The 71,560-nt window shown below is 48.8% G+C and overlaps 1 long non-coding RNA gene across 2 annotated transcripts; it reads left to right on the top strand.

The window, feature by feature from the left end:
* Nucleotides 1–23,829: 23,829 nt before the first annotated feature.
* Nucleotides 23,830–40,797, top strand: LOC125084789 (uncharacterized). 2 transcript variants are annotated; one of them, XR_007122702.1, is made up of 4 exons: nucleotides 23,830–23,884; nucleotides 31,370–31,621; nucleotides 39,851–39,960; nucleotides 40,691–40,797. It is a non-coding gene; the product is annotated as an uncharacterized LOC125084789 (long non-coding RNA). The 2 variants fall into 2 exon arrangements; XR_007122701.1 differs by lacking the exons at nucleotides 39,851–39,960; nucleotides 40,691–40,797 and adding an exon at nucleotides 36,931–38,600.
* The last annotated feature ends 30,763 nt before the right edge of the window (nucleotides 40,798–71,560 follow it).

Here is a 71,560-nt window from a genome sequence, read left to right as displayed (position 1 = left end):
GGCAGCCTGGCCGACCCTTCATGTGTTCACCACTGACCAGTCTCCGATCCGTCGGTCCTCACAGCTCCTAGCTTTGCGGAGGGGACCCCTGGGATTCCCTCCATGCATAGGCTTGTTTCTGAGGTTCCAAACCAGGGTCCTCCCCATTGGGTTTATTTGTACCCAGCCCAGGTGAGAAGAGGGAGCTTTGGACCCAGAGGCCCAGATCACCCCACACATCACCCAGGGGCGCTGGCTGGGTTCTTCTCCTTCTCGGGTTCCCACTTCCCTTGTGTGCTCCCTGCTGAGGCTGGGGCTACTTTGTAACAGCTGCTGGGCTTCCGGCGACCTCCCTCTCCTCCTGAGTGCCGGCTGTCGGTGGCTGCGGAGACGGACTTGCCCCCTGTGGACTTAGTAAACACTTCCTTGGAAACTGCAGTTCAGGCCTCCTCCTTCCCTGGTCATCATCACCTGATTGACAATCCAGGGAAACTATGTTTTGTTTGTGAATTAGGAGTGGGGTGGAGGATAATGGAGCAGGAACCCCTTTCCTTGGCTGTCCCAAGAGAAAACTGCCCGGCTGACTGGGCTCTGGTTTGACTCTTCGAAGGTGGCTTAAAGCCAAGAGGGGGGGTGCCTGGGTGGCTCAGTGGGTTAAAGCCTTTGTCTTCGGCTCAGGTCATGATCCCAGAGTCCTGGGATCGAGCCCCACATCGGGCTCTCTGCTCAGCGGGGAGCCTGCTTCCTCCTCTCTCTCTGCCTGCTTCTCTGGGATCTCTGCCTGTCAAATAAATAAATAAAATCTTTAAAAAAAAAAAAAAAAGCCAAGAGGGGACCTGTGGGCCTTTATTTCTCAAGGGGTGTCCCCTCTCCTTCCATGACTTACACATTTTTCATGGGCTCACATCTCTCCTTCCCCATGGACCACTCTCCTGGTCAGCTCTGAAGCCACCAGTTCTCCTCTGGATGGATGGCTCAGGCCTCCTTCCCTGTGCCTTCCGATCCTGCTGTCGGCATGTTCCTCGGGGACCCCCTCTGCACTGGATCCAGGGCCACGGTCCTTCTTTACTCATGTGCTCCCTTTTTCATCATTTATCGTCCCATTTTATAAGGGGAAAAATCTGAGGCTCCGTGGGGAGAAATGAGCAGTGCTGGGCTGAGAAGTGGCAAGAGACAGAGCCAAGGCTGGGACCAGGTCTGCCTCCTCTCCTTGTCATTCTTAGGACATCCTCATGACCCTGTGTTCAGTTTTCCCCTGCCGCAATGGGAGGGCCCCAGAATGGCTTCCACTGGCATCTGGTGGACTGTGCACTTCTTCTCAACCCTCATGTCCACAATATCTTTTCTTAGTTCTTACTACCTTGGACCGTGATGATCACCTGTGGGCCTGTGAAGAAAATGGTTCACAGCTCGGGCATCCGTGCAATTCTTTGCCAGAATCTGAGTGACCCAACATTGGGTGTGTCCTTTAATTTTGGCTATTGTGCTCACAGAATAATCCAGAAGCAGTAGAGTCTGAGTCTAGCCTGCCTGCCTGCCTGCCTGCATTGAAATCCTGGCCGTGGACGCATACAGTGATAGGACTCTAGATCGTTGAAAGGTTTAAATAAATTTCTATGTGTAACATGCATAAACTGTTTCTGGCACATTGTAGCCATTGATTCGTGGTGGTTGTAACAGTAATGGAGTGCTCTGGGTCTGAAAAGAGGACTGGGCGATTATTCTGGCTTTTCCCCCGCTTCTGCTGCAAGGCCCAGGACCTGGGGCCCAGATGGGGAGCTTGGCCTGCATGTCCGGCCTGTCCCATCCTTTCCATCTCTGGTGGGCACATGGAGAGCAAGAGGGACCATTTCTGGGTCTTTGGTTCTCAGGGACCAGCTGGGGAATACATGTGAGGCCCTGAAAATTCCAAGATAATGTTAGCCAGATCCAGCGCCCAATGCATCCCTGGCTGTGATGGGTTCCAAATGGCGTTCAGAGGCCAGTGCTCAGGAACAGCTGGGACATCCGTGACCCTACCTCGGGCCTGGGGACTGCTGCTTGAACCCAAGATCCCCAGGAAATGGGCTGAGGCCCAGAGTTCTCCTCACTCCTTCCAGCCCAGTCTCTGGCCGGTTGGTTCTCCGATGCTGCCTGGGCAGGGCAGAAATATATTTGGAGGACCTCTAAGCTGATCCTAGTAGCCCTCCCTCCTGGGTTCAGAACAACTCTAGAAAGGTTAGGCAGGACATCAAGGGCAGCCTCCAGCCCAGCTTACCTCATCCCCTCCATGGAGCCTGCCTCTTTCCCCTTCCTCCCTGCCTTGAACCAGCCATTCCTGAACCCATTCAGGGCTGCAGGCACAGGTGGAGCTGTTGTGGCAAAACCTGAACAACCCCTTGCCCTGCGGTTCTCCCTCCTGGGGAGGCACTAGCCAGCTCTGGTGCAGCTAATATGAGCTGTTTGCTGGGAAATGTACCCCTTCTCAGGAGCGTAGCCCAGGCAGGATGTGTATGGGGGGGGCCCTCCAGGACAGCTTTCTGGGGATAGGCGGAGGCTCAGACAGGATGAACAAATATTCTGTCTGTCTGGGTATCTTACATGAGGCATGGGTGGGAGGAGAGTGTACTGGGGCTTGGTCAGGACCAGGTCTGGAGGGCTTGGTAGCCACGCTATGGAGTTGAGACTCTACCCTGAGGGTAGTGGAGACCCGGGGGTGAGGGAGACTAGGGCCGCTGAGAGGGTGTGGTGGGTGAACAGAGTAAGCTTATTCATGCATGGGAAGATCACTGAGGCTTCTGAGTGGACAGTGATGAGGGTGCTGGGGAGAGTGAGAGCTGCTGTAGTCATCCAGGCAGGAGGAGAGGGGAGATGGGCCCAGGTGCCGGTTGGTGGCATGGAGGGGGTCGGACAGATTTAAGTGTCATTTAGTGCTTCATAGTAGCAATGGGAAGGAAGAAGGAAGGCTTAAGAATGACACCTCTCTGTAGCATGCCTGCCAAGGTTGACACATACTCTTGCATACCTTCAGCAACAGGCACCTCACTACCCGGTTGTTCAGTAAGGTAGCAGTTATTTACCTCAATTTAAACCGTATCCACATGAGTCCTAACGCTGCAGCTGCTGACATAAACCTTATTCTCTAATTGCCTCACAGGCATTTGAAGGCAGTGTGGTCCCAGACACTGTCCTTTTCTCTGTCTTTGTCATGTTTATGATTGTTGTTATGTGAACATCCTCAGATTTCTCCCTCCAATTTGGGCATTTTATTCTACATGATTCTATTTTATCTTTGGTAAACGAAAACACCAAATAATGGGTTTACATGGAGAGCTGGAATGGTCATGTTGCATAGAACAGCCTTGTCATCCTGCTCGGCTTGTTCTCTTCTGGTGGATGATTCTAGGGGGGACGTCAGATGGCAACCGGAAGGCTGCTTGGTAAGCAGGAAGACACAGACAAGACAGCTCGCTGGTGTTGCGATATTCAGAGAGTAAGCACTTAGCCTCAAGTTCCACACAAAGGGTAGTGCCCCAGGAGCTCGAGTCCAGTCTGTCTGTCTGCAGAACCTGGCCCGTGACCTTGCTTCCCTTCCGTTCTCGTGCAGCAGATGGACAGGACAGGAGTGTCAGGATGGGGGCAGGGGCCCAGGTTACAGGCAAGCACCGAACTCCAGAGAAGAGCCATGCGGCAGGAGTGGGGAGAAGCAAAGCCGAGTAGGAGGCCTATTTGGATTTTTCATGGGCTCGGCTTTGGGCAAAGGGTTTTGGGGAACCACTGATGATTCTGGATTGCTGGCTGGGGTACTGGTGGGCGGTAGTGTTCTTTTTCCCCCAAGGGGGCGTCCAAGAGGGAGCTGGGCCGCAGTGGTGGCAGGAGGGAACGTCAACTTGGATGTGATGTGGGTGTTGGAAGGGCCTATGGGACCCCCGAGGAGTGACCCAGTGGGCAGCGGTCCAGTGTTGGGAAGCATCTCTGTCCTTCCCGCCCTCCCGGTGACTCTGAGTGCAGATCTCTCCCGGGCTGCTCGGCAGCCGGCCAGGCTCCAGGCCTGGCACAAAGGATACCCAACCACTCTAGCACAGGGCGGGAGAGGGGGTGGGGAGCTGCTTTCCCCCTCCCAGACCGGCTGTCTGCGCCATGCTGCAGAGCCGGGACACCTTCCTGGAGACTCATGTCCAGGAACTACCACATGGCCGGTTACTGGCACATCTGGGGACCTCTGGGGATGGTGGAGCTGTCCCCTGGGAGTCAGGCTGGCTGATCTGGAGAACCTGGGTCAGAACAAGCACTGGAAAGTTCAGTGCTCAGCGCTCCGGCGGGTCATCGCAGCCCAGGGGCAGGGAGCAGCGTGGAGCGCCATGTGAGGCCAGAACACACCGCACACAGCCCTCTCATCAGTGCCGGTTGACGCTGCCGTGCGGAGGCGGCCCTGCCAGCTGTGTGACCTTGGACAGTCTCTCAGACTCTCTGAGCCGCTGCCTTCCCTGGCACACAGAGAGAAGCAGCCGCCCCTTCACAGAGTCCTTGTCGAGAGCAAATGAGGTTAAGAAAGGCGAGTGTGTCCTGCATCGCTGTGTGAGAGGTAAAGAGACCCAGCGGATGGGAACGAGAGAGAGAGAATGTGAGAGCGAGCTTGGGGCAATACACAGACACAGGGAGAGACTGTCGCACCCACTCACCCATTCAGACAGAGGGACAGAGAGACACACAGGGAGAAACAGAGGCACAGACAGAGATGGAAGCAGAGGGAGGTAGACACATGGGGACATGGAGAGGGTGAGAAACACTGAGGGGGAAGGTGAGGGTTGGCAAGGAGAGAGGCAGGCAGAATTGGGAAACCAGGAGGTGACGAGAAGGAGAGTAGAAGAGCGAGTGAGTGAGCAGAGGTAGCAGAGGGAGGTCAGGGCCTGAGGACAGAGGGACAGAGTAGGGACGCAGGGAGGGGGCAGAAGTAGGAAAGGGGGTCCAGACTGAGAGCCTGGCTGACCGCCCCAGCCTCTGGCCCTAGCCCCGCTCCTGGCTGGCCGTTCAGTACACGGACCAGGTGTCCTGAAGCTACCCAGGGTGAGGATATCTTGCCGTGCCCCTGAGCCCGCCATGGCCAGTGGACATCCCCAAATCCTGCGTGCAGAGATGCCCAAGGATGAGCACTGAACTCTGCAGTGAAGCAGCGGGCTACCCAGTGCTGAGAGGGCCTGTGGGGCCTGTGGCGGGGGTGTGGGGAGGGCTGGTGGCGCCTGCAGGGGGGGCCTGTAGGGGGTGCCTGGTGGGCCCTGTTGGTGGGGGGCCTTGTGGGGCCATGGGGGGGCCTGGTGGGGCCTGGTGGGGCCTGTCAGGGGGAGTGCCTGGTTGGGCCTGGTGGGGTCTGGTGGGCCTGCTCAGACGTGGGTCTGACAGTGGGAGTCTGGGTGCTTGCCTGGCCCCTCATCACATCTGCCGAGGGCCATAAGCCGAGTTCTACTTTTTCAGCTTCAGTTTCCCTTGGCAAAATGGGTGCTCTCTCAGGACTCTGACACTGAGTCCAGGGACCCAGGCAGCCTAGCCTGTCCCTTTGCACGAGGGCAGGCACAGCTTTTTTCCGTCTTGCGATTGTTACTTTAAAGTTGAGTTTACCCTGTCTTTCCCGTTCCTGTTTTCTGCGCCCATGGCCTTCATCCACCAGTCCCTCTGGCCCCTTGACTTGGCGTCTCCTTCCCGTATTTGTTCGGGGAAAGGCAGAGACCCTCGGTGACACATTGGAAAGAGCTGGACCAGACCCCAGACAGCTAAATGGCTGTTATCTGGGCCCTGAGGCTCCAGAGAGTGGGGTTTGGGGCACCAGGGGACCTACACAAAGATTTTACTATTTGGGAGAGGCCCCATTTGATGAAGAATCCAAACCAAAACTCCACAACGGGTTGACACTGTGCAAAGTCAAGGAAAGGGTGAGGTCACAGTGCCCGATCTTCCCTCCCTGCTGAGGGCAATGGTCAGAGTCCTGTGGGTAGGGCTGGAGATAGCTGCCACTCCTTCTCACCCAGCCCTGCCCAGACCCCAGGCGGCCCCTAGAGTCGCAGCCAGTAGCACCTCTGGCTAGAACGACTGGAGCCTCTTGGCGGTAGAAGCCAATTACCCTTCTGGCTTTGGAGGAAGAAGGACATACCAGCCCACACTTCTCCTACCCCGGGTCATACTGCTAGGTGGTCTTTTCTAGAACCAGGGCAAAATGCTGGTATTCTGACTTGTGAGATGCTGGGGACAGGAGCCTGCCTACTTCGAGGATCTGTTTAAACAAGAGGGAGCAGCGTCTCCGGAGGAGTGATACATGGAGGTACGGGGTACAGGAAGTGTCTGGAGCCGGGTTGAAGGGGGTGATGGCAGTGATGAATGATGGTGATGGTGGAAATGATGCCTGGTCTTCAACCCCAAATCCAACGCAAAAACAAATAAAGAAACAGGATGAGCCCGACTCAGCCCTGTTGAACTCCTCTTCCTAGTATGGAGCCCGGCACTTAGCAGGTGCACAGCAAGTACTTGTGAACGAGTGAATGAATTCACCTGTCATGCTGGCAGTCTGGACGTGGCACCAAACGTGGGAAACTCAGGGGTTTGGAGTCAGCCCTGGGACTTGGATTTCTGGGTGCCATGAGCCCTCTGCTGACTTGCAGCCCCCTCCCTAGGCATGGCTTCGGAGGGTCGTGAGCATGGCTGTGTTCATGGATGGACCAAGGGAGATAAGAGACTTTCTTTTCTCCGTGGAATGGCCTCCATGGCCAATCCCAGCCTCTCAAGTTCACTTTAGAGAAGTGACTGACTCAGATTTGGGCTGAGCTCTGGAGAAAGAATCCTGGGTCTGTTATTGACACAGTTGGGGAACAATTCCCCCCTTATTTCCCCTGCCTGCAATCCTGCCAACTTTCTTACCCATTCCCTATTTACCAGACTTTCTTCAGGCTCCTGCCCTGTGCCAGGCCAGTGCTGGGGTGGCCTGGCGGCAATAGCGAGGGAAGAAATGCAGGCTGTGGACCCGAGGGGCTCACCGTCTAGTGGGGGAGTAACCGGGCTGATAGGATTGTCAGGTGCTATCAACGTGAGTGTCTGCTTGGGTGGGAGTTCGGGCCAGGGCTTGGAACCTAGCTGGGGAAACTGATCCTGTCTTCCTAGAGGCCTCAAAGCGTGGGGCAACCCTCCCAACAGCCAACATTGCCTGAACCCGGGTGGCTGGTCCAGCCCAGATGTGGCACCCAGTCAGTGCGTGGCTGCCCCGCAGGGCCCCAGGCTTGGCCGGAAACGGCCGTTTGGCCTGTTCTGCCCTCTCCTGCTGCAGGCCCTTGCACGGGAGGCCGGAATGTCCTCAGGAAGGGGTTACCTCTCTCCAGGGGGTGCTTCTGGATTCCCGTTTGCAGCTCCAGCCAGGATGTTTTGCAATGAGCTTAGAGAAAGCATTCATTCCGGGAAGAATTGGGGGCGTGGAATGCTCCCTGCCAGCAGGGGTGTGGGTGAGAGGGCTGGGGGCTGCCTGCTGGCCTGGGTCAGGGTCGGGTGGGCAGGGGGCCTTGCTGGCTGCAGGCTGGCGGCTTCTCCGCCCGTGGGGACTCGAGCTGGGGGGGGGGCTGTTTATCTGTCTGTCTGCTTGTCCAGGCGGATTAGAGAAGCCGGCTGGCTCCTGCCCGTTTCCCAAGCTGTCCGCCTCCCACAAGGCAGCTTGAGCTTCTTTTTGTTTTTATTTTGGAATATTTTGGAATATGACTCAAAAGTGATTACTAAATGGAAAGGTACACTCACCTCCCGCCCTGCTGCTTCTCCCCGTGCGCCCGCGCCCCCATGAGTAAAGCTCCCCTCCTGCTTTTTTGTTTATTCATCCAGTGTTTCTATTTGTAAAAATAAACAGCTACATATTTGCGTTGGGGCCTCCCTCACACCCTAGCAGAAACACTCTGTATGCCCGGCTTTGCACCTTGGGGTTTTTTTGTGTGTTTGTTTTTTATCGGACAGTATTACCTGGAGATCATTTCACACTGGTAACACTGGGGTCCGCACAGGACTCTGTTGGGATGGGTCGTGCCATAGCGAAACCAGGCATTTGAAGGTTTGAACCCAGATCTCCACCCATATTGCGCAGATCCCCCAGCTGGGTTCTCTTTCTACTTGTTTCCTAAGAATCCAACCAAAGTCTTTCCTCCTTTTGTCTAGCCCTACTGATGTCCACTGTGCTCATTCCCTCCTTCCTGCGTGCAGGCAGCGCTACTATTCCTGTTCCAGGGCAGGAAATGGAGGAATGAAGAAAGCAAGAAGCATACCTGAGGACATCACAAGGAGGTGGTAAAGTCTGGGATTTGAACTCAGAGCAGTCTGGGTGCAGAATCCTTCTATTCATGGTGTTGCACTGCTGTAGAACTTAGAGCTACCCAGTGCTGCATCTTCAGGAGCCAGATGGAGCTCCTGAGCCCAGAGATGGGGAAGAGACTCCATCCAGGTCACACAGCTGCATCCCAGTGGCTCCCTGAGGGGAAGCACTACTGCCCCTGCCAATCAGGCCAAATACCTGAGGTCTCTCATATGTGAGTGGTGAGTTGTGAGAAGTACACCTCTGCTTCCCTGACCTCCTGGGCAGAGGGCTTCAAGCCCATGGTGGCTCTTCTGCCCATAAACCAGACTTAAAGTCAGACTCACAGAAGTAGTCCACTAAACCATGGATCAGATTTGTTGTACAGGTGGACACACTGAGAGGGGAGAGAAAAGGGGAAAGGTCACAGAGTGCAACTGTAGCAGGACTGGGGTGGATTCCAGGGTTCCTGACTGGTAGTCTGGACATTGGCCCTGGCCCTAGGTTGCCTACACCCAGCACCCTCCCCACCTGAGGGTCCTCACTTAGTGCCCCTCTCCTCCAAGCTTCTTCCTGTCTTCTGTCAAGATGACCACTTCTAGGTTCCTCTCAGCCCATGCCCAAGGGCCAGACCCCGTTTCTATGAGCATTCATTAGCTAAGGCTGGCCTCCGCCAGCAGGGGGGAGTGGGCCGGCTTGTGCAAGAAATTCTGGCAAAGTCAGCAGCTGAAAACCACCCTGGTCATCATGAAACGCAGGGCTGTGTGTGTGTGTGTTGTATATGTGTGTGCATGTTCTGTGCAAGTGTGTTGTATATCAGAGTGCATGTTGTATGTGTGCATGTGTGATGTGTGTACATAAGTATATGCACATGTGTGTTGCATGTGCGTGTCCACATGTGTGCACATGTATTGTATATTTCTGTGCACGTACATGTGTACTGTATATCATGGATGTGTATGGATGTATGAGTGTATGTGTGTATATCATGCATATGTATGGGTGGACATGAGCAGGTGTGGATGTGTTGTGTGTAGGTGTGTATATGTGTATATTGTGTATTTAGTGTGTGCATTGGTATTTGTATGTGTGTATGTATGTGCATGGGTGGGTGTGTAAGTCTTGTGTATGAGTGTATATATGTATATTGTGTGTGTATATGTGTGTAAGTGCGTGGGTGGGTGTTTATGTCTTGTGTATTAGTGTATGTGTGTATACTGTGTATGTGTATGCATGTATGTGCACATGGGTGGGTGTGCATGTCCTGTGTATGTGTGCATATTATGTATGTTTATGAGTGTGTGTGCACAAGGGTAGGTGGGTATGTATGTCTTGTGTATGTATGCATATTGTGTATGTGTATGCGTGTGTATGCGCATGGGTGGGTATGTATGTCTTGTATATGAGTGAATTGGTGTATACTGTGTATCTGTATACACAGTACAGGTGGGTGTGTATGTCTTATGTATGAGTGTATGTGTGTATATCATGCATGTGTATTGGTGTGCGCATGAGTGGGTGTGTATGAATGTGCATGTGTCTATATCATGTATGCATATGTGTGTGTACACATGGGTGGGTGTGTATGAGATGAATGTGTATGTGTGTGTATCATGTATATATGTGTGTGTAAGCGCATGGGCGGGTTGTGTATGTCTTGTGTATGTGTGTATACTGTGTATGTGTATGTATGTGTATGTGCATGGGTTGGTGTGTATGTCTTGTGTATGTGTGTATATTGTGTACGTGTATGCGTGTGTATGTGCACGAGTGGGTGTGTATGTCTTGTGTATGAGTGTATGTGTGTATATCATGCATGTGTATGGGTGTGCGGATGGGTGGGTGTGTATGAGTGTGTATGTGTTTATATCATGTATGCATATGTGTGTGTACCCATGGGTGGGTGTGTATGAGATGAATGTGTATGTGTGTATATCATGTATGTATGTGTGTATACGCGCATGAGTGGGTGTGTATGTCTTGTGTATGTGTGTATATCGTGTATGTGTATGCGTATGTATGCATATGGGTGGGTGTGTATGTCTTGTGTATGTGTGTATGTGGTAGTCGAGGCTCAGATGTATAGACCCACAGCCTTTGCTCCATAACCTCGGGGTGTCAAATCTTTGGTGCTACCCCAGACACACAGTTTTGAAGTTCCGTATATCCTGGGAGCCTTTAGATCCTTCAGAGTGTGATGGTAACAGGCTGAGGTGGGCAGCTGCCTGAGTGTGGTGGCCTGAGTGTGGCGTCGGGCCCCAGGGGACAATGAGATCCACCCTAAATGCTTGCTGGGCCATTTTTGGTGAGCTTCCTCTCTCTGGTCTCAGTCTTCCCTTCCATAAAGTGGGGGTAAGAACACCTGGTTTGTTTTACCCTTAGGGGCATTGCAAGGATGAGATGCGCTATTTGCCATTGAAAATTTTACCAAGCTTTTTCCAGTTCTGGGATTCCCACATTTTGCAGGGACAAGAAATCGCACTGCACGTTGTCCTGTATATACATGTGTATGCCCACATATATAAGCATGAGAGTGTTTAGGGACTAGAGTCGTATATTTAAGCATGAGGGTGCATGTATGTGTTCCCTAGGATTTAGTCACCACCAAGTGCCCGCTCACCTTGCACAGAGCAGAGCCTATTGGGTCTGCTTCTGGGAGAATCCCAGTGCCACTGCTTGGGTCGACTTGAACCTCAGTGGCCTCTGTTCTCTTCATCTGTGACACGGCCAGTGAGGCTGGCTACCTCCAGGCTCTCCTAGAGATGGGATGAAGTAGGTGCAGAAAGCTCTTGGCACAACACGAGCCTTGCTAACGCATGTGAACGGTTCTTGGTTCACCCGGAGCTGGAGGAGAAAGGCATAACCATCACCTCCACTGTGAGTTATGATGAAAAGGAGGTTGGTACCCTCCCCCTCCCACCCTCGATCCCTTTCTTTGACCAGATGCCTGGATTTGATGGTCTTAGTTAAGGACTTGATACCTGGGCTGGGTCCTTCTGCTTGCCCGGGAGACTGCCAGAGGAAGATGACTGGAGAGGAAAGTCTGGGACAGAGCCAGGGAGCTCCAAGCTTTCCTTTCCTGGATGAACCTTTGCTGCCGGGACACCTCGGCTGGGACGAGAGAACTCCATGTGTCTTGCAGAATCACCCACCATCCCTAGGAGCTCTCCCCTGCACGGGTGCTGCTGAGTCACTGGGAACCTTCTATGCTCCACGCTCACCAAGAGGGGTTCCCACTTCAAGTGAGTCTGGGAAACACCACAGACAGTATCTTTCCTCATGGACATTAAAATGCTGCTTGGTATTATAAAGATGTTGTAAAACCGGCATTCAACAAATAATTTTGATTTGAATTGACCTGGCATTTCCCAGATGTGCTCTTCTTTTGGAATAAGCCCCACTGCAAATCTCTGAAGAGGGTGTCCAGACAAGCACAGATCCACAGAATGCAAGTACGGATGGAAATCAACAAAACCACGTGTCTCAAGGTCATTCTCAAAGTCAGGCAAATGCTATGGCATAAAGCAGTGCTGACAAGCGGACGAGTCACCCAGGAGCTTGGAAAACGGCAGATTCTGAATGGGCAGGTCTCCATGGGGCCCTAGGTTCTGCATTTGTAACAGGCCCCAGGGCGATGCCTGGGCTGCTGGTCCCCGGACCGTACTTTGAGTGGTTAAGAAGATAAAGAACCCTCTGGAATTTCACCCATGGGTCTGTCCTTTCAACAACACTTTGAGACCAGTGACCACGTGAGTCTTTCCAGGATTGGGCCATCAGACCCATCAACACGGGGGTGGACAAGCCGTTCTGTCTGCTTAGGGAAGGAATGGCCGGGCTGGGTGAGCGGCTGGGGAGAGCACGAGGGCCATAGTTTAGGGAGGACAAAATCCTTCGCAGCTAGGAAATCTTAAGTGAGTCTGCCTGAAAATATGACAGTCGGGTTGTCCTTCTGCCATCTCTCCTATCTGGGCAAATAACGTTGGGGTTGTTAGTGTTTTAATTTATTTATTTATTAATTTTTAAAGAGACATTTCCCCTTTCTTTCCTTGGGTCTGGAGTCATTAAACAGGGATTAGCTGGATAAATAGAGGAAGTGATTTTTAAACTGTTTGCAAACTTAATGTGAAGAGCCCAGCCTTGCAAATTATCACGTCTAATCAGAGGCCCTCGCTTGACTGCTCCAGTAATTGTACTGGTATTAGTCAAATTCTTGTTGTCTCCTCATTAGCCGTGAAAAGGAGACTCAAGATGTACTTCATTAGAGTGTCCTGGAAATCTGTTGCTGATGTGGAGACGGAGGAGGGGAGGGAGGGAGGGAGGAGGGGGATGGGAGCGGGAGTGGGTGGGAGGCAGCCATCGCCCACCTCTGAGCTTACCCCCTGCCTGTGCCGCCAGAAGGAGGGCCAGCCAGGGGGCCTTTCTGTCTGACACTCTTGGGTCTCTGCTGCTAAGTCTGGAGCCTTTGGAGGGTGGTAAGCACGTGATGTTCTAGAAGATGCTTGGACTTGGGCTCTCCTGGGAGCTACGCTCACCAAGAGCTAAGGAGGCTGTGGGGGGTCCTGGGCTGCTCTGTGCCTCTCTGTCACTCCAAGGCCGCACAGGAGAGCCCACAAATGAACATTAGCCAGACACCAACTTGCAAGTTGTCTGTTGTCTAATACCAGTGCTTCTTCCTCCCTCCCTCCCTCCTTCCTTCCCTCCTTTTTGGTACTGATGGGATTTTCCTTATTCTCACCCTCAATCAGCTTTACTCACTTTCTTTTTCTTTCTCTTATCCTTCTCTTTCTGAGGCAACAGGTATTCATGAAGCGGTAGCTATTTAAATGGAAACACATTGAAATAAAATACACAAAAACAGTCAGTTCTTCATTTGCACAAGCTACATTTCAGATCCCTGAGCACCACATGCCACTAGTGGCTACTGCATTGGACCATGCCCAAAGCTCCACTGGACACCTGTGGCCTAGTCCTTCTCTGCTACACCTGTGCTGATGGGCATGGAGGGAGGAGGAGGAGCTGAGATGCTCACAGTCAGGTGGGGGAGACATCACAACCATTCTAGCTGTTTGAGGATGGGTCCAGGTGCTAGACAGGAGGCACACACGTGGAGCTCTCTGGAGGGTGGGGGTCAGCCTGGGAAGCTGGAGAAAACTGCCCAGAGAGCAGGGAATTTTCAGCTAGAGAACGATCTACATTTGGGTTTGCTTTATAAGGACAAGACTGGCCCATCAGTGCCCATGAGCGTGGGGTCCTCACTTCTGAGCTTCGGGTAACGTTATTGCCAGTGGCTAAACAGTGAGCACCAATGTCCCTGCAGCACATCTGCCCCCCACCTCCCAGCAGCCTGAGAGGTCTTCTGAAGGACTGGTGTTTCCATGTCTCTGTAGAGGCTAGGTGTTCCTGCGCTCAGGAGCTGGCGGGCTCTGGTGGGGCATCTGGGAGGCATCCCTCAGGTGAGCCCAGGTAATGGTCCAGGGCCCCTCACCATGGCATCCTCTCTCCTCTCTTCTTATGGAGCCTTCTTGGTCGCTGACCCCAAGGCACTGCGTGGGGTGAGGAAAGAAAAAATATGCGGCAACTTCAAGACTAGACATATCTGAATTGATCCTGTCTCCCTTGCCTGAGTCTACATGAAGCTATGAGCTCCCTAAGTCAGTTCGAGGTATGAGCCTCAATTGTGGCAACTATAAAATGGGGATAATAATGTCTATTTTGAAAGTTTGTCATTGTTAGAAGTAATGATACCACGCGCAGTGTCCACCATGAAGTTGTGGACAATAAATCAATCCTTTCTCCTCTCTGCCTCTCTCCCTCCCTCCTTTCCTTTTTCCTTTTCATAGGCCCCACCTTTGCTCTAGTCCAGAACTTTGGGCTGCTCCCCTCCTTGAGTCCTTTTTCTCTCCAGGCTTCTGGATGCAGACTTGCTGTCCTCTGTGCCTTAGAATCCAATTTCTCTTCCTCTGCGAAGACAAAGGGCTGAGTCAGCTCCCCAGAGACTCACTATCGAGGTTCCAAGGAGTCTGGGGGCCTCTGTGCTCGCAATCGGGCTGCTAATGGACTCAGAAAGGATTCGGGGCTGATGACACAGCCCTGAAATGTGAATGCACGGAGGAGCCATGGTGGGGTTGGGTTCGGTTTTGTTTCATGTTAATTTACACAAAATAGGTTTCCTTTTCATCAGGAATTGGTTGTCTGCATTTCTGGTTTCTTGTAACTTCCTCCCTGGCCCTCCAAAGGCCACAGGGGGATTATTAGTTTGATGCCTCTGGTGCTGAGGGATGGAAAGGGGCCGAAGAGGTGTCCCTGGCCCCTGCACATTGTTCTGGATTGTGAGGAAGACATGAAGCCTCAGAGGAAATCCCACTTTGCTAGGTTCTCAGATGCTCCTGGCAGAGCTGATGCAGACCTGTACGGACATGGGAGTCAGAGGCGGAAGGAGCATGAGCGCTTTGGGCAGGATTTAGGAGACCCAGAAAGGTTAGTTGACCTGCCAAAAGTCACACAGTTGATCAGGTGAACTGGGCTAGACTGTCCTTCCCAGGATCCTTGGCACAATTGACCCTTAGTCAATCAGTCTGTCATTGCCCACCCACTGCTGGTGAAACATTGTGGAGCTCACACATCATGTGTTTCATTGTATTAGCTACTGCTCCTGGGAGACATGCTGTGTTTTCATGCAGCAATTGCCTTTCCAGCCAGCCTGTCAGCACAGGGTAATGAGAGAAGATCCGGCCTCCCATGACCTTGGTGGTGCTGCCTCCCTCCACAATCCAGTTTTCCCTTCTGAAAGCAAAGGGTAGTAAAGACACCATCTTTAGAACATTGCTGCAAGGCAACAAGGAGATGCCATATTGGTGTTCAAGAAACTCCCTACTCAAGAGAATTCTCTTCTAAGTTACTACTCTGGTAAGTTCTATAGGGACCGCTGGGCTAGAATTCAAGTTCTCAAAGTGTGGTCCCCAGACCATCATCTGGGAACTTGTTAAAATACAAATTCTCAGCTCTGTCCTGTACCCACTGAATCAGAAATTCTGCAGGTGGGGCACAAAGATCTGTATTCTAATAAGCCCTCTAGACCATTCTCTTACCCCTGAAGTTTGAGACCTTCTGGGTGAGACATACCCTTTCTATGGGCCCAGCATGGTGAGAGATCATTGTGGGTGACAGTATATGCTCTGGGGAAGGCTACAAAGGTAGCTGCTGGGTGCTTGCGAGGCATTTATTTGCCATGAGCTGTGCTCAGGAATGGGAATGTTGCAGGTGAATTTGACAAAGCCTGACCTGTTCCCACCAGTGCCCACAAAACTGGAATGGTGACCACTGAGGCTGGGATCAGGATTCAGATTCTGTCTTGGTTGGGTTATCACAAATGTTATTTCTGGTACTGGGTCAAAGGAATCGGGATGTCCACCCATCCATCCATGCACCCCACCATCCATTCTTTCTTCCAACTAAAAGTCATCTATTTGAATTAAAGTTAAGTTATTTGAACTTTATTCTAGCCAAGCTTCCAGCCATGCCCTTGGCTTATAATACCAGACAGCCAGAGATGCTAACTTGTGTGCTTTGATTAATTTAAAAAAGTCAAGTGGGTGAGCATCTGCTTTAATGGAAACAGGTTTCCACCAAACACCACTATCTGAGATATTAAATTAAATATTTCTGTGTGGCATGAAGCAGGAACCATATTTAAAAGGTCTGGCCCTTCCTTTGAGGTGTTCGTGAGGCTGGGTGTAGGAATGAACCCTGGGAACAGTGGGACGTCACGCCCAGGGGAGGGTCACAAATAAGAATGCGAATTTATTATTTAGCTCCTAGAACTTCCCATCTCTCTCTGTTATCCATTTTCTGATTTAATCCTGGAAACAATACTGTGAAGTCTTGGGAAATACAGACTCAGAATTTAAATGACTTGCCCCAAGTTACAAAGGAAATGAGCTAAAGAACCATAACGAAATTTGAATCTTCAGATTCTCCCAAGTCCCGAGCTCGTCTGCAAGCTGGACGATCTCCCAGGGGAAGATCGGGCTCTGTGTTACATGAGTCCTCTTTTGGGGAAGCTGGAACCCTTCTGGGATGTCCAGGCTGCCCAATCCACCCATGTGAATGGACGATGGTGGAGTTATATCTAATCCAGAAGGCAACTCAGGACAGCCAAGACCCATTTCTAAAGAAAAGTCATCCACTTTCCAGCATGGGTCATTGTGGGGAACTGGAGACACTTGGTCTCACCACCAAGCGTGACTCCTCTGAGATCAGAATCAGAAACCCCCACAGCTTCCTAATTCCTGATGAATCCCAGGGATTCGACACCTTACCCATGCCATGTCACTGTGGGGAAAAAAAAAGTCAAAATAGACATTGGTAGTCAAAACGTGGCTCTTTGAACACTATTAAAACACTTCAGCAACATTTCATATAGAATTAATTAACATAAAACCCAGCATCCTCATTGCTGCATGGCCCTAAAGTGGTTGCCAGAATTTAATTAGACTTAACCTTTTTTCCTACACCAGTACCACTTTATAGTAACTGCAAATCATTATTAATTCCTTTGGTGTTCACTGTAATAACATTAATCATGATGAACTTCTTTCTGTAGTAATGTGTATGTAATATGTAATTCCATAGCAATTTAGTATTAGTTAAGGCTAAATTGAAATTAATTTCACAAAAAGATACTATTTGTTATTGGATACTGTATATTCATAAAATAATATTTTAGAGCAATTTATATTAAGGTGGCCAGATTAGGAGACATTTGGCAAACTGTTGGAAGTTCGCAGATAGAACTATTTGCTGGCCATTACTAGAACACACCTGACTGCTGGCATCTGGTATCTCGAGGTACTTGAACTATCAAACAGGAAAATGGGTAAGCTATTATGGGATGGTCCTTCGAGACCATCAACCGAAAGTCACAGTGTTGGGCAACAACATAGCTTGGAGTTGCTTCCAGCAGCCGAGTCTACAGTTTCTTATGCCCAATGTCAAAATTCAAGACACTTACTTGGCTTTTCCTAGGCCCAGTGTTCTTTCCTGTAAAATGGCTGTATTATCCCTTCACTGTGGTCATCAGGGACTCTCCATGGATGTGTTAGATTTGAGAATGGAATGAAAAATAGCAATTGCCAAGAACATAGGTGTTGCTAGAAAGAAGAGAAGCAGGAGTCAGAGATATGCAAATAGGAAGAAGACAGAACTTTGACTTTGCGAAGCTGTTAGTCCAGAGGATGATGACGATAAATGGATAATTAAAGTGTATTTTATTTTAAATTGCTTTCTTGGGATGCCTGGGTGGCTCAGTTGGTTAAGCGGCTGCCTTCGGCTCAGGTCATGATCCCAGCGTCTTGGGATCGAGTCCCGCATCGGGCTCTTTGCTCCGCAGGGAGCCTGCTTCTCCCTCTGCCACTCTGTCTGCCTGTGCTCACTCTCTCTCTGACAAATGAATAAATAAAAAATCTTAAAAAAAAAAATCAGAGATGGTTAAATTGCTTTCTTTTTTTTTTTTTTTGAAAGATTTTATTTATTATTTGGCAGACAGAGATCACAAGTACGCAGAGAAAGAGAGAGGAAGAAGCAGGCTCCTGCTGAGCAGAGAGTCCGATGCGGGACTCGATCCCAAGACGCTGGGATCATGACCTGAGAGGAAGGCAGAGGCTTCAACCCACTGAGCCACCCAGGCGCCCCTAAAGTGTATTTTAATAAGGGCAATGGAGAGGTGCTTAGGTCAGAGGAAATAAGGGGCAGGCCCTGACCAGATGGCATGGTGGCTGGTGAGTGGGCAACAGGAGGGTGTCTAGGTGCCCACTGACTGGACACCCACTGAGCTCAGGGGTCCTGCAAGAGAGCTCTTGAGCCTGGCTTCAGGGAAGTTTCCTTAGCGAAGGACAGGATCTTGTATGAAAGTGGGCTTTGGCTAAAGCAGGGAACAGCTGAGGCTCAGCTCAGAGACAGGAGGCCCCTGACATGCATGAGAGGACAGACCGGCATTTTGTCCCCGTGAAGGATCCGGTCTTCTGGGGAGGAGGGAGCAGCCTTGTTGCACCAGTGTGTAGGACTCCCATGGAGGACTTTGAAAGCCGCATTGGGGAGCTTGGACTTCAAAGATGAGGGTGGGGGTAGGAGTGATGTAATGGGGTAAGAGCATTGCTTCTAGTTATGTTTAGTTTTCAGCATTAAAAAAAAAAAAACTTGACCTCACTGTTAGGGTAAAAATGATAAATGCCACATAAAAATTAAGCATTTATGTCTCTATATAGATACCATAAACAAAATCAGAAGATATTTGATAAATGTTGGGAGAAAAGACTTATAGCATGTATTACAAAAAATTGATAGCCTTTATCTCAAGGGAGCTTTTTACAAGTCGATAAGAAAAAGACAAATAACTTGATAGATAAATGGACAAGAAAAAGCCACAAATAACCAATAGCGTAAGGAAAAAAGAGTCCCTCCCTAACAAAGAATCAAGGAAATACAATTAAAATAACAATGAAATACCAGGTTTTTTTTTTTTTAAGATCTTATTTACTTATTTGAATGAGAAAGAGAGAGCCCACCTGAGTGGGGGGATGGGCAGAGGGAGACGGAGAGAGAGAATCTCAAGCAGACTCCCTGCTGAGCACAGAGACTCCACAACCCTTGATTCCACAACCCTAAGATAGTGACCTGAGCTGAAACCATGAGTCACATGCTCTACCGACTGTGCCACCCACGTACCGTTTTTTTTTTTTTTTAAGATTTTATTTATTTATTTGACAGACAGAGATCACAAGTAGGCAGAGAGGCAGGCAGAGAGAGAGGAGGAAGCAGGCTTCCTGCTGAGCAGAGAGCCGGCTGCGGGGCTCGATCCCAGGACACTGGGATCATGACCTGAGCCGAAGGCAGAGGCTTTAACCCACTGAGCCACCCAGGTGCCCCACGTACCAGTTTTTAAACCACATTAGTACAAGTAAAAAATGTTCCTAGTATCCATTACTGAAGAGGGAAAAGAGGTACTCTCACACGTAGTGGTTTAAAGTGTAAATTGGATACAATCATTTCACAATTAAGGTTTGAAATAAGCATGTAATTTTGATCAGAAGCCCCATTTTTGGAAATCTTGGCTATTAAAATACTGAAGTAAGAAGGGGAGGTGAGATGTTTAAAATACCTGAAATTTTATATAAGGGTGTTTAAATAAATTAAAAAACATCCATGCTATAGAGCATTAATCAATGACTTGGAGGGATGACCTGGTAATTATTATGAGTTCTGTACACTAGAATGTGTACTAGAAACCCACTAATGTTAAAAAAAAAAGTTATATATGTCATTATAAAAAAAAAGTCAGGACATTAAGAATACCACCAAGAAAAAGGTAGTAAAAAGTCCTCACAAAGTGTAATCCCCAAAAATCAAAATACGCAGAAATCTTGAGAGTCTATACAGACAGGAGTATAATGGTGAGGCCATAACATAGAGGCAACATTTTAATAAAAAAGTATTCCATTAAATTTTATGTTAGTTTAAAAGAACAAGAAACTAAAATGAAATGGAAGGAATTGCTCCATTTAGATAAATATTTCTTCAGCACAAGAGATATTATTTTCTAATAGATTCCCTCTTAGGGATTACAGAAAGCACTAGGAGGTTGGAGTCTATTTTAAAACAACATATTTTAAATTTGCACAGTATTGATTGACTTCCTGCTCAGAGAGCTGGGGAGATCAGCACTTACACTTCCCTGCCTCCCTCTTCCCACTCCCTGATATTATTACAGATATTATTTTTATCTTTTACATTATATAACATTTCTATGCCACCCCATAGTAATAATTATGTCAGTTTTTAATGACATCACGAATGGAATTTCATGAACTCTGAGTATAAAAATCATAGCTTCTCCATATCTCATTCCTTGATTTAGACATATCTGTTAGTTGACTGGTGTATCGATCAGAATTTGGTTCCACTGCATAAAACAGCAACAACAAAAAAACTGATGGGTTAAGCAAAATAAAAGTCTGCTTCTTTTTTGTATGAGGTAATCCTGAAGAAGAGGTCCAGAGGAGGTGAGGCAAGTACACAAATTTATTAAGCAGGTAAACTCCTAGGTGACTTCTCTATCATCACTAGGCTTTAGCCTTTGTCTTCGTGGTTTGAGGAGGCTGCTAGGGCTCTACCCATCACATCTGTCCTTCAGGCAGCATCATGGATGAAGGCTGAAGAGTGTATCCTCCTTCCCTTTAATTAGACTTCCTGGAAGTTGCACACACCATGTCTGCTTATATACTATTAACTAGAACTTTAGGACTTGACCATTAACTAGCTGTAAGGGAGGCAAGGTTATGTAGTCTTACAGGTGGGTGGCAATGTGCCTGCAGAAATGTCAAGATTCTTATGACCAGAGAAGCAGGAAAAGGAGATAATAGGAGGTTTTCTGGATTTTGACCACTACTAGCTGGATTGTATCATCAAATAGCCTTTTAACATGGGATCAAGAGTAAGCATAATTCTTTCAATTCTTTCCTAGTTGGACATATCTTCCTGTGGCCTTTATTCCTGAGTGACATCTGGGGTAGATATAATAATCTTGGCTTACATTTTCTTTCCATCAGAATTTTGAATATATTCCTCCATGTCTCCTGGACAATGTGTACTGTTACACAAAGATTCTGAGGCCTGCTTCACTGCAGCTTGTGGATGACTAACTTTTCTACCTGGATGCTGAAGAACTTTCTCTTTACTGTTAAAGTCCAAAAATATTGCCTGACTGTGTCTTGATGTTGATTCTTCTGTATTATCTCCCCACTTCCTATCCAAGACCCTTGGGACCAGTGGTATTTTTAATCAGCAAATTCCATTATTTTTCAATTCAGGGATTTAAATATTTCTCTTACTATATTTCTATTTCATTTGCCATGCTTTCTGGTTTCAAACAGAAGGTCAACTTTGTCCTCCAAACCCATCAAAATTTCACTGTATTACTTTGACCTTCTTGTGTTCTTTCTCTGCATTCACTGTGATCACCTCAAGCTGAGGGCCACAGGGGCTACGGAGTGCAGAGCCACGAGGGCCCCTGTTCATATCACGGTCTAACAGATATGAACTCCCTGGAGGTATACAATTTGGGAGCCCCTTCTCAACGCTTTACTTGATATCAGGAATTAATTTGTCATCTGTATTGATTCTGTTCTTAATTTTGTATTATTTCTTTTTCGTTCTATGAAGGTATTATGATGGTTCTTGCTCTGTTTCATGGGCTCTGTGGTTTCCTTTCTATATTGTTCTATTGCTTTCTTAAACAGTTTTACAGAGATGTAATTGACATAAAACAAGCTGTACATAATTAAAGTGACATTTTGACGTATGAGTACGCCATGAAACCAATAATACAAATCAACATAATGAACGTCTCCATCACTTCCCAAAGTTTCCTTGAACCCCTCGGTAATTTCTTTGTCTCTTTGTTGGCTTACTTTCTTGAAGTTTTATTTAGTTATTCCGCTGTTTTAGTCTTCTGGAGTCTGTAGTATATGCTTTCAACTTATTGTTATGTCCCTTTCGGTGTTTGGTGTAAGATTCTTACAAGATACTTTTCTCCCACTCTCCAGGCCTTGAAGCTATTATGGTTACACATTTTACTTCCATATGTGATAAGCCCTACAATAGATTGTGATTATTTCTGTCCCAAACAGTCAATTAGCTTTTAAATCACTTTAAATAAGAAAAAAAATCTTCCATGTTTACTGGTTCCAGGGCTCTTTTGTTTCTTTGCAGGGATCTCTATTTCCTTAAGGCATCGTTTCCTTTCTGCTTGAATGGTTTTCTTTTCCATTTCTTGTATGAGAGGCCTAGTTGTGATGAATTCCTCCAGCTTCTGTTTGTCTGAAAAAGTCTTTATTTTGCCTTCATTTTAGAAGAATCATTTTGCTGGGTATAGAATTACAGGTTGGCCAGCCTTGTCCTTTGGTCTTTTAAAGATGGCCTTCCATCTCTTCTGGCTTGCATTAGTTCTGACAAGACATCTGTTGTTCTCCTTCTTCCTCTCTCTCTACAGCACCTATAGCCTACCTCTGGCTCCTGTTAGAATTTCTCCTTATCATTAATTTTAAGCAATTTTTAAAAATCACATGGCTTGCTGAACTGTTCTTCACATTTTTCACGCTTGAGGTTTGTTGAGTTTCTCAGATCTCTTGTGTTTATGTTTTTCTCAAATGTATAAAAGTTTTAGTGATTGTGTTTTCAGATGTTGTCCCCGATTTCCTTATCAGAGTCCAGTTACCCATCTATGAGGGCACTAGAATTTGTTTTACATCTCAATCATGCTTTGTCCATCTATTTTTAAATTTTATTTTTTCACTGTTGAATTTTGGATAGTTTCTATCAGTCTATTTAAAGTGTACAAATCTTGTTTTTCTGCAATTGTTTATCTGCTGTTAATTCCACCTAGTGTTTTTTTTTCCCTCCACATTAGACTTTGAGGTTTTCTTTCCCAGGATTTCAATTTTAGTTTTTATATCACCAGTCTCCATATCTCTTTCCTTCATATTCTTGAACATATGGAATGCAGTTATAATAACCATTTTAATGTTTTTCTGTGTTAATTATAAGCTCTGTGTCATTCTCAGTCAGTTTTGATTGATTACATTTTTTCCTTACTATGAGTTATCTTTTCCTACTTCTCTGATAATTTTTTATTGGATGTCAGACATTTTGAATTTTGTGGCACTTATGTGGCACTGGATAATTTTATATTCCTACATATGTTATTGAGCCTTGTTCTGGGATGTACCTAAGTCTCTTAAAAACTCAATGCTATCGTGTCTTATTTTAAGCTTCGTTAGGCATGACCAGAGCAGCATTTAGTCTTGGACTAATTTTGTCCCTCCACCTTGAAGCAAAATCTTTTGAAGTACCTTACTTAAAGCCTGTGGATGCAACCTGGCAGGGACAGGAACAATTCCACCCCCCCCGCCCCCCCCATATGAGCAGCTGCATGTGTGGATGCCTAGAGACCCTCCAGGCAGTACACTGGGGCAGTTGTAAGCCTCATCTTACTTGTTTCCCATCTTTCATTTCTTGTTCCATGTCTTGCAACAGTTGATTCAGGTTGTTCTGTTTTCTTTGTTGTTTCAGGTGATAGGGTAGATCTGGTGCCTGTTTCTTTATCTTCATATTGTTTTATCATCTATTCTTTAGGTTCTTATTTTGATGACTTTTTAAAAAAAAGATTTTATTTATTTGACAGAGATCACAAGTAGGCAAAGAGGGAGGCAGAGAGAGAGGGGGAAGCAGGCTCTCTGCTGAGCAGAGAACCCAATGTGGGGCTCGATCCCATGATCCTGGGATCATGACTGGAGCTGAAGGCAGAGGCTTTAACCCACTGAGCCACCCAGACACCCCACTGACATTTCTTTTTTTTCTTTTTTTTTTTTAACATTTTATTTATTTATTTGAGAGAAGAGAGAGACAGTGAGAGAGAGCATGAGCGAGGAGAAGGTCAGAGGGAGAAGCAGACTCCCTGTGGAGCTGGGAGCCCGATGCGGGACTCGATCCCGGGACTCCAGGATCATGACCTGAGCCGAAGGCAGTCAACTCAACCAACTGAGCCACCCAGGCGCCTGCATAAAGGTATATTTTTAATTAAATTTTAATTACCATGGGGAAGTGTTCTTCTGTTATTTGGAATTACTTTTTTTCCAGAATGGGTTCTTTATCTGGTTCTTACTTTTTCTATTTTTTTTTTTCCTGAATAATGTTTGCATGGCTGTCATGCTGATTATTTTAATCTTGTTTATTCCTAACATAGAGAGTGCTATTCAGTTCTTGACTATCAAACAGTGAGTGGATGTGCTTAACTGTGTTCCCATGTGAACAGAGACATAGTTATCCTTCTCTTTACACTACATTTTAAGTAGTATAAAGGTGTTTTACTGAGTTACCTCTTCTGTTATTGGGGTGAAAGTGAAGGAGTACAGATTGAAGGAAGAAAAAACCTTCTGTTTTATCCACAAGGTCATTGAAATTTTAGAAAATATTCAGGGAACTAGGCTATAAACACCATGAAGGCAGAGACTCACTCTTTCTTTCTTTCTTTCTTTCTTTCTTTCTTTCTTTCTTTCTTTCGTCAGCTTTGTTTACTATTGTATCCCTATCTTACAACAATGCTTGACACATAGTAGAGTCTCAATAACTAGGATTTGAAGGAAAAAGTGAATTCCACTTTCTGGCTCCTGGTTTTATTCCAACTGCTGCTCCCTTCTAGGAGGGTCCAATTCTCTTGGGCAATAGTGTAGGTCAAGCATCTGAGCATCACACTGGCACAGATGCTCTACAACTAAGCTGATGGACAGGGGTCCCCTAGACCACAGTTCCTTCAGGCGGCAGTGCCAGCCAATATTGCGGGTATGACCCTGTGGACGTATGGCCATGTTACATTGATCTCAACCCAAGTCAGTGGGAGAAAAACATGTGCAAAGATCCTATTTAAGCTGAACATAGCTCTTAAATCCTGTCTCCTTGATTTCCTTCTTTGTCCATAGCACCGACTTTCCCAAACTCTTTAGGTAGAACTAATGAGAACATATGTTGGTCCATATCCAATATCTAATAACTGCATTTATGTGTTGCTTTCTTATTCTGATATTCTATTCTAAAATGGGGGGAGATTCATTCTCAGACCAGCCTCTGTTAGAATCCCTGCTTCATTTGGTCAAACTCCAGTGGGTTCTCTGCTCCCCTCACTCTTGAGGTGGCAAGAATGCAAACAGTCTGCAATGATTCCCCTCCTTGTTTTGTTTACATCCTCAAGGTCCTAGTGACCTGTGTATCTTCCATCAAGTTCACTGACTTCAGACAGTCTGTGTTTATTAATTATCATGATATATGACCTTTTCAGTATAATTCATTTCCTTGTGATCACTGTTGCTCAATCACCAACATTTCAGCACCACGAACACCGCAGAGCATCATGACTCCAGTGCAGTGTTTGCTCCTTTTAGAGTCCCTTAGCCTTTTTTGGGGTGAGGGGCTCACAGTGGCCAGTGACACCACTGTCCAGACTCAACTATGATGCCTGGGCTGTTCCATGAGAATGAGGAGGGACAGGAGTGGTGAGGTCCTGGGAGACTCCCAGTTAATAATGTAGATTCAACCCTAACTGCTTTTTTGGGGTGTCTGCCAAAAGTCATGATGGGGTCAAGATAATTGGCTGGGGAAGCCTCACAGTACAAAGGCAGAAAGCCATGGGCAGGACTCTAATGAGACGTGTCCAGGAAAAGTGCTGTGAGTTCCAGGCTTGCCAATATCTGAGACAGAGAGAGGAATGACAGGATGCTCACAGAAGAGCAATAAAAATGATTGAACCTCCGGAGAGGCTGATTTATGACAAAGACTCTAGGAGCTAAATACATTTTATTGTGGCCCAGCAGAGCAAGTGAGGGAAGGGGAGGGTCGTGGGATTCTCTGTAGAACCAAGCATGGGTGAGAGGTAGGAATGGAGGTGGGCTCTGGGGAAGGAGGGCGGGGAAGAGGAGTCCTAGGAAAAAAGGAGAAGAAATCTAGAGAAAGGGAGAGAAAATGTAGAGGACAGAAAGAGTCTGGGGGAAATCCACAAGGACCCCTGTGGAGTGCAAGGGCCTTGGGATTTGAGGGGCAGCTGGGGAAGACTTGGGGTTCCTAAGGTCAGCAGGGTCATTCAAATGTTCATCTCTTCTCTGTCAGCGTCAGACCCGGGGCCCCTCCTCCCAATCCCCTGTCCTGAGGACCTCTGAATCTCCCTTCCCCGTCTGGAAGTGCAGTTAGCTGAGTACACCGCCTCCTGCAAACCACGGGCTTCCTGGAGGTCTAGCCTCAAGCATACTGTTAGGCACTCCGACCTTAAATCAAATCCCTAAATTTGGAATAGAAAGGGCTTTTCTGGCACGGGGTAGTTTGGTGTGCCTCTGGAAGCCCCTGCCTCAGTGCATCCCTTTATTCCCATCCAAGAAGGCCTCTGGCTGTGGAAATCTCTTTATGTTGCATTGAATAGCAGCAACAGGGCTGCTGGGAAACGGTGCTCTGAGACCCCGGACTGAGCCTTGGAGGAGAAGTATGAGGTTGAACTGTTAGAGAGGTGTCTCCAATTCCACTTCCAAAATTACAGTGTAAAGCTCTTCAAAGACGAGATGAAATAAGGGTAATCATAATAGTCATGGTGAGGTCCTACATTTCTATGCCACTTACAGGTCACGGAAAGCTTTCACATCCATTAACCGTTTGCCCTCCTAACATCCTCGCCTAGCTCAGTGGGTTGTCAGGAAAATCAAAGGTTTCCCCCAGGAACTGAGACTGCAGGCATGCCCCACTTTAAGCAAATCCTGCTGTGAAGAAAGCCTGCTTCGCAGAAGAATTTAACGGCATTATTTTAAATGGTGGGTTCCCCCAGCATGCAAAGAAATAGGAAGCAATTTAGTAGAATGCTTGATTGATTGACACATATCTTGTTCAGCACCAGCTGCATGCCGTTAGCATCTAATGTGTGCTGAGCCTGACTGCTTGTGCTGGGAGATGAGGGAATGCTTCTGATACTATCAGCCCCAAGAGTGGAGAAATCTTTGCATCTTTGGGTTCATTTTCTAACCCCTCCTCTGCATGTATAGCCATCTCAGGAACGATCTTATATTCCTGGGATGGTGGGGATGGCATTAAAACTGTCCCCACTTCTCCCACTGAGCTGGACTTCTGTGATACCTTTGATTCAGGTCTGGCAAAGAAAGGCAGTCCCCACACCCCATAATGGTATGGGGGGGCTGTCAGATAACAACGGGCGCTGCCCATCGTCACTCTTGCTGTGCTGTGGAGGAAGGGGGAAGAGCCAGACTAGAGACCCAGCACGGAGAGACAAGGGAGGTGCCCTCTGGGGCCCTGGTTCTGGGTCTCCTGCCCCCTATCCCCCATTCCTTCGGCTTGGCTGTTCAATTCCTCCAGCTATAACACTTCTTCTTCTTTTAACTCAAGCTGGTTCAAGTTAGGTTTCTCTCACTGATACTTTTAAAAATCACTAAAAGTATCCTTTGCTGAAAGAGACAGGATATACACTCACAACACTTTGATATATACAAAGGCAGTTAAATGTGATGACTGAGAGTTAGGGGTCAAATCTTTGAAAGAGTGAAGATTGGAAATATCCAAACACTAAACAAAAAACAGTTCAGTTAAGTAAATATTGGTGTGCAAAGAGGTACAATGCAGCTGCAGGGAAAAAAAAAATGAGTAGAGTTCTATTCGGATATAGAAAGATCTCCAAGTCGTACTAAGCTTAAAAAGTGAGATGTGCTATGAGGTACCACTCCACAAATCTTGAACTGGCTGAAATAAAAAATGTTGACAGTATCAGGTGCCGGTGAAAATGTGGGGCTGTCATGCTTTGCTGGTGGGAAGGCAAAATGAAACAGCCACTCTGTTTGGCATGGTCTGGCAATTTCTTACAAAGTTAAACACATAGGAACAGGTGATCGAGCCATTCCACTCCTGGGTATTTACCCAGGAAATACGAAAACTTACATTCATGCAGAAACATACTCATACATGTGCGAATAACGCCACTACAAGAGTGAAAAAATGGTAACAACCCAAAGATTTTTCAACAGAGGAATGGAGAAACAAATTGCCGTGTTTAATATAATGGAATGTGTTTCCATTCTGGGTGTTTAATATAATGGAATGCAAGTCAGCAAGGCACAAGAATGAGCTAGTGGTACTTGAAAATGCTGGGTGGATTTCAAGGACCTTAGGTTGAGCGAAGAAGCCCATGGCAAAGGTCGTGTGCTGTGGCTTCTATTTATTATTTATTGTTCTTGAAGTGACAGAACACAGTGATGGAGAATAGCTCCGTGGCTGCCAGGGGTTAAGGCTGGGAGAACAGCGTAGTTCTAAAGGAGCAGCATGCGGATAAAAGTTCTGAATTCTGACCAACGCGGTGCTTACACAAGTCGGCACATGCGATAAAACTTCATAGAGATATTTATCAGAAGTGTAAAAAATTAGCGTACCTAAACCTGATAAAATGGGAGGAATGGTAATTGGATTGTGCCGTTGTCCATTTCCCGGTCTGATAGCTGTACTATATACCTATAGAAGATGTTGTCACTGAGGGAGGCTGGCTGGAGGGCATCTGGGAATTCTCTACTATTTGGCAACTTCTTCTAAAATTATTTAAAAATATAATAACAAGGTGCCCAGCAATGCGTATAATATCTAACCTTTCCTGCAAAAGGGGAGGGACGGAATTTATGTTCATGGTTGTTTGTACACTCTTAAAGAAACTGCAAGTTAATTTAAGAGATGTAGAAGAATAGTTATTGAGAGGAGGGTGGTTGAAGATACAGAGTAATGATGAAGAAGAGGCTTTGCTCTTTGATGCTTTATGGATTTTGAATCATGTTTATGTTTTCTTAAGTTTCTTAAAAATTAAGAGAAGAGGAATGTGGGTTCTAGACTTACTTAACAGAGGGGTAATGACATTTGAATCCCAGTTCTAGGATTTACCAGCTGTGTCATTTTGTACAATCCAATTTCCCTCTCTGTGCCTCAGTTTCCATGTCTGTAACACAAAGCTGATAGTAATAGTATATGTCTCATAGGACTGTTATGAGGATTAAATGATCTGTAACACTTTTCCTACTTGGAAATATATTAGTTTTATTCTTCTCACCTGCCCCATTTTGTAGAGATGGAAGCTAAAGCAGAGAGGGATATGAAGGGTTAGTTCAAGGTCACATATTAGTAAACACTGGAACTTGAACTCAAATCCAGATGTCTTACTCCAAAGCCCACATTTTTGAAGTCTATACTTGCCTGCCTCCCTTTCCCACTGAGTGGTTCCTTCTCTGAGTTTCCAGCTGGGAGAAGAAGGGTGGAAAGGAAGCCAGCTAGCCCCCAGCACAAACATACTGTTCCTTCCAATCTCCTTCTTGTGTCCAGATAATACCTCGTCATCTTGGCAAGCAGCTGACCTGGGATGGGGTTGGTCATAACCATGACCGTAGCCAGGCACTGGGCTGCAAGGGTCAATATTCCCAGAGTGGACCCTGCCCTCAGGGCCCAGCAGCAGCCACAGGGCCTGGCTCCAAAACACATTTTAATAAAATAAATGAATTTCACATTATAAATAGTGATTTCTGTTTTATATTACAGGAACGGCTTTCCCAGTACATTTTGAGCTGAGTGCATGTTGGGGTGGTCACGGCTTTTAGGTCTTCTACAGGCGTCTGCCCAGGATGGGGGTGGGTGGGAGGTGTGGCCCCCTGAGTGTGGGCAGTGCTCTAAGAGAGATGGAAGGAGAGAAGGCCTAGGAAGGGGGGCAGATGTGAGGGGCTTCCATGTCACACTGCCCTACTCCAGACTCAAGGTTCAGTTCAGCTGCCAGCTCATGATTCGGCCTTATGCAAATCCCTTCTTCCTGCCAGACTTTGGTTCCCTCATCTGGACCACGGGCTCTACATCCCTTCTGCTTCTAATCCTTCTTGGCTCTGGTCTCAGTTTCAGAGCCTGGAAACATGGAGAAGGGATTGGAGGGGACATTGGCTTGGACTGGAGGCATGTGTCTGGTTTTGGATTAGGGACTGATGAGGTAGAAGGAAGAGAATGAGAAAAGCAGAGAGGTTTGAATGTTGTTTATTCTCTCATTGGGCAAACACTGTCTGAGCCCCTACTTTGTGGGCCCTTTTCTTAGTTGTTTGGGAACAGGGGTGTCTAATCCATGCCCGTCAAGGGATTTGAAGTTTAACAGGGACACAGAAGAGATGAGGATGGCACCTGTGGTGAGCACTGCAGGGAGAAAGGGAGTGGGAAGGAAGGAACCAGGAGGAAGAAGGGCAGGAGGCTCTCCTCTCCATGGGAGGAGAGAGCTTAACCGACCATTCACCTGAGGAAAGAAACGCATCTCTGACGTAGAGGTTTCAAGATGGTGGTCCATGGGCCAAATTCCAGCATGGATAGATTTTGCTTGGTTCCATAATGTATGTTAAAATTATAATAAGCTTCCAACTATGAAAATAGATTTTTTTAATAGAAACTTGGGATTCTGCTCTTGAAGACGTAGCAGTACAGGCTGCACTCCCGGGATGTGACAGTGATTGGCCAGAGCCGAGCTGAGGTGGCCTCTGAGGGAAGGGGCTCCCCAGGTCCCCAGTCTCCACCACTCCCTTTTGTTCCCCCTTCCCTGGCAGCTCCACTTGCTTTCTTTACCCTCCTGACTCTCCTGACATCCGAGTTTGTCACTGCTGGTCTTGTTATTCCTGTAAAGGGCTGACAGGCCTAGTGATTGGATCCATTTGGGGACAGGTGGATAGAGGCCTGCCGCGTGTCCCCAGGCCCCAGCAGCCACTTTGCTTTGGTCATCATTAACACAATCTGTGGCCAGGTTGGAAAGACAGAAAGCATCCTTTCAGGCCCAAAGGGTCCCCCTTGGCAGGTGCAGAAGCCAATTTAAATTGTTTTTCTTTTTTTATTTGCTCATCTGAAAAGTCCTCCCAGATCTTCCTTCTTATTAACAACCTGCGCACCACGCTGTGCTTAAAGTTCAGAGCGCCATAGGATACAGAGCCGTAATTAATCTCAGTCCCCGAGTTCTAGAACACTTAGAGCAATTATAATTTACTGTCGGAAAACCAATTTGGGGAAGCGGTGGTGTTCTCACCCCTGATCAGGGCTCCACCAAATGCCACTTCCTGTCCACATGCTGCCTGCCGGGAGAGCAAGACTTTTAGTCTCTGTATCTCCAAGAGGTGACATCAGCTGGCGAAGGCAGAGGAGGGGCCGGGAGGGGGCGCGTCGCCAGGGTGCTCACGGGCTTGCGGGACCGCTGCCCGAACTACCCCAGAGCTACTTTTCCCACTCTGCTTGTCGTAGGCACCTCTTATTTTCCAATTTACTCCAATTTCCCAGCCACTGTCCGGGTCCCTCCCATGTTCCAGACGCTGCTCGGTTGGGGCCGATGCCAAGGACCGTTTCCATCTTCTGTCCTCACCCCTTTCTAGCCACTGTCCCCGCTTCCCTGGGCCATATTTGAGCTTCCAGGTCCATGGGCAAAAGTTCCTCTTTTTTCTCCTCATTTCTTTTTTTGCCCGGGGACAGATCGTCATATCATGGAAATCACTCCCAGATGACTGGGTCCATTGGACTCACCGGACACGTTTCTAATTATCATTCATGGGACGAGAGTGGAGCTGCACGCATGCGCACTGGGTCGGGATGGCGAGCTGCAGGATACGGCGGGGTGTTTACGGGCCTGCTCCCCCTGCTGTCTGTGTCATCTGCCAAGGGCGACATCCCGTTTGTCCCCTGGGCCCAGCATCCAGCAAGAGGCCCACACAGAGCCAGCGAGTGGTAAGTGTGTCCACCGGGATGGGTAGCTTAACAGAAATGCATATACTAACAGTAGTGCGTGTGCAAATATAAATACCCCAGGAGAATAAGTCAGTAATGGCATTCATTCATTCATTCATTCATTCACCCACCCAGTCCTGACAGTCACCAGGACATGTGCTCTACTGAAATTCATATATCTTGTCTCTGACTCTAGCTTTAAAGTATCCATAATGCAAGTTGACAAAAAGGCCTATTTGAGGCCCATTTAAGGGGTCCTGGAGGCACACAGGAGGAGTCCCTGACTGCTGGGTGGCAGGAAAGCATCCTGAAGGAGGTGATATTCGAGCAAGGCCCAGATTATTCTGTGCTCCTCTCCAGCACTGCACTTAAAAGTTGTACTAAGTTTATCCATGTATGTGTTTGTGTCCCCAAGAAGGCTGGGACCCCTTTACAGAAGGGACCCTGTCTTTGCTACCCTTGGATTCTCATCACCCAGAACAGTGCCTGGCCCACAGGATTATGTATTTGGTGCATGTTCAGCAGATGAATGAACAAATGAATGAATGAATGAATGAGGGTTTTCTGGGTAAGAAAGAGGAGGGGGTAGAGCAGGTGCGTGGAATAGCTCAGATGGGTGGGAGTATGCAAGCCTGGGAGCTTAGTGTTGGTGCTGAGAGCCCAGGCGAGTGGGGTAGGAAGGGAGTGTAGTCAGCACCAGCAGAGTAGAGGGGCAAAGACACAAAGGACAGCTTGCAGGGGTCACACTTGGGGTGACAAACTCTGATGCCTTCAGAAGCCAGGTAGATAGAAGACATTAATGAGGGTGGCAGGAGCGGTGGGGCCACGGAGGCCTGGAGTGAGCATAACCCACCAGCAGCATTGGAATGCAACATGGCTCACATGCTCTTATTAGCCAGTTACAACACCCAGGTATGGGTCACAGATTTGCCACTTCCCCCACCCTGCCCCCGTGCTTGGGACTATAAACAGGGTTGTATAGAGCTGTGGGGAAGTCCTTCCTTGAATTGCTGGGGAAGAGGAAATACATCCCAGCTTGGCCCTTCAAGCTCCAGAACCCTCCTGAGCCTTGGCTAAACCTCTTTTCTTTTCTGTCCCTGGCTTGTTCACCTGCCCTGCACACCTGTTGGGCTGGCTGGGACAATGGATACTCAGTGGTCTGCAGATACTGGAGACCTGGGCGCAGGTTGGGGCAGGTGGTTCGTTCCATGGCTGATGCTAGGGAATGTCCGGGCTACCGTGGAGAGAGGCCGACTGTAATGGGCAGCCTTACAGGAGATCTGGAATATCTCCCTGGAGTGAGGGTTCTGGCCGAGCGGGAAAGGCCCCTTACTGGAGTGGGGAAGCAGAGTTCATGCAGCTGAAGTGACCAGGGCAGAGAGGATGGCCAATGACCAGGGAGGCTGGAGTAGCCCGAGAGGAGATTCTGGAAAAGCCAGAGCCACTAAGGGAGAATGGCAGCAGGGCATGAACAGTCAGGGAGGTGGCCTGAAGCTTCCCCAGTAGCTTGATTCCCTGAGACCCGACCAGAGCAGGAGCAGCATCTGGAAGAAGGTCGGCCAGCGGAGGGCCTCGATGATGCTTCTAGAAGCCTGGGGTGGAAGTTTGGGTTAGATTCTCAGCCACACCTCAGCAGTCCTCACAGCCAGACACAAGTCCCTGTCCCCCACCTGGACCAATCCTGGGGTGCCCCTGCCCACTGGTACTGGGAGGGCAGAGCAGGCCCAGTTCCCAGGGTCGTGGAAGTTAGCTTGCTGGTGACTCCAGGCCCATGAGTGCCCGGCACTGTGTTGCATCACCCGCAGAGGTGCCTGGCACCTAGCAAGGACTGTGTAAATGAGTGGAGGGTTTGGAGTCCCAGGTGGAGCCCATGCCTGGTCTCCAGAGGCCTAGGAGCAGTTGGACAAACACTTCCTGGGAACCTACCGTGAGGCGGCAGTAGGCGAGGGCCAGGGCCTCCCCCGTGGCTGGGACCGATCGAGTCCTGCCCCCAGGAAGTGCATAGTGCTAGGGGGAGGCAGAGCCCTGCGGTCCTCCATGGCCAGGGAAGCTGTGGCTGCCCTGGTGGGGGAGCCCTGGAGGGCTTTTTGAGTCCCCACTCTGTGTGGGCTCCTCCTTCCTCCCCTTGTCTTGTCCTCCCACCAGCTCCCATTCCCTCTTCAAAGCCTGGCTCGAATAGCACCTCATAGGGTGAGTCCTCCGGTAGCCTCCTTCCAGTTGGGCTCCCTCTTGGACCAGCTTTATTGCACTGTGCTCAGTCGCTGTGCTCAGGGGCTCTGTGCATCCATGACATCCAAGGCCATGTGCTTGGCAGGTGTTTGTTGAGTGAGTGTCTGACCCAGCAGCCCTTGGGACGACCTTCCTCTCTCGTGCTTGGAAAGTGCGGATGGGGCACTGAAGGACTTGGTCCTGCTCTGTGTCCCCTACTTCTACCCTCCAGGTGGCCCAGAGCCCTGGCAAATAACAAGAGACCCTGTTTTGCTCACCTTAAAGTACTTTGGAATCTACCCCAGGTAGTGCTTGGCCCCGGGTATGCATCATCGCATTTTATTCCTCCCATAGCCTTATGATTTGATTGTGCCATCATCATACTCATTTTACAAAGAGGAGGAAGTGAAGACTCAGTGGCTCAGAGAGGCCAAGACATGGGCCCAAGTTCACACAGCCCTGGCGTCGTCCTTAAGACAGATGGCTTAGCCTGTGTGTCTGGTTAAGGAGGGTCCTGTGTCCGGCTGAAGAGGACAGAAGGTCCCCCTGCCCCCACGACACATTCTAGATACTAAAACTGTCTCCACCTGGAGTCGTGGACTTGCCCCAGCCTTGGTGTTGTTCCCACGGGGAGCCTGGGCTGCTCCAACCCTTGTAGTTTCCCTGATCCTCAAGGCCCAAATCACAGGTGGGATCTGATTTATGCTGCTCTCCCTTGTGCGCTGCACAGGGGTCATTCTTGGTCATCTGGCCTCACACTCGCTGAGGTCAGGGGTGGAGCCTGGACATACAGCAGGTGCTTAACTAAGGACATGTGGCTTCATGGCTATGTGGCTAAGGTCGTGTCTCTTTGAAGGTTGTCAGTCCCCACACATAGCCACCTGCCTTTCCCCGCCTTGAAAGCTGGTAATTCCCTTGTCCATTCTAACCAGTGTCTTTCCTAGATGGCCACTAAAGAGTTGGCCTGGCTGATGGAGAAGGCAGGAGGCCCAGGGCGTCTGTCTCAGCACTGCCATGGATGGGTCGCAGGGTTTTGTCTCTGGGTCCTCAGATGCCTCATTTATGGACAGAATAATCAGACACGGCCTTCAGGGTATAGTGAGGGCTCAAGGGAACTCAGGGGCCATCTTCTGGGCCTTAGCTTTGGCTAAGCTGCCCAAGGCTGAGAACTACTGTGGGTACCCTTTGATTCCAAAGAAGATGCCAGATGAACAGGCTGGGGTTCGGGGTAGATGAGTAACAGCAGCTTTTATGAGCATAGTGCAACACTCCCCACTGTAAGGGATAAGGAAGAGGCCCTCAGAAGAGTTCTCCTGGGGGTTACGGGAAGGGTGCTGGGGCATGTGTCCTCCCCCTCACCTCCAGCCTAATGAGAGGCTTTCAGAAGGGTGTGTCAGAGTTCTCCAAGGAACAGAACCAATAAGATATTGCTGGTATAAGTCTTGGAGTCCAAAGACTAAAGAATCAGGAGCTCTGATGTCCAAGGGCAGGAGAAGACGGATATTGCTATTCAAGAAGAGAGAGAAAATCCGCCCTTCCTCTGTCGTTTTATTCTGTTCTGGACCTCAAGGGATTGGATGATGCCTGTCCCCATTAGTTTTTTTTTTTTTTTTTTTTTTTTATTTGACAGAGAGAAATCACAAGTAGGCAGAGAGGCAGGCAGAGAGAGAGGAGAAAGCAGGCTCCCTGCTGAGCAGAAAGCCCGACGCGGGGCTTGAACCCAGGACCTGGGATCATGACCTGAGCCGAAGGCAGCGGCCCAACCCACTGAGCCACCCAGGCGCCCAGCCTGTCCCCATTAGTGAGCATGAATCTTTTCTACTCAAATTCAGATGTTAGTATCTTCTGGAAAGACCCTCACAGACACAACCAGAGATCATGTTTAACCGTGACCTGGGTATCCTTTAACCCAGTCAAGTTGACAAATAATATTAGCCATAACAGAGAGCTTGGCAAAGGACCCCAAAGTTCGGGAAACATGATGTTAGGCATCTGCTCCATGCCCAAGATGTCTGATGGAAAGCCACTGTGGGTGGCAGGGTCTGGGGCAGCAGAAAGGACAATGAAGCATGTGTATGGGTCAGCTGCCCTCTTGCCAGTGAGCACACAGGGGAGCACCTGTGTTCCAGCATCCGGCTGAGCAACTCCTCCAAAGAAGCAGGCCCAGAGGGGCAGTGGGGCCTCAAAAGGCTCCTCAGAGGCCCGGCGGCTAAGGAAGCATCTGGAAGTGATCAGCCATAGCCGAGATGATGGCATTCTCAGCAAGAGACTCATCCAAGAACCCATGACAGCCCCACATGAGAAAGAGCAGGATTTTACCTACCAACTCCATGGAGGACAACGTCAGGTCCCAAATGCCCTACTGCAGAAGAGGCCAGACATCCTGCGCCTTGATAGATGCTGGGCCTCACCCTCAGGAATCAGAATCCAAGGTCATGCACTAAAGGAGGAGAGCAGAGGTTGGGAGAGAGGGGAGGTGGGTTGCCTCTCTCCTTCAAGGCCAGTGGCATTCCAGCCCCAGCTGATGGAGGAGGCTGGCTGGAAATGGGACGAGACTATGGTCTTAACTGGACTGGACATTCTAGTTTGCAAAATAAGACTCTTGGTTACTTATGGAATTGATTACTGGAGAGTAATAGAAAAAAAATGTATGCCACTAACTTGTTGAGATTTCATTCAGCTCAGGGAAAGAATCACACCCATCAAGCGGGTTTTACATTTTGGTACTTTGTACATTGTGGACTTGGGTTTTTGTTTTTCTTTGTTGTTTGTTTGTTTGTTTTTGGCCTTTTTTGATTTTGATTTTTTTAAAACAGTGCTTTAAAATATGATTTACTTAGTATTCCTGGGATTTTTGATACTCTTTTAAATTTTGCTCCTGAGGCCAGTGTCTCCCTCGGGCTCACCTTCCTCCCGGTCCTCGGTGAGGAAGAAAATGAAGGTCCTTTCCAGCTTGCGCACTCCTGGGTTTAGCAGATTCACTCCGAAGCCCCCAGCATGCTCTGCAGCGAAGCCGTGGTAGTACCACTGCTACTGAGGATGAGGATGACAGCGAATGCGTAGACGGAGCCTCACGACTAACCTTTGTCTCTATTCTACAGAAGAGAAAAGCAAGGCCGGGAGAGGTCAAGTGAGCTGCTCAACATCTCACCGCAGAAGCGCCCCAGAGCTGGGATTCGAATCCAGGCAGTCTGGCCCCGGAGTGCACGCTCTTAGCTGCTCCCTACAACTGCCCCCCTGGTAGACAGTGTCCTTGTTTAGTGTCACCTGATGCTGCCTGGGCTTAAAACCAGAGACTGGCGCCTCCTTGGTACTGTTTTCCCAGCTCTCGTTGGAAATGGATGGTGGAAACCCAGTTTGTACCCAGAGCCGGGTGTATCCCCCCACTCTCTGCCTGGGTACAGTTCTGCTCTGTGAGAGGCCACGCTCAGCTCTCTGTTCCATCTCCTAGTCGCCCCAGGGCCCCTCCCTTGGTGGGTAGTGGGGGGAGCAGAGGGTGGGCCCTGGGAGCCCGAGACCAGGGCAGGGACTGGCCGTTGGGAGTGAGGTCCAAGCCGTGCTGATTTGCAGATGGAAATTTACATACATAATGTAATTTGGGCCAATTGAATTGTCGATTAAGATGGAATCACTTGACATGCAACACGTACTCTGGCGGGTGACCGAGGAGACAAGAGGCCCTTGAGATGCCTGTAGCAAAAACACGCTTTTGTTTTTCAAGGAGTTGGCCATTTCCAAATTCCACATTTTAACAACCTCCTCTCTCAAGCCCCCCTTCCCTCTGGGTCACAGCTGGGATCTGTTGAAATGAAAAACTTTATGGGCAATTCACATTTAAATCCCAGGCACAGTCAGCAGGCTCCTGGGTGCAGCTGGGGAGGGGGGCCCTGGACACTTCCTCAGACTGGGGAGGCTGCAGGCCAGGGCCCTGGGTTGGAGCCCTACAACCCCCCACCTATGACAAGCTAGGAAGTGGTGCTGGGCACACACTGGGGCTGTGGGGGAAGGAAGGGGTGCACTTCCTGCCTCCACAATCTTGGGCACCAGGCTTTGCCTCTCAGAGCTCCTCATCTATGAAGTGGAGAGAATTTTCCACAATCACCTGTGATGATTATGGTGGGAAGGCAAGGTGGTAACCTAAGAACCTTGGAAATCGTTACATGACCTTCATCATAATAACAAAGGGTAACTACCACATTGCCACGAGGCTCCAAACTCTCCGTATTACTTGTTATTTTCAGGTTTATTAAAACAGCAAATTCCTTGTTGCCTCAGGGCATTTGCACAGATTATTTGTTCATTTCCTTCCTGCTGTGCCCTCCCTCCTCCCCTGCCCTTTGTCTGGTGGGCCTTCCATCTTTCCTTCAGCTTCCGCCTAAATTCACTTTTCCAGGGAATTCTGTCTCCATCCAAGCCTTCCTGTTCTATGTTCTGAATGCCCCGAACCTTTCCTTCTTACACAGTTGTAATTCGATGTGATTCCTTGTGTCCTATCAACCTCCATACCAAGCTCTAGTTCCACCAAGGCAAGGACATGTTTGCCTTATTCACTGCTGATCCTTGGTGTGTGCTGCAAAGTAGACTTTCACAAAAGTAGGTGTTGCATGTTGGCAAAACACACTCCTTCTCTTCAGCCCTGGCTAATTCCTGCCAATCCTTTAGGTCTCAGTGTACACATCACCTCCTCTGGGAATCCTTCCCAGATGCCCCTGATTTGATTAAGGTGCCTCCCTTGTGGGTGCTATTACAGCTCACCCCCGGGGGGGGGGGTGCTTCCCACCACAAGACCCCTGGACGATTACTGCTCATTTGTTGGTCTCCATCCCCCACTGGACAGTAAATTTCCAAGGTCAGGGCTAGCATCTTATTCACTGGGGCACCCCAGCACCCAGCTCAGGACCTGGCCTATAGTTTATCACCGAAAAAACAAATCAGAGGTCCAATCTGGACAAGAGACTGTGGCTCACACTGTGGCGGTGGATGGAGGGGATGGGACCCAGAGGCTTAAGGTGAGGGAGTGATGAATCCCGTGTGGAGATGGCTGGGACCGTGGAGAGCGCTCGTCAGGCATAGGAAAGACCTGTGCCCAATGAATCAGGGCTCCCTGAGTCCTGGGAGAGCCCAGTTTGGGTTCCTACAGGCTTCCTGAGAGAGCCAGATGGAGCTGAATGCTGGGGGTGGGTGGTGGTGTGTAGGACTACTGGTAAGTTGGGAAGAGGGTCTGGCACAGAGAGGATGACACAGGAGCTCCTTGGCCGGGTAGCTGAGAGCCCTCCCAGTGCCCAGACCTGGCCGCTATGGGGATACCATCTGGGTGCCCTTGTCCCATGGGCTCACAAGGGCCCATGTGCTTTCTGACTTTGTCTGCATGCAAAGTGAGGGACGAGGCTGGCTGTGGCGGTTCCGCACCCTCTTCTGCTGGCTCTGGCTCCAGGATTATCGCTCAGCAACTGAAGCATTGTTGCCCTTGCTCTGCACAAGGTCCTCACTCAAGGAGCCCAGCCATGAGTGTGGAGCCTTTGGGGGTCTTATCAGGCTGTCTACTCCCCAAATCCCTTAGACTCCAGCTGTAGCTTCCGGGGCCTGGCCTTGCCTCGGTGTCCCCACTGCATGGTAAATAAATCCAATGGATGGAAGAGTTTTGCACACAGTAGGTGTTTAATGAATGCTTGTTGAAACCCAGCTGGGGTCCCGAAACTGTCACCCCCACACTTGCTTTTCTAGCCACCTGTTTAGAACAGCATAGACCTATGAGCTCATTTATAAACCTATTGAAAGCTATTAGAGGACAAGGGTAGAGAACAGAGCCCATGGCACTCTACTAGGTATTTCCTTCTGGACCGGTGTGAACCCGTTCAGCAGCGTTTAGGAGTTTCCCAGGTTATTAGATAATAAATTGGGCCCAACTTTGTGGCCATAGAACTCATCTCTTCCTGACCTGTCTAGAATAAAGTATGGGGAAAGTCTGACAATACCTTTCAGGAACTCTTTGGGTTCTGTTGACTTTCTCCTCTCTCCCAGAGCCAGCCGCTACCTTCTGTGTGTACCGACCATCATGGGGAGCTGATCACCTCTGTGGAGACGGGGTACATATTGGCCTTGGAATAGATACTCTGGCCCGTTCTCAAGGGGTGAGTCTGAGGGAGGGGGCAATGCAAGGGGACAAAGGAAGGGCACAGAGAAGAAGAGCCCCTGGGCTATCCCCGTCTCTCTGCTTCTCACACTGCTCTTCCTGGTCACCCCAAATGGGCTCCTCCTTTTCCCACCCACCCCTTATCTACTGAGGCCACAGGCTCCCCACCGAGTCAAGCAGGGTGGTCCACGACCCCTGTTACAGTGAGGGCTGCCACCTTACTCCCTGGAGGACTTGGCATGTCCCGTCCCCTCTCGGGGCCTCAGCCCTGTGCTATAAAATGAAATGCTCTGTGGTCGATGGTATCTAAAGGTTTAACACGCTCTGCACACATTACGGCCTGCGTTCTGGGCCGCTCAGCCACAAACAGTGGGATGTCAGGAAAGTCCTTGCTTCTTTGGCTTGTAGAGCCCCCTGCTTTAAAGCTGTGGGGCCGGGGATGGGGGAGGCATGCTGGGTGCCAAAAGCTTCAAGGACTCTTCTTGCTGTTCCTTTTCAGGATTCTATGAACCCTAATACCAATGACTTAAAAACAAAAAAAACTATTTAAAGAAAAAAAAATCCGTGAAAATCACTATGCTGTAAGATTTGATTTCTCAGAAATGATCAGGAAGGAAGAATGTGGGATGCCTTAAGGTGGTGTGTGTGTGTGTGTGTGTGTGTGTGTGTGTGTGTGTGTTTTCTTTTTTTTTCCCCTTTTTTACACTCCAGTGAATCAATCTTTGCAGAGAGTATGAAATGAAAATCTGCCACCTTGCAGTAGAATTAGAGCTGGCATCGCTGTCTTAACCAAAAAAAAAAAAAAGAAGAAGAAGAAGAAAAAAAAAGAGAGAGAAAAATTATGACCAGCTGCCTGCTGGATTCACCCTGTCGAGGAAGTGCCTTGTGACACATTTTACGACCCCGAGGATTATGGCGGCCTCGATGCTATCATCTTAATTGCAGGAGCAAGGCTGCAGCCAGTGGGTTCCCTGGAGCCCCCGTGCTCTGGCCCACAGAATGCGTCTGGCTCTTAATCTGACGAATTCTTTTCTCTATTCTACCTGCTCCAAATTACTTTGTGGAGGCTGCAGGCTTCCTGGCTACTACTGATTTTTTTTTTTTCTTTTTTCTTCCTTCCTAAAGTGGGGCCGTGGAAGCCCAAAGAGGTCACAGGAAGGAGAAGGGCAGCTCTTTCTTCTCAGTGTCCTCCCGAGGTGGCAGGAGAGGTCTGGAGAGGGGCCTCTGTCTTTCTGGTCCTTGAGCTTGTGAAACACATGGTACTGTCTGTGTGTTCAGGGATCATAGGCAATGGCAGGATTGGACCTCAGTTTTGGGACCAAAGGAGCCACCAGCATCTTGGGAGCTCACCGTCATTAGACTGGATGGGACTGAAGAGTGCTCCTGACCCAAGGCACCTGGGCTGGGTGTGGGGTGCCCTTCTGGAGACATTGCTTGGAGAGGAACTGCAGAGAGGAAGGGTTCTGGAAGCGCCTGTGTTGAAACCAGAGTTCCAAGTCCTAATCCCACCTCCACAACTTGCTCAATGACCCGAAGAAATGTCCTTTCCCTCTCTGGGTCCCAAATCCCCATTTGGAAAATTGGAACTTTGGATTCGAGCTGGCATTGCAGATTAGTGGTCCTGAGATTTAACCTGCAAAAGTTGTTTTGTTTGGACTGAATGGTGCTTTTAAACCTGGAAATTTTATATTTTAAAAAAATCCAAACTGTTTACTTCTCTCGAAAAATCAGAAGACTTAGAAAAAAGGTTTTATTTTGTCATGTGGCAAAAATGGCTGCCCCTAGACATTGACAAGCTAATCTTATAGTCCATCAGAGTCAAGAGACCTAAAATGGCTAACCCAATCTTGAAGGAGGAAAAGGTAAAAAAAAAACACACTTCCAGTCCTCAGAAGTTACTACAAATCTACATTAATCAAGACAGTGTGGTATTGTGGCGCCTGGGTGGCTCAGTGGGTTAAAGCCTCTGCCTTTGGCTCAGGTCATGATCTCAGGGTCCTGGGATTGAGCCCTCATCAGGCTCTCCTCTCAGCAAGGAGCCTGCTTCCCCCGCTCTCTGCCTGCCTCTCTGCCTACTTGTGATCTCTGTCAAATAAATAAATAAAGTCTTTAAAAAAAAAAAAAGACAGTGTGGTATTGGCAAAAGGGTAGACATGTAGATCCATGGAATAGAACTGATAGCTCAGAAATAAACCTGCAGGTTCGTAGTCAAGGGTATTGTTTTTGTCCAGAGTGCCCAGACAATAAGATGGGGAAAGAGTAGGCTTTTCAACAGATGGTGTTGGCGCACCTGGATATCCACATACAAAAGAATGAATATGGACCTCTACCTCACACCACATCTAAAAATTAATAATAAAAAAATGGATCAAAGACCTAAATGCAAGAGCTGAAATGATAAAACTCTTAGAAGAAAAGACATAAACGTTTTTGACCTTGCATTTGTCAGTGGTTTCTTAGGTAATAACATAAGTACAAGTGCCTCCCCCAAATTAGATAAATTGGATTTGCATTACATTTAAAAGCCTCTGTGCTGCAAATGGCTCCGTTGAGGAGGTAAAAAGACAACTCCCAGAATGGGGAACATATTTGCAAATCGTAGACAGATAAAGGACTTCTATTCAGAATATATAATAAGCAAGGTTTTCAGTTCAATAATAAAAGCATAACTTAATTAAAAAATGGGCAATGTGTCTAAATGGAGATTTTTCCAAAGAAGATACACAAGTAGCCATAATACGCCTACAGGAAGATGTTGAACACCTTTGTCATTAGGAAAACGCAAATCCAAAGCATAGCAACCAAATCCAAAGCAACCCAGGATGGCTACAACCAAAAAGATGGGTGTGGAGGGTGTAGGGAAGCTGGAACCCAGCTACCATGCTGCTGGAGTGTAGAATAAAGCAGACACTCCGGAAAGTGATTTGGCAATTCATCCAAATGTGAATTGTAGAGTTCTGGCATGGCCCAGCGGTTACATCCACTCCTAGGTATGCAGAGGAGAGAAATGAAAACCCGTGTTCACACAAAACCTTGTGCTTGAGTGAGCAAAGCAGCATTATTCGTAAAAGCCAGGAAAGGAGAGACAGTTGAGTGTCCCTCAACTGGGGAGTGCGTGAGCACAGTGTAGGACATCCATACAGTGGAATAGTATTTGACAATGCGAAGGAATGCAACCCTGATGTAGGCTTCATTAAGAACACAGGAAGTCATAAAGATGGTTGCTGTGGACCATATGGGTTCATTGATATGAAATGGCAGGAATAGGCAAATTGGAAGAACTCCAAGTAGCTCAGTGCTTCCACAGGGCTGGTGGCTGGGGGGGGAAGGGAGGGCGACTGCCAATGGGCATGGGATTTCCCCTGGGGTGACAGAAGCGCTCTTGCGTTAGATCGTGGCGATGGCCATACAGTTCCATGAATATACGAAAAAACAAGGACTTGATCACTTTAAATGGGTGAGTTCTACGGTATGTTTTCTGAAGATCTATGGTGTTATATGGAATTATGCCTCAACCAAACTACTTTAAAGAAATAGTGTCTGGACCTTGGAAGGGGTATTTCCCTTTAGATGAACAAGGGCTCTTGGCTCCTCAAAGTCTCTGCCTGGCTTTCCCACTGCTCACATTACCTGCCCAGCCCTGTCAGCCTCTGTGTTTACAAACCCAGGTCAGAGGTTTTTAGAGGACACTTCTGGGTCCTCTCAGCCAAAGACCCATGCTATGGCAGGTTCCTCCCTCCTAGAAACACTCTCTTGCTGCCACTTCCCTGTTGTATGACCTTGGACCCTTCTGCCCTTTCTGACCTTCAGGTTCCACAGAGGTGCAGGGAGGGAGGGGTTTGAACTTGCCCATCACTCAGAGCCCCCCGCCTTCTATAGGTCTTTGAGCCTGTGAGCTCTGGCCATTACTGCCTCTTCTATGGCCTCCCATTGAATTGACAGCCTCCGTGGCTTTTGAGGGGGCCAGGTCTGGGAGGTTCCAGGGACCGGGGGACAGCCTATAAGTCACGTGCCTGAGAGGCCAGTTCAGGGGTGGCTGCTACACGGCATCCCGAGGGCCCCATCTCATTTGGCCAGGAGTGGCCGCTGCGCCTCCCCCGGGGCAGAGCAGGGAGGCACCAGGAAGCCAAACTCTCACCATTCAGGGACAGGGCTATAGGAAGGGGGTTCTCCTCCCCACCTTGTTTGAAAGGAGAGATAAAGGCAAGTGGTGATGAATGAGAAGGAGGACAGTAGACTGCTGTAAGAAGTGCTGGCCCCGTCAAGGCACTGGCTGCTCCGAACTCGGCTCCCCACCGTTGACACCCCATGAGGAGGGCATGCTTCTGATCACTGCTCTTCTTGTTATTATTACTCCCACCGTATTGGGGAGGAAGTCGAGGGGCAGAGACATTGTGTGACTCGCCCAGGGTCACTCAGCTAGGAAGTGGCAGAGCCTGGGTCCAGAATCCACACTCTTAACCACCGTATGGACTTAGGATTTTTATTAAAACGTTTCAAACTCCCTTTGGATTGGCCTCAGCCTTCAGAGGCTGGGACGGTCAGGAAAGGGCTCATTTTCAAACCCGTCTAACCGAGGGAGGTTGCTGAATAAAGGTAAGGCGGAGGTTATTGTGAAGAGGCCAGCCCCCTTCTACAGAGCATGTAGGGGGCGTGGCCGCCTTGGGGAGCGAAGCTGACCCAGACCCAGGCTGCCTGGATCTGGCCCTTCGCTGGCTGTGGCACCTTGGGCAGGCTTCTTCGCTCTTCCAACTCTTGGCTTTCCTGCCGCAGGGATGCTCATCCTTAGGATGAAATGTAATCATGTTTGCAAACTGAATTTCACACCGTCCCCAGTGGCTGGAAAGCCCTCAGTGAATGGCAGCAGCGGGCATTCTAACCACGGCTATGGTTGGCATTTTTGGTGATGGTAGACACTCTGGGGGTTGGAGCTCTGATGTTCTCCTGCTGCTACCGCCCTGCAGAGACTCAGTCTTTGTCTTCAGTGAAGGGGAGGATGGTAGGTCCTAGTGGACTGGCCTGTTGTTCAAGTTCAACGGGAGCACAGACTTCATCTCCCACTGCATTCTTGACTTCCTGTGCACGGATGTGTTCCTGCCCTGCACTCTCCTTCTTGTCTCCAAACCCATCTTTATACTCTTTTCCCCTTCCTTCCCTGGAGGTTCCCCTTCTTATGTCCTCGGGCTCCACCGCATCCCAGTTCAGAGTTGTCCTGTGTGTGTGTGCGCGTGCGCGTGCACGTATGTGTCTAGGGCCAAATGAGAGGCGAGAAGTGATCTGAGTTAGGAGCAAAGAAAGTCTCCCAAGACTTTCTCTAGGCCACAAACCTGAATTCCCAAGGGAGCCAGGCAGGGTTTGGTCATTAGTGAAGCCAGGAGGGGTGATGGGGTCTGCGGGAGGCTGGAGCCCACAGACTCAGTCTAAAGCTCCCCCCCCCAATTGGTGCCTTGTGAGAAGGTGCCCCCAGAAAGGCTTGATCTTAATTTTTCAGGAGAAACTGGAAATCCGTATACTGATTTTGAAGAAGAACATTGCATAGATCAGACAGAGCTGTGTGATGCTTTTAAAACTTTGATGTACAAGGTCCTTCCTGAGACCTGTCACCAAGACCTCCTGGGAAGAGGGGACTCTGAGTATGACTGGCCCAAGCCCAAAAGCACCAGCCTACCTATCTGGGCATCAGCTGAACTTCGCTGCTGGGCCCTCTTTGCTCAGGGATGAGAAGACCAGAGGGATGGTAGGCAAGAGAGAGGCCAAGAGAAGGTACCAGATATGGCAGATAGACACAGAGAGAGAGAGAGAATGTTAGAAGGGATGGAATGTTTGAAGTTGATCCATGTGTGGTAGAAGGGACACTAACTGGACAGGAGCCAAGGGGTCTGAGCCCTCCCATTGGTTAAACCCCAAATTTTGGTACACAGTGTTAGCAAGTCATACTTCCTGTCCTATAACAGCTCTCATCTCTTACGGCAGACTCAAACATGGAAACAAATCCTTATCTTCTATACCCGTGCAGTGCCCCGGCTGCCACACTGTTTTTAAGGAGGGAGCCATCATCTGTGCTGCCTGAGGCCTAGCTCCCCGGGAGGGAAGAGGGACATTTGAGCTGGGTGAAGAAGAATCAATAGAGTTCTGCCATCTAGATAAAGGGGAGGGAGCTATTTTAGACCATAAGCTACCAAGGCCTGTGACGGCACCTACAAACCAGAGTGGTGTGTAGCATGTGACAGAGATGGAGAGACTCATGGCAGGAAACAAGAGCAGGAAGAACTGGGGTCAGATTATGAAAGGCTTCAGTACTGGGTAAGGGCTTCCCAGAGAGATCATGGGGCTGGGGAAGAGCCATGGCAAGCTTTCAGTTCAGAAAGAGCCCTAATACACTCATTTATCCATCCATCCATCCATCCATCCATCCACCCATCCATCCATCTGATATATACTGAGCACTGAGGACTATGTAGTGAGCAAAGCGTGCCGACTCCTGCCTCTAAGAAGCTAATGGTCTAGGGCAGGGGGAAATAAGAATGAATGAAAGAATCATACAAATAAGTTTATCACGTAAGACCGTGCTAAGAATAGTGAAGGGAGAAGCTGAAAGGCTGTAACTAGGAGCCAGGAGTGGGGGGGAGGGAAGCAGAGGAGGCTGGAAGCCCACACTGTGTCGACTCAGCCACACACCCAAATTAGGATCTTATCCCTCATGCCCAAAGCCTGTGGACTGCCTCACGCAGGGTAAGACCGCCACAGATTTGCCGGGAACCTTGACTTGGGCCTCCCACCCCCTTTATCTCAGATTTCCCATCTGTCCAATGAACAGGCAGGACAAGGCCACCTCCAAGGCCCTTTGTAATTCCCTGTTTTCTTTCCTCCAACTGCTTTCCTCCCTCCTTGCTTAGCCTGTTTCTTGAGGAGACACAGCAGAGCCAACAGCAATTTCGCATGGCCGTTTCTCCCATTCGCCTCCCTACCCTCTTCTTGGGAAGCTCCCTCCCGTCTCTTGGCTGCCTCTGCACTTCATCAGCCCAGCATGGAGAGCAGGAGGGTGACAGTGAAGGGCCTTCCTGATTGCTGAGGCACACGTCCTGCTGAGAAAGGTCCCCTAAGGGGCTGAGGGGAGCTTAGGTGTTCAAGAGTCCAGGTAGCCTAGCACTAAGGGGCCAGTCCCTTGAACCTGACCAGTTGTGGCAGCCTGCTGGGGTGGCCAGACTACTGGCCTGAAGCTGGGGTCCTGGGCTCTAAACTTGGCCCCATCCTTGACTCACTGTGTGCCCGGGGCCATCATGCCATCAGGGCCTCAGTTTCTCCAACTGGTAAGATGAAGCCGTTATTCCAGAGAAGTAGTTTTATTAACAGTCTGGAGCTCCCTTTTTTTGAGGAAAATCTTATGCCTGATGCTGTTATATAAACAGGATAGAATTGGAGTCACAGAACTTTTTCTGCTGGATGAGGATAAGGGGACTGCCCTCTTAACTGGTCTGACCCCCGGGGGAGCCCTGGGTTAGATGACCCGGGCTGGGTGGTCCCCAGGTTCCTGGGCATGTTGTAATTAATGCTGGTGTCAGAAGAGACTGTAACTGTTTCAGGACTGAAAAGGTTAAGGTCTCCTGCCTGGACAGGATAGGTGAGGCTAGGGAGGATAGGAAGGAGGGGAATGGCCCACTCCCCTGCCCACTGGCACCTCACTTCTCAGTCAGGATCACGCAGTCCAGAGGGACCTCTGGGAGTCAAGAAAGAGCTGTCTCCACAGATAGGTCCCTATGGTTTTGGGGGGAGAATGTTCTGGTTTGTTTGGGCCCAGACTTCCTTATTTGCCCCCTGGGAGCCTTTTCTTTAGCGGCACGGAGAATCTTGCTCTCCACCCCCACAACCTGATGGAATGTGGGAGGGGAGAGCAGGCCAGGCTAAGGCAATGTCTTGAATTATTTTGCAAACACGTTGGGTTCACCAAAGCCCTGCACACATCTTGTCCCCGGCACCCTCTGCCTGGATGTGTGAGCCCATATGTTCCTGGGCAAACTTGCTCCGTCTGCCCAGGGTGCATTTGCAATTAGCTCATCAGAATGCTGTTCTCTAATAGCGCTTTGATGTCCGAGGAGCCTCCTAAGCCTGTGCGTTTCCTTTCCTTTGAAGCAGGACATCGTGTTTTGCCAGAAGTCAATGAAACGCCCTAGTAGAACAGAACGGTTTAATTCCCGCCTCAGATACAGGGCCGAGGAAGTTCAAATGGGCTCCCGCCCATGCCTACTGCCACAGTCAGCCTGTCAGATGTCCACCAGGGACGCCTGCTGGAGGCCACGGCCCCTGGAAGCCCTTCTGAGGAAGCTCTGGCCACCTCCGTCAGGGAACAGCCCAGACTGCCTTGCAGCCCTAGGGTTAGGGTTAGGGTTAAGGTTAGGGTTAGGGTAAGGGTTAGGATTGGGCCCTTGGCCTCCTTCCCTGAGTGCATTTACTCTTGCCCGTGACTCTGATTCCTGAGTTGGCTCTCACCTTGATTTGCTGTTTCCTCTGATTCGAACCTGGCATCAGGCCTGGCTCGGACTCCTCTCTCAAGTCCTTGTGTCCCGTGCACCCTGGCTTGGCTCACGTTTGTCTTCGGAACTCCATCTCCGCCTGGCAGCTCACGGTAACCCCATCCACGATGTGTCCGAGAGAGCTTTCCCCCGGGGCCAGCGGGGGCCTCAGTGTCGAGCCTGACCCTGAGTGGCCTCCAGTCCAGGTACTGGTTCTCCGCCGAGCAGAGCACACGCCACCTGCTCCAAGTCCTTTTCAACTTGGGGAATTTGGAGTCTTGAAAACTTCTCTTCCTTGGTGTTTTGGGATTGGCTGAGGGTGTGGTTCCTTCCTGCGGTTTTGGATACAGCCCGTATGGATTGCTGTCTATGGCTGCTAACCCAGCCGACACCGGGGGCTCCTGGCCACACCAGCGCCACTGTACTGGGCCGGACCCATTCTCCCAGCAGAGTGCTGCTTCCTCAGAGCTGACCCTGCCCGAAGCCGATGCTCTGAGCTGTCCCTGGACCCCCAGTGGACATCCCGAAAGTTGTCCTCATCAGCTGCTGCTTGGGTCAGAGCAGAGTAGTTTGGACTAAGCTCATGACACCGAGATGCAGATCCCCTGAATATACGGCTGGTAAAATTAGAAGGATCACTGTCCCTGCCTTTGAATCACTATGCCTGGGGGTGCAGAGTTCCATGGCAAGGCTCCTTGGGTCTCCGGGAGGTTTTCGTTCATTGATACATTCACTCACCAAAACAATGCTGGGCTCCCGATAGGTGCTGGGCACACACAGATGAGCAGGCCTTCTCCTGCGTGCCCTCACGGAGCTTATACTCTCGCGGAGGACAAAACACATTACACAAATAAAACAGTATTTATTTCTGGACAGGAGACATCAAAGCTAGGATAGAAAATAGGACAAGGGAGCTACCGCAGACCGGTTTAGGTGGAGGGGTTAAGAACTTCTTTGAGGAAGGAATATTTAGGCTGAGACTTGGATGATAAGCTAGAACCAGCCACGCAAAGTTCCGGAAGGAGAGCATTTCTAGAGGAGGAAGCAGCCGTGCAGAAGCGGGGACTGAGGATGATTGGTAGACTCGAGGACCAGAATGAGGGCCTTACTTATATCATGTATATACAATACATGTATTATATATGTAATGTATATTATATCTATAAAAAGCATTATTACGTATTTCTATATATTATGTATTATACATTATGTATATAAGTATATATATAAAAGAGAGTAAAAGTATAAAACTATATCTGAAATAAGTACTGAGCTAAATTTTAACAACCGAAGGTAACTCTGTCCTAAACTTAGAAAAACACTTATCACGGAAGGCTTGGATGCCCTGTCCCTTCTTTTCCTGGTCCTTCTGATGCCCCTGAGACACCCTGACGGTCCTTGGCCACTGGCCAAGACAGGCTACATCCAAAAGGCTCCTTTGGAACAGAGCTGGAGGGATGGAAATAGACTTTGCTGTAAATTGCACTTTTACCTGTAGGTTTGGAACAGCCGCCACTGAAATGCACCCACTGCTTTACCTCCCGAGGCCCGTGCCCGGGTCAGGGGCTGGCAAGCAGCCCGGTAACAATCCCCAGTGGCTGGTCTGACTCCAGCTCCAGCACCGGTGTTTGCTTCCTTTGGATTTTCTCATTTGAAGCTCAAGACTTGCAACTAATCCACGTATGTTGTTGGTAAAGGTGGAGGATCTGATGATGTCCCATTGCAGAGCCTGACCCCCTCCACGCCTCACCCTTGACAGGCTGTGTGATGGGACAGATGGTGAGTTCCCCTCTTGGGCCAGTCTCCTCATCCACAACATGGGATCGGGATCTCTTTCTGGAGGCCAGGATGAGCCCCCTTGGGCCCGGCCAGAGAAGGGCTCCACACATGGTTCTTCTTTTTATTAGTGAATGTAGTCTTGGTTGTAGAACAAAAGCCAAGTTATGAATTAGTAATACAGAGCCTTGTTGATTCCAAGGATAATCAATTGTTGGTTAAGCCTAGCTCTTGGCCAGGCACTGATGTGCGAGCACGCCTGCAAATGGCTATAAAAAAATTAATGGCCTTAAGGCAGCTCGACCCAGCCTTCCCGGGTCCTCCCCGGTAGGACAGAGGCTGAGGCTGAGGCTGTCCAGGCAGGATGATGATGGCGTCGGAGGGGACAACGCCAGCCCTGCCCTGTGTCTGTGGCTTCGAACCAGGCAGGGAGCCCGCTGGGCAGACACCGCTGCTGACTCTCTCCAGGCCACTAGCAGCAGACAGCACAAGGCCTGACACAAATAGGAGCTCAAGGGACGGGAACATTCAAACACACGTTCATTTACCTCCAGCCCCCAGTGGTTTTAATCAAGGCACGGCTGGATCCTTTACAAATAAACACATCAAATGTACAGTTACTCTGCAACAATGGCCTCATTCATGCCTTTTGCTTAGTCCTTTTTCTACCGGGCTCACTGCTTAGATACTGTCCTTTCTGTGCACCCCCATCACATTCACGGACACTCATGCACATGCATAGTCTCACACACACATCTTGTACATACACAGACTCAGAGCGTGGGACCACAGGGTGGCTAAGAGCGCCGTGCAGGAGCCCAGGGTTTGCTCTTGGTGCCAGCGTGTCATGGCTGGGTGATCCTGGGCAAGTTCCTTCACCTCTTTGAGCCCCAGCTGCAAAATGGGGGAAAAAATCACAGGCATCGCTTGTTGTAAAGAGAAGCAGGTCAACCACTTGACACGGCACCTGGCACACAGGCTGTCCTCCATAAGCGCTGCCTGTTCGTCTCCAGGGTCTCCACTGGCACTTATTCATCAGTCCTCAAGGAAAAGTACATCTAAGCCCGCAGCTAAGAACTGGGACTTTTCCCCTCTGTGAGCCACAGGTCAGGAGATGATCAGGGAGGGGCTTGGGCTGGTCCTGGCCGGAAGCTGCTGCGCCTGGCAGCAAAGGTTTCTGTCTGGGAAGACATGGATGGGAGCCAGCGACGACCCCTCTTCCTCTTGTCAGGCGGCCGTGAACTAAAAGCTGGCTGGCTTTTGTCTCCATAAAGTGGTCTTTTATATCGAGAGACAACGAAGGACAATTAATATAGCAATTGGGAGCAACCTTTGATGCCCTGGTAATTTCTCTGCCTTATAATTATCAAACAATCGGGGTTTTTCAAGCTCCCAATTAAATTCCAGTCAGAACCAGAGGCAGCCAGAGAGTGGGCACCACAGCAAGAGGCCACACAGGCCTGAGGAAAGACAACGATCTGTGACCCCCAAGGAAATGCCTGGGGTGGGGGTGGGGGCTGAAAGAAGGGTCTGGATTGGGTGATGAGCCTCGTGCCCGGGTGGCAGCTGGACCAGCCTGGGAGAAGAGCAGATGCCATCTCTGATGGAAGGTTTTGGAGGGAGCATCTGGCCCCTGGAGCTGGCACACCCCTCGCAGGAACAGGCTCCTGGCACGCCTGCTGCCCCAGCCTGGCACGCCCTGAGACCAGAAGTCTCCATCTGGGGGAATCAGCGTCAGCTGAGGCCAGTCCGCTAACGCACGGAGGGCTGCAGACGGCACCCGACGCCTGTCTGCTCTCCGGCAGGCATCGGCCTGTTACACCTCAGAGCTTCCTTTGAGGGCAAACACTCAGTGGTGAAGCAGCCTCGGGGAGAGAAAGGTCAGTTCTCCCTGAGAAGGTCAGCTCCCTGGGGGGAGCACACCCTCTGTGATGGGCCCTCCCCAGCTGCTGTACAGCAGGACAGCTGTTCTGGATGCTTACAGCTGGGCGTATCGGCCCTGGATTCCACCACCCATTCTGGAAGCTTCTCTTCCTCCCTCCGCATTCACGTGGCTTCCATTTATTCAGCTGCTCCTAGATGTCAGGCTAGGAGCGCCACTCATAGTATCTTGTGTGTGCCCCACAGCAGCCCTTACGAAGCACTTACTGTTGTCTCTGCTTTCTGGAGGAGAGGATAGTACTCCGCGAGGGTACGTAACTTACCTACAGGCATGTTGCCTGTAATTGGCACCAATGGAATTCAGATGGATATCTATCTGACTTCAAAGGCATAGCCCTAACCATTGGGTCACACTCCTCCCCTTGATAACTGCAAATTGGACCACAGGCAGCTGGCAGCTGGCAACAGCTCGCACCACAGAAAGGGCTGCCACTGATACGGCCACTGTTGGTCACTTGTCACCACTGTCTCTGGGTCTTTGACAGCTCTGCTGCACCACCTTGAGAAATCTCCAACTCTGCCTATGTCCTCATGTCACCGGCGTCATACCCAGAGTCCAGAATGGGAACATCCTGTGGGCCAATTCTAAATCCCATTCTCCTTTCCTGGAATCTGGGAAAAGAAATTTCCACCCAATGGATAAGATGAGGGATTTAAGACCCTGCACTCCATATGCTTTGGGATTCTTTCAATAAGAAGTGTTTCGGGATGCTGGGAACCGAAAAGAAAAAGTAAATTTGTCTGGTTCAGATTCTGAGAACATGCCCCCCCCCCAACATGTGGGAAACAGGCTGGGATTGATGCGTGAGATCTGCAGCCTTGTGGGGAGTGCGGGGGGAGGCACACGCTGCACAATGTCTATCTGAGAGCCCGTCGAGCTACCTTCTCTTATGGATGGAGACACTGAGGCCCAGAGAATGTAATACACCAGTAGGAGGTCACACAGCTACTTGGCAGCATTATAATTACAAATAAAAATTCCATCAGTGCATACCAGCTTGGGTGGCTCGTCCAAACCAGTGAATGTTCAGGGAAGACCTCTCCCTTCTTTCCTCCATCTTTTCCTTTCTCTTTGTGTTAGTTAGCAAACCCTAAGAGAAATGCTCTGGGGGATAGTAATACCTATGAGACCTGATCTCTGAGCTCAGGGAACTATCCCGAAACTCCCAGGATTTGGGAAGGGTGAGTAGAGGGTGCTCTGAGCAAGCTCTGCTGGGTTGGGACAATGACTTGGGTCTCGTCCTCCTCTTGCTTGAGGCTGAGGAGCATCTGGGCTCTAAGAAATCTTTGCAGGGTTATAAGGTTGAAGGTTGACAATTTCTCCAGCTTGGCTAGGGACAGTGTTGCTGGCAGAAGGTGCGTGGGATGGCACGTGGCCTGCCTTTGGTCCGTGGTGGGGACATACCGGTTCTTATTCCACAGAGAGGATCTCTGTTTCCTTGGCTTTAACATGGAGACCATGGTCAGGCTTACTTTACAGGGTTGCCACAAGGACTGAGCAGTATACGGTGATTTGAGGGCTTTGTAAACTGTGAAGTGTGTGCACGCTTGTTGTCACCGACGTTTTGTGAAGCGGGAGGTCCCAGGATGTCTGTTCCTACGAGACTCATGGAGGTTTGGAGACCTGGGACTCAAACTCTACATCTGCTTGGTTCGGCTGTTCTAAGAAGAGAGCCTGAGGAAAGGAAGCGACATCATGGGAGCAACGAAAGGAGCCTTGGATGATGGCATGGGACCTGGGCCTCATCCGGGACTGTGTGGCTAGGGGAACTTACACCGACTCTGGGGCCTCAGTTTCCCATCTGCAAGATGAAGCAAAGGTGAAGGGATCATGTGAGTGGGTGGGAGCACTTGAGTAATTAAGAGCTCCAGATGGGAGCTAAGGCTTGAGTTCAAACCCCAGTGTTGCCACTTAAATGGCTTAACCTCCTCCTCTACCCCTACCCCGTGCCTCAGTTTCCTTGTCTTTACCACGGCGCTCTAACAGCGTCTCTATCGGGAGGTTGCTGGGAGCATCAGAAAGTCAGTACATAAAAAGTGTTGAGGATGGTTCCAGCAGTGAGCGCTAAACCATCAAACAGTTTTGTCTCGTGCACTGATTTCTACCCCCTCTGGCATGCTCTGGTTCTATGGATAGGGGTGGAATGTTTTACGGAAGGGGGGCAGACAAAGTGGCCTGGAGTGGATGAGCAAGGGCACTGTGCCCAGGGGACCCAGAGAATGATGAGTAGCGGCTCATTTCCTGGGTGTTTAGCAATGGTCCCACCCAGCCAGGCACAGCCACTAAGCCCCATACCCACCTCTGGAGGACACTGGGAAGTTCACACTTGCATTTCTGAATTTCTCCCTCCTGGAGAAGCCCCAGGCAGCCTCCGTGTCAAGGCTGCTCCTGGTAATTCGGGGTGAGTGACAGCCCAGCACCACGGGGGTGAATGGTGCCCGGCCGCTGCCGGTGTAGGGTGGATGCTCCTAGCACGGGGACACCGGGGCAGGGAGCTTCCATTACAACCTATGACTAGTTTACCAGCTGCGGCATCACCCAACAGTGTGCACGTGGCTAATAAGCGAATCAGTCTATTTTGCCCGGGAGGGTGTCTCCGGAGGAGGGAAACCATTGATTTTCAACAGGAGGCACATAAACGTGGAGTTATTCCCTGAATCTTTTGGTCCCCAGCGGTGCCCTGGTGGAGAAAGACAGCCACTTCAGTCATCAGACTTACATGCAACCAAACCAGGCGGGAAGGAACCTGGGCACCGTGGGGTGGAGGGACTGTGGCGGTCTCTGCAGTGGTCCTGGGGACTGTGGTGTCAGATCTCCAGAAGTCACCCTCATTCCCGCCCAACACCTTTTCTGAGCTTACAGGGAACAGATTACCAAGCAACTGGAGGAAGTGAGGTCCAGATTGCAGGGACAGGGTCCTGGCTCTGGGAGAGTAGAAGTGAGCACGGGACGTGGATTCTGACCTCTGAGATGTGACAGCCAAGGGCTGCGGTCATCATTCGTGTCTGTAAAGTGAGGGAACAACGGCCACCCTGTGTGAACCTGGAGTAGATGGATGGACAAGTTTGGTGCATATTGATCATGGCTTTCACTGTGACCCAGGGTGTCTACAGGGTATGTGCTAACAGCCCAGGGATGCAGCTCACTCAAGAACCCCTGAGCTACCAGGCCAGATGGAGACTTCCCTAGCTGCAGTTCTACCTGCTCATTTTACAGATGGGAAAACTGAGATCCAGGGAAGGTGAGTTACAATGAGTCCTTTTGTTTCCTGTCTCAAGCTCCATCAACCAACCAACCCATTCCACATCTGCTTCATTCTCTGAAATAGTCTTCTGGTCAAAGATCCAAAATAGCTTCTCTTATCTGCTTATCTGCTTTCTATTGTCTAAATAGACTTCGCTTTTATAATTAGAAAAAAGATAAACCATAAAAATAATGCAAATGCACTGCCATTTTTTCCTTGTAAAGAAAATACAGCAAGGTAAATGTCTTAAGAACATTGGAAGGTACAGAGTTTAGCAAATATTAATTACACCAAGCTCATGATCTATAGGATTTCAAAGATATTTTAGTAAGGTTTTTTCATAGCCTGCAGGAAAAAAAAAAAAAACAAAAACCAACAACAACAACAACAAAAAACCTAAAGCCCTCAACCCAGCCTCCAAAGCCTCCTCCTGTCTGTTCTTAATCCCCCATTTCCCAGTCTCATCCGCACTCACACATCCCTCTGCTGATAGCAGCCCCCATCTGCTTCCTCTTCCTCCCCCTCACGCCATGGCATGCCATTCTCCCAGCTCCCAACTGCTCCCTCTGAACTTCTGTCTCTTCCTTCTTTCAATTAAAAGTGCTTTTGAATAAAAGAAAAAAAAAATAATGCTTTTTTTAAATTCAAAGTGCTTTTGAATAAAAAAAAATGTTTTCTGCAATGAAGACACTTAAAAGTCTGGTGGTAGACAAGGGTTTAATGATGGTGTCAGGGTCTTTCTTTCTGTTCCAACATCCTCAGCATACTTCATGTATGCCATCGTGTTTATTGCCTCATGGTCACAAAATGGCTGCCACAGCCTCAAGCATTAGCTCTGTGTTAAGGCAAGAAAGGGAGGAGGTCAGCACCAGTAAATCTCTCTCTCATCAGAAAAGTGGAAGCTTTCCAGGAAGCCCTGGGCTGACTTTCTGAGATGTCTTATTGGCCAGAGCTCCTCATGGGCCTGCTTCTAGCTATAAGGCAGTCTGGAAAAGTAAAGGTCAGTGAAAAGGGAATATGATCACTTGATGATCCTAAGGGTAGGGTACATTGTCACTCTGAACAAAATTGAAGTGTTGCTGTTGTTGTTATTGTTGTTTGTTTGTTTTTTATTTTTTTTAGAAGAGAGAGATGGAGAGGGAGAAAGTGGGGAGGGGCAGAGGGAGAGGGAGAGAGTATCCCAAGCGGATTCCACACCCAGCTTGGAGCCCAACATTGGACTCAATCCCACTACCCTGAGATCATGATCTGAGCTGAAATCAAGAGTTGGACATTTAATCAACTGAACCACACAGGTGCCCTAAAATCTATGTTTTGATAGCAAAGAAGGGGAGGATGATTTTGGAGACTCCTTTTCTGGCAACTTCCTGGGCACTGGGTTTTGGGTCTGGAAGTCTCTATTCTTGAAAGTCTGAATTCTTGATCTTGCCCATATTCACAGTGGGTAAGTCTATCTGTTGATCCACCAAACTTTGATCCATCGGTTTGTCATGAGAGCTTGAGAATTCCTGGATTGGTCAGAGTTCCAGGAGTCCTCACCCAGACAGTGCTACAGACACCCACTTCCCTTGCCCATTTTTCCACCCCACACCACCTCGTGGGCTTTCTCTCTAGTCTCATTCTTTAGCTTCAACCTTCCCATGTTCTCCTCCTGTATTTTTTTTAAAAATATCTTATTTGTTTATATGCCACAGAGAGATCACAAGTAGGCAGAGAAGCAGGCAGAGAGAGGGAGAGAGGGAAGCAAGCTCCCTGCGGAGCAGAGAGCCTGATGCGGGGCTCGATCCCAGGACCCTGAGATCCCAGGACCCTGAGCCAAAGGCAGAGGTTAACCCGCTGAGCCACCCAGGTGCCCATGATTCTGTTTTTTATTAATTAGTTCATTTGTTTGAGTCCATCTAGCCCTCCTCTCCTCTAGCGCAGGGTTGCACACTTATTGTTAAAGGGCCAGAGAGTAAATATTTTAGGCTTTGCAGGATATGCAGCCACTGTTGTAATTACTCAACTCTGTCCTTGTGACACAAAAGCAGCCAGAGATGATGCATAAAGAAGGGGCGTGGTTGTGATTAACAAAACTTTATTTATAAGAGCAGACAGTGGGGTGGATTTGGCTCAAGCCAAAGTCCTGGTCCCCCACTCCTCTTGCTTTCCCTTTCCTATCTCGTCTAGACCCCATGGAATATTGCTTCCACCCCTCTCTCCAGGCCCCTCAGCATCTCTACCCTCATACCTTTAACTGTGGCATACCTGACGTTTCATGAGAACATTCCGGGTGTGGAGGTCTAGGCTAAGGACTTTCCCAGTGAAGGGGAACACATCAATCCCGTTTCTATGCCGGGGCTCAGAGAGGTAGAGGAACTTGCCCCAAGTTGCACAGTCGTGAGTAGACTCAATGTGTCTGACTCTAATCCTACACCATTAGCTGGTATGCTCCCCTGCTCCTCTGGACAGGGTGGGCTTGCGCCCCCCCTCCCCCCGCCCATGCTGGCAGGAATGGGATGCTGTGAATGGATGGGGAAGGCCACGCTTTCCACCTCCGCATGCTCATGGCTCCCATCTGAGCTGAACCCGCAGCAAAGTCAGGCATCTTTCTTGGGCTCAGCCCCACCCTACTCTGCCCAAGACCACCCTTTCCCCTCCCATATCCCCATGACCACACCTCTGATGTCACTGAGAAAACTGAGGCCACCAAGCGAAAATACCCACCTGGTTTCCATCCTCTTGCCTCACCCCTGGCTTGTGGGTCAGACCCCCCTACTTCTCCTTCCCAGCAGCCTCCAGACTGGGTCATGGCCTCTAGGGCATCACAGAGACCACCTTCCCCTCCTCCCTAAGGGACCTTGCTTCATTCATTACATCCGGTTTCTTTAGAGACCCTGTGCCACTGTCCGTAATCCTGCTCTCTCTCCTCTTAAAGCGACAAAACAAACAGAACAACTCCAGCCCTCCACTCAGCCTGCCCTCTAGATACCGCTCCTTTGTCTGCTTCCTTTCACAGTCAAGTGTCCCGAAGGGACAAGAGCCTCCCCTCACCGTCTCCACTCTCCTCTCCCATTAACCCATCAACTCTCTGGAATCATGTGTTCCTTCTCATTAGTACTTCCTTGAAATTGCTCTCACCGAGGCCACCAAATGACCTCCTAATTGCCAAGTGCAATGGGCTTTTCAGGGCCCCACCTTCCCTGACCTCTCCATGGCATCTGACCTTGTAGACCATTTCCTGCTTCTTGAAACTGCCTCCTCCCCGGCCCTTCTCCCCTGTCCTCCCTCCTGCCTCCCTCCCTCTGTGCTCATTCTCAGTGTCCTTAGCCGGCTCCTCTTCCCTTTGCTTTAGCCGCTCTGCTCTCCGGGCTCTGTCTCTCCCTACACCTCCTCTCCAGGTGTGTCTGCCAGTTCTCTTGGCTTCAGTGATCACTCATGTCTAGCTGTCTCTCAAATGGATTTCTCTAGCCTAGTTCTCCCCGCTGAGCTTCAGACATAACGATCTGGCGGCTTCTAGAAACTTCCACCTGCATCAACTTGCCAACACTGAACTTAATGAACCTTTCCTCCCAAGCCTGCTCCTCCTGTAAACCTTATTTCCCCAGTGGGCCCCATATCGGTTGAGTCATACGAGACCAAGAGTAGGGAGCTGTCCTAAGCTTGCCCCTGTCACTCAGTCCCTCTATCCGACTGGCTGCCAGATTTTGTCGATTCTACCTTTTTCATATTTCCAAATCCCATCCATCCCTTCCTCTTCGGCTCCTTTATTTACATGTGTCTTGGGAATAATCTTTATTTGACTTAGTGTTGGCACTCTGACCATGGTTAAAAATCATTCAGCTGTACTGCTTCTGTCCCTCACGAGTGCTGGCCTCCAGCTGTGCCTAGGACTCCTTCCTTTGTGGTTACTCAGCCCGTTCCCTGCCCCTCAACCTCTCACCCACACACCTGAGTCTCTGTAGGAGCTCCATGGTTCCTGAGCCCTCCAGGTTCCCTCAAGGGCGACTCCTACTTCCATTTCCAGGAAAAACCCCAAGCCTCACTTAAGCACTTCCTCCACTTTTCTGTTTGAATTTTCACTAGTTAATGCAATACTGACTATGTCGTTACATACATGATAAACAAGTCAAATATTAAAAATATGAAAGAACAGAGGACTTTTCTTGTCTCCAGAGACACCTGATCTATTGATCAGGTAATGACTATTACCAGGTCCTGTAGACTTATCAGAAATACTAATTATCCGTACGCATACATGTGAGCATGTTCTGGTCTCTATTACCTGGTGCCAGAATTACATGTGCCTATTTCAATTTAAATTGATATTAATAAAAATTAAGATTAGAAATGCAGTTCCTCAGTCACACTGCCACACGTCAAGCATGGTTAGCTGCCCATGGCTGGTGGTTCCCATATAGATGGCGCCGATCTAGAGCACTTCCATCATCACAGAAAGTTCTACTGGATAGACAGCATCTAGGCGATACAGTGTTGGGCACCTGGATATTTAAAAAGCTACTTAAAGGCAATGCCTCTACCTAATTCTTTATCATGACTGTATACCATTCTCTGTTCATTGTTTAACCACTGATGGACATTTAGCTGTTTTCCGGGATTTGGCTGTTAAAGACGATGTTCCTGCCATCTTTACATATAAATGTATTTATGTCAATGCACTTGTGTGTCTACAGGATGAATTTCTACAAGTAAATTACTGGTTGTAAAGGCATGCAAATTTTAAAACATTGGAAAAATTTCCTCACATGTCAATTACTCCGTAACAGTGGGACACGCCCGTTTCCTCATACACTCTTCAGCAATACACATTATCAAGCTTTTCAGTCTTTATCAGTTTGATAAGGGACACCTTTGGCACATTGTTGTTTTATTCTCCATATGTAAAAGTATGAGGGATTATAAGTCATTCATATATTTTTTTTGCTGTGAAATGTCAATACCCTTGTCCTTTCTCTACATTCGATTGTTTGTTGTCTTTCTTCCTGATTTATAAGATTTCTTTATACAAATTAGCCCACTGTCATCTTGGTTGCAATTATTGTAATCTGGATTTGTCTCCACTCCCTTCCCTTGCCGGGATGAAATGTTCAGTGTAAATGTAAAACCTTTATCAGTATTTTAATGGCTTCTGAATTTTGTGCCTTGCTTGGAAAAGTCATCTCTTCTCCAACATTTTAAAACATTTTCTTATATTTTCTTTTATTGCTCAATTTTTTTCTTTCTCCTTTGATTTATGTGGAGTTAATTTTAGTGTAAGGAGTAGAGGCCTATATTATTTTTCCAGATGGCTAGTAGCCTCAAATTATTTATTGAGTGATGCTTCTTTCTCCTAATGAACTAATGTGTCAACTTTATTATATATGAGTTCCAGAAATGTCTACGCACCTTGGTTACCAGATTTGTAAAGTGAGCCTAATAACTCAGTGTTGTTGTATGGGCTAATGAGATAACTACAAGTACGTAGAACAGTGCCTGGCACAGAGTAGGTGCTCAACAAATGCTCACTATTATTACTGATACTTCCTCTGGATGTACAGGGTCTGCTTCTGGACCTCATATTCTGTTCACGTAGTCTGTATATCAGCCAGGATGTGAAGTTGCAAACAAGGAAAACTACTGTGCCAATTGGAGCAGAAAATGAGTTTATTAAAGACTACTGGGTGGCTCTCCAGGAAGGCCAGGGAATTAGACCTGGTGACCATGTAGCCAGGAAGACTGCACCTACCTCCCTGGGGGCTGCCACTGCTGGGTGCAAATGTGAAGCCTGGGGTCTCCACTGTGTCCCCCATCATCTCATGCCACCTGCAGCTCCTGCTTTCCCATTGGGCTCTACTAACCCCAGCCTCACATGGGGCTATCTGGTTGGCAGAGCCTGGGTCACGTGCCTGTATGCTAGCTGTTGGTATTTTGGGATCACACTAATATAAATTCATTTAGCGAGAATTGGAATCGTTACAATAGGACTCTTCCAATCCAAGAACGGGGTGTATTTTCATTTCTTGAACTCTTCCTTTATGTCCTCCAGTAGAGTTTGAACTTTTTTTTCCCCTTTGGATTAGGCACATTTTGTGTTGAGTATTTTTCTAGGTATTTTATCTTTTTATTGCTACTGTAAATGGGATCTTTTTTTTTTCACTTAATTTCCTAATTGGTTATTTTGTACAGGAAAGCTGTTGATTTTTTTATATGTTAATTCTTACTAAGGTCTTTTAGTGTTTTTAGCAGCTTTAAAAGAAGCTGGGTCTTTCTCCTGCGTTTTAAAAGTATACAGTCAGATGATGGATAAATGATAATTTTGCATCCTCTTTTCAAACTCTACTTCCTAATTCTTTCTCTTATTTAGTTGCATTGGCTAGTAGGTCAACAACAACATATAACAAGAGTCTAATGGTGGGTTATCAGGTAAGTCTTGTTATAATAATTCCGCATAGCAAACCTCTCAAAGCTCGGTGGTTGAAAACAATCATTTTCCTAGTTCATGTTTCTGCAGGTCAGCTGCAGGTGGGTTGATCCAGACTGGCCTTGACTGGCTGACCACAGGCTGCTGGCTGGCTCCAGGTCTGCTCCGTGTGTTTCCCACCCTCCCTGACCAGCTAGCAAACCATGGCATCCTCTCCTATGGTAGTGATGGAAATGGCAGAGTGGTCCATACAAACACATGGTAGTTCTTAAGTCCGTGCTCAGAATTGACTCTCTGTCACTTCTGCCCACTTTCCATGAGCCAAAACAAATCCCATGGTCAAACTAAACATTGGAGGGGTGAGAAAGACCCTTATCTTTAGAAGAAACTGCAAAATCATATGGTGAGTGACATGGATACAAGGAGGGGTGAAGATTTGCCCACTGTTATGAATTGCAACATCCTTCTTTGCTTGTTCTTGATTCTCACGGGAAGGGTTCTAGCGGTATGACATCAGAGATCATCTGACTTCGACTTCACTTATGAGCTATGTCTATCAATTCATATTTAAGAAAATTCTGTATGTCCTATTTTCTTAAGAGTTTTCCATCAAGAAACAGAATTGAATTTTTACCAACTACCTTCTAGGATACATAAAGAATGGTACGGTTTTCTATTGATATTTTGATATGATGAAATGTATTAATTGATTTCTTTGTAGAGAACCGCCCTTGCCTTTACTAGAATAAATTCCACGTGGTGGTGGCCCATGATCCTTCTAAAACACATCTGTGTTCTATTTGCTAGTCTTTTAGTTAGGATTTTGCATTTATATTGCCTTCAAGGTAGGTCTGTGTTTTGCTGTTGTCATTGTTCTGTTTTGAGAGGATTTTGTTTTCACTGTCACACTGGATTCTTAGATTCATTTCAAAGTCCTCCTCCCCTCCTCACAATGTGCAGGAGCAGCTTGTATGGTACTCAGTGATCTGCTACTTGAAATGGTGATCGATCTTACCTGGGAAACTGTCTATGTCTAGTACTTTAATGGATAGTGGTTCTTTGACAAGTCTCAATTTCTTGTCTGGTAATTGGACTGTTTAGATTTCCTATCTTTTCTGAGGTTAGTTTTCATCATTTATGTTTCTAGAAAATCTCCCATTTTGTCCATATGTTCACATTTATTTTCAAAGCATCAGACTGAGTAATCTGTTATAATTATTTTAATGTCCTCTGTATGTTCTTATTTCTTCATCCTCATTTCTAATTATGAGTCGTTGTGCTTTTTTTCTTGATTGGGTTAGCTAATGGTTTAGCTACTTAATTTCTTTACTCTTTGCCCAACCCTGTACACATGTACTTCCATCAAAATCTGCTGCCTTCTCTCTCGAATTCTTCACCTTGATCCTCCTACCTCTTCCTTGGGCCTGCCCTTCCCCTCGTTCTCCAGACTCCAGAACCGGGCTCTGCGCCATATCCTCCCTGTGTCCTGTTTTCTCCAACTCCTTTTGCTCATTTTTCTTTCCTAACAGCTTATACCCATTCTCCAGTTTCTTCCATCTTGAGGCCTCCTTGCCCAACACCCCCCTCTAGCAGATGAATGATTTCTTTACTTTCCAAGGCTTCCTGGGAGTGCATTTCCTAAGTCCAGACCACAGCATTGCTCCTCAGGGCCCACATCTGACTCTCACCTGGATGACACACTTAAACTGCCCCGTTGAGGCCCTCTATGACCTTCCTCAGAGCCAAGGCCATGGGCACTTGCCTGTTCTGACCTCTCCTGACTGTAACTTTTTTTTTTTTTTTTAAGATTTTATTTACTTATTTGACAGACAGAGATCACAAGTAGGCAGAGAGAGAGAGGAGGAAGCAGGCTCCCTGCTGAGCAGAGAGCCCGATGCGGGGCTCGATCCCAAGACCCTGAGATCATGACCTGAGCCGAAGGCAGAGGCTTAACCCTCTGAGCCACCCAGGCGCCCCTCCTGACTGTAACTTTGACCAGTGCTGACCAATCCTTCCTTCTTGACCCTCACTCTGCCCTCTCTTTCCCTGACACCCCCTCTTTGGTGCTGCTTCCTATTTCTCTGACCATTTCTTCCCAGTGACTGCAGATGTCTCCTCCTCTGCTTACTTAATACACACAGTTTGAGGCAAGGTTCTTGGTGACCTTGCCCACAAATGTGGCATAAGTGACCACTTACGTGTTGAGGACTGCATCCCACCCCCCTGTCCCACCCCCACTGTACCTGTAGTCCAGGGCAGACCTCCGTTCCTGCTTTCTAGATGTGTCCTCTTGGCAGTCCCACAGACACTGTCATTCTGGATGTTATCATTCTCCGTTCAACCCTTGGCATTTGAAGTGTCCCACTCCATAGTCTTCCTGTTCTAAGAGAGCCTTTTCCAATATTTCCTCTCAGGGAATGTTCTAAATCACAGGCCTATTGTTTCTTTCCTCTGCCTAGCACCTCCAGTGGCTTCCTGGGACTTTAGGATCAAGGTTAGCTATCTTGGCTTCTCCCATGGTCCTCATGCCCCGGTCTTGCCAGCCTCTTCATCATCACCTCTTGACCGGCCCATGTGTACCTTTGCTCTTAGTCCTCCGATTACTTGGGTTTCCTTGAATGTATTGTGATGGTTCATGCCTCTAGGGATTTGCCATATGATTTCTACTTCTTGAATTTGCTTTCTCACCTTTGCTTCCTGCTTCCTGGGAAGCTGGCTTAACATTCACATGCTTTGGGAAGTCATTCCCAACCTCCATCCTGGTCTGCTTTTGATGCTCATTTGTGGGGAGCCTCCTATCCCAAATCCTGCTCTCTTTCCATTTGCCGTACTCTGATGGCCACCTCCCTTTCGCTTTCTAGAAGGAAGTCATCTTCAGAGATGGAGTGTGTCCAAGCCCCAGAAGGAAAAGGAGAGAAGAAAGGGATTTTGAATGGTACAGACCTAGAGGCACAACCCCAGGCCTCTCAGAGCCCGTTCCTCATTTGTAAGGTGGGGACAGAAGGAATCACCATCACGCATTGGTTCTAGGATTAAATGAGATAATGTACATGAAAGTGCTTTGAATGTGGACGTTAATTTTGTGAAATGCATTTGTTTCTTTTCCTTTCCTTGGTGTTTTTATGGCATGGGGACAGCAAAGGATGTCTTCAAACATGACCCGGACCAAAGCCCTTAGGGGAATGAAGACACCGATGAGAGGAGCTAAGGTCTTCCATGCTTTGGGAATACAGGTTAGGGTTGTAAAAATGGCACAACCACTTTGGAAAATGGTCTGGCAGCTTAAAAAAAAAATGGAAGTGTACATCTGTCATATGATCCATCCAGTCCACTTCTAGATATCAACCCAAAAAGAAAGGAAAGTGTATATCCATACACAGCCTTGTATATGACAGCTTTCATAGCAGGGTTCTTTGTAATAACCCCCAATGCAAATATCCATCAATCAGTGAATGGTGAGTGTGTGGCATAATCATACAATGAAATACTACTCATCACTAAAGAGGAACGAACGATTGATGCACACAAAATCACAGGGGAATCTCCAAATAATTCTGCTGAGTGAAAGAAGCCAGACAAAAGAGCACATGCTGTGTGACCCAGTTGTGTGAGCTATAGGCGAGGGAAACTAATGTGCAGTGATAGAGAACACATCATTGGTTTCCTAGGGACGGAGTCAAGGGACAGGAGGGAGGAATTGAAAAGGGGCACGGGAAAACTTTGGGGATGGTGGATACGTTTGCTGTCTTGATTGTGGTAATAGCTTCACGAGCTAAACATCTGTCAGAGCTTATCAAATCACACACCTTAAATATGGCATATAGTTTATTGCATGTCAATTAAACCTCAATAAAGCAGTTAAAGAAAAAGAAGTCACTGATAATACAAGCTTGGCTGCCTCCCTATCCAATATTTGTTCTCCCTTCTTTTAGCTTAATGGAGCCCCAATTTTGTTTGGGGGAGGTAGTGTAAATGGATCAGTGTCTATGCCACTCAGAATGGTCCCATTACTCTCTCTGTCTCTCTCTGCCTCTTTTGCAGCTGGGAGAGGCCATATGACCTAAGTCCAAAGAGCCCCGAGCTGAAGTCTATTGGTGACGTTCTGGGAAAGCTTTAGCTCTTTCAATAAAAAAGGGCCATGATAGCTAGTTGAGCCCTTTTCCCTTCTGCCTTCATCCTGTTTGGAATTAGAACATGATCTCTGGAGCTGCAGGAGCTGTCTTGTCACCTTGAGGGAAAAGCCAAGAGAATTATAAGATGCTGGCTAATTCCACAGAGACTTTAGGTAGCCACCGTCTTCTTTTTGTTTTTGTTTTGTATGTGTGTGCAAGGAAATGCTCCCTATTTGTTTATTTAAACCATTGCAGACAGGTTTTCTGTTATTTGCCACTGAACACATTCCTACTCTCCTGGAAGGGTCAGCAATCCAGTTATGTACTGCAGATAACAAACCACTCTGAAACGTAGAACCTAAGACGTAAAACCACACCCATTCTGTTATTTTCATGATCTTTTGGGGCAGGAATGCCTGTCTCTCCTCCATGTCTGGGGCTTCAGCAGGCGGGGGCTGTGACAAGAGGAGTAGAGCCAGTTGTCTGGGGCCTCAGTGAGGTTTTCTGGGGTTCGAATGTCCAAGATGGCTCCTTGGCTTTTATGTCTGTGCTTGAGCTGAGCTGGGACAGCTATGGTTCTGCCTGGTGTTATTCTCTCCCTACAAGATCTTTTCACGTGGCTGGCATGGCAATCTCAGGGGCTTCAGACTTCTTATGGGGTGGCTGGCTTCCTTCTGAGCAAATATACCAAGAAGGAAGCAGAAACTTCTAGTTCTCTTGAAGGTTTGGCCTGGCATTACTTCACTTCCCCTCCGTTCCATTGGTCGGAGAAGCCACAGGCCACCCCAATTCAATGAGGAGAGGAATTCTGCCTTTCTTTAGGGTAGTGGCACGCACAAAAAGGAAGATAGGATCTGAACTGCCATCTCAGAGACAAGACAAGAAAGAGTTGCAAAGCAGATACATAGTTCAAGGTCCAGTTCTGGCTTTGACTCCGCCTGGAACCTGTGTGCACACTGCTCTCTTGGAACCTCAGGGCAATGTCTAAATTCCTGACCTCAACACATAAAACCTTTCACATGGCCTTTGGCTTTGGCCTTGCTGAACTTCCTGCCGATTTCTCAACAGCCCAGTGTTGCTCTTGATGCCTGAAATTCCTCTCAATCCCTTCCCTCAACCTCTCTACTCGGCGAACTCCTATCTACCTGTAAGGACTCAGCCCCAGTGCCCCTTCTAGAAGCTCTCCTGACCAGCCTTATCCCAGCTAGGTTCTCCACCCGTGGGCTCTTATCCCCGCCTGGCCGCCTCTCCCACCCCTCGGCACACACGTGCTTGCTAGTCTGACTTGCCCACGAGAAGGTGAGAGCTTTGAAAGTTCCGGCCTCTAGTCCCCATCTGAGCCCCCAACCCCTTCCCGCCCCCAGCGCAGGGCCCAGCAAAGAGCTGGCAGGCGGGCACTGTTTGTGGAAGAGAGAGAGGAAGGCGGTAGACACCCAAGAGCTATATGACAAGCACATCCGGGGATTCTCACAGGGATTTTCCCGGTTGGCACACTCCCTGCTCCCGGCCCTCCCGGGAATAGCTGAACTCCGGGGCTGTAATTCTTACACCAGAGTTAGAGTGAAATATTCAATGGCTATAGAACAACGTTTCTTCAGCACTTGGCTTAGGAGCTGTCAACACCCCTCCTCACAGGCTTCCCCATTCCCGATGCGGCTTGTGGCAGATCCGGCTCACATGCCTGGCTGATGCTCGAGCTTTGTTTGCTGCCGCTGCAGGCGCTCCTGGGACCCCCGGGGCCGCTGCTTTTCCTGGACTTCCAGGAAATCCAGTACGTCTTTTTAAAACACCTGCTTTGCACCCAGCTCTCTGCTGGGTAGTGAGGACAGCAGAAAACCTGATAGCAAAGCAAAGGCGTAGAAGGAGAGTTAGCAGGCTGGAAGGCGGGGAGTGGGACAGGAGTGGTGGGGCTGGGGAGAGGTGGGCAGAACCTGGTCAGGACAGGAGCTGGGCAGTACAGGAGCTGGGCAGGGCAGGAGCTGGGCAGGACAGGAGCTGGGCAAGGCAGGATCCTTCTGCTCTGGCTCATCTTCAGTCAGTCCTCAGCGCTGGGGTGTTGTGGCTGTTTCCTTGCATCTCCTCTGATGGGGGGACGCCCAGGCCTTACTGATCATTCAATGTTATGAATACTAATCCTTCCCTTCAAGCCACAGAAGGAAGTTTGGACTTTAGCCTGAGAGAAATGGAGAGACATCGATGGTTCTTTGAAAGGTACAAAGTGATCAGATTTGGGTTTAGAAAGTGCATGCTGGCTATGGCTGGAGAATGGGTTGGGGGAGGCATGAAGGAGGCAGGGAGACCACAGGGGGGCTGTACCAGACTTCCCGAGGACAGATGTTCGCTGCCTGCAGCATAGGCTGCGGGGATGGGGAGAAGTGGACAGATTCCAAGACTGTTTGGGTTGTTGACATCCCATTCCTGGTGGGTGGTGAGTACAGAAGGAGAGGGAAGCATCAAGGCTCCTGAGGTTGCTGACCTCCACAGAGAAAAGGAACAGTTCAGTGACAATCATGGGGTCAGTTCTGGTACCTTCACTGATGCTCCCCTGTCTTGTTTTTTTTTCTGAAATCCATAGCTACTAAATGCGTAGTGATTTCCTCAAGCCTGGGGGAGGTAAAGGGGAAATCTTTCCAGCATCTATGTTATGAACGTCCCATCTTCTGTATTGTAGCTGCAGGAAAGTCAGGGCCATTTGTGAGCACAGAACTGACATTTCCTTTGCACTCTGACTGACCATGCACCTACTGAGTCACCCCAGGTGACTGGGCTAGGCAGCATCTTTACTCCATTAGTACATTTCCCTGGGGGTGTCACACTCTATGGTATTGGAAAGAGATAAATAGAGAGAGTGCCCTGAAATCACAGAGGACATTCTCCCTGCCTGGGGTAGGGGAAGAAGGCTTCACAGACATCTTGACACATGAGTAGGAGTTTGCCAAGGAGATAGGGGGGAGGAAGAGCACTCAGAGCAGATGGTACAGCAGGAACAGAGGCATAAAGTCAGGATGGGAGAACCCAGAGACGGTGGGGCAGGAAGAGCTAGAGATGACACCGGAAGAGAGGTAAGGTCATAAACAGCCATTCTGCAGAAGCTGAACTTGACCTCGTAGTATAGCGATGACAAAGAGCAATGACAAATAACACGTCATCATCTGATCGATGGCGGTTGTCTGAACCGTGTGTTAAGAAGGATTCCGAAGTGGAGTTTGGAGGAGTTACACAAACACTAGTGAGGTCTGCTGGGTTGCAGGAGGAGAGCTGCTAGTCTGGGCACTAGGGATTTGCCATCTCTACAGTAAGAGGAAGAGCCACAGAAGGAAGGGAGAGCGTGAGGTTGAGGAGTGGGGCGGGGGAGGGGGGCTCATGAACATGGGGAGAAATTAGCTGGAGGCTCCAGGGAACACGAGTTGCTGGGAGGCCAGACTTTGGCCATGTTGCCAATGAGCCAGCAGTGAGTTCAAATATAATCGGAGGCACAAAGCAACTACCAAGTGTCTGCAAGGCGAAGGGTAGATCTTATTGTAGCTGTTCTGTAATGAGGGTGTGCAGGAGGAATAAAGAATTTCAGCGTCAACACTGCTAGTCTCCCTTCTGCCTTTAGCACAACACCCAGGTAAAAGAAGCCACACACACACACACACACACACACACACACACGTGCGCGCGTGCACGCACACACACAGCAATGACCCCACCAAGGGGGCACTTTCTACCTCGCCTTCTCTGCTCCCTGCAAAGTCAGTGCATAATTACCGGAAAGCATTTTTGACTGAATTTTAGATGAGCATTTTGACAAAATATAATATTGGAAACAATCTTTATCAAACATTCATGTGTCGTGTGAGAGATAAAGCCCGGAATCCATAATTCATATGGCGTGTGTATTACCAAGTGTGCATGAGAGACTGAATTTCAATGAGGCAGCCTGAACAATATTTTCTGCCAGACGCAGGCTTTCATCATTTACATTATTCACTAGGTTTTCCAGAACAGTAAATCTTAAATATATATTTGTGTTGGGAAGAGCTTGTGTGCGTGTCTGTGTACACACAGAGGGACGTGCACCCTTTTGGGCACAGAGCTGGCGGATGCATGTTCCAGCTGGAGGGGCACGCGCGGTGACAGCCGGGAGGCTTGGCGCCGCGGATGCGCAGGGTTCCTGCTGGAGGACCGCCCGCATCACCATGGACGCCTCAGCTCCCTGCATGGGCATCAGATCCACCCACCCTGTTGTCTCCCTCTTCAGACCTATCCAGCGTCTCCCGTGGCACCCTAAAATAAAACAGGGCTCAGATGAGGGGCATGTCCGTGGATGCTTCAGAGCAGAGCTACTCAAAATTTATTTGCTGTACTCTCCAGGAAGTAATTGTCCCTGAGTCTCCAAAGGTCAAGATTGGAATGAAGTGCTCATAAAGATGGTTGGATTTTGTCTCACTCTGTTGCTTAAATGTCTTCTGCAGCAAGCTTCCCCAGTCCATGAATTGTTTTGCTTGCATACTTTAGTGACCAGGAGCTCAGTACTCCCAGTTTGCCCCAGACTACCTCCTAAAAGTCAGAAGCGCCCGAAGGTCTTCCCTTGATTGAGGCAAAATTCGTCTTATAATTATCACCTCTGTTGATGGGCCAAGCCCATGAAGCACCACAGAGCAAGCCTGCTTCCCAGTGTACAGGGCAGCCTTTCAGAGCTCTGAGCAAGGACATCACATCCCTGGAAGCTTCGCTTGCTAGGTCTTTGTCCCTTTAGCTTTTCCTCATCTGGCTTGCATGGCAGGTACAGAGGTGCAATGCTCAGACTCTACTTTGGGAGCGAGGAGCTCATTCTCCCGAAGCCAAGGCTACTGCCAGCTTGCAGCCGAGTCCTTCCTCTGGCATTGACCTGGACAGAAGGGACTTGCCCACCCCAAGTTTAGCCTTCCCCGGGGACAACTCCAGCCCATGACTCGTAGATGCACCTCGGAAAAGTCACGGCCAGCTCTAGAATCCCCGTGGGGTGGGCTCAGGCTCTGTTGTACTGCAGGCAGTTCAACTTCCCTGTCTGCCCAATCCAGCATTTTTCAGTCCCCATGGGAGCTGATGCGGGACTCCTCCCCAGTCATTTCCTGCACGCCCATCTTTGGGGCAGAGTCTCAGGGAATCGGACCAGAGATGATAGGAAGTAGGAGTGGGCTGCTGGACAGCCTCCCAGGGGAACTGTGGAGCAGGATCCCTGCTGGCCAGCGGGCAACAAAGATGCTGTCCCTGGTGGTGGGTGCCAGACTACGGGCTCCCAGCCTGGGAAGACGGTAGTGCAGTTGTTACCACTTTGTCCTGGCGGAGAAACTGAGATGGGATCCTGGTGGAAGGGAATGCAAGGCAGGTTGCTTATTTCAGGAGGGTGAGAGGATTGAGGAAATTAGTAATTATAAAGACAATGGAATTGAATGGCTCGTGCTGAGTGTGATCTTTGGATATGAAAAAACCGATAAAAGGCTGTAGGTGATTAATTACCAATTGAAGGCTTCGTGTGGTGGTAGTCAGTGGGCTTCCCTAGTTACAGAGAAAGGGATTCATATCTCTAGCAGCTGGAGACAAGAGAGAGCTGAGGTTCAGGAGCCTAAGTGGAGCTCCAAGAAGA

Source organism: Lutra lutra, chromosome 14, assembly GCF_902655055.1.
Source record: "Lutra lutra chromosome 14, mLutLut1.2, whole genome shotgun sequence".
NCBI lineage: Eukaryota > Metazoa > Chordata > Mammalia > Carnivora > Mustelidae > Lutra > Lutra lutra.
The sequence above is the reverse complement of the archived record's forward strand: the minus strand, read 5'-3'. Positions and strand labels throughout refer to the sequence as shown.